Source organism: Equus quagga, chromosome 14, assembly GCF_021613505.1.
Source record: "Equus quagga isolate Etosha38 chromosome 14, UCLA_HA_Equagga_1.0, whole genome shotgun sequence".
In the NCBI taxonomy this organism is placed as follows: domain Eukaryota; kingdom Metazoa; phylum Chordata; class Mammalia; order Perissodactyla; family Equidae; genus Equus; species Equus quagga.
In genome coordinates this window covers 18824615-18896703 of record NC_060280.1, presented here as the reverse complement: position 1 = coordinate 18896703, position 72089 = coordinate 18824615, and the positions used below count along the sequence as shown (strand labels likewise).

The 72089-nt window shown below is 44.7% G+C and overlaps 1 pseudogene; it reads left to right on the top strand.

The window, feature by feature from the left end:
* Nucleotides 1-21459: 21459 nt before the first annotated feature.
* LOC124252221 (60S ribosomal protein L17-like) lies at nt 21460-53240 on the top strand (annotated as a pseudogene).
* The last annotated feature ends 18849 nt before the right edge of the window (nt 53241-72089 follow it).

Below are 72089 nucleotides of genomic sequence, written 5' to 3'. Positions count from 1 at the left end.
TGCCCTCTGCCACAGAGAAGATGAACATCCCATTTCATGTCCTCTTATGGATCTAAATGAGAATTTCTTGAGGTTATACATCCAGAAATGGCATCACTTGGTCAAAAGGCTTCTGCATACAGATTATGCTAAATTTTGTGAGATTGATCTCCATAATGCCTGTACCATTTTGTATTCTCACCAGCAGTGCTTGAGAGCTCTCACCTCCCATGTCCTCGCCAACCTCTGCGTACATCCACTTTTCTGTCTGCTATCCTCATGGGTATAAAGTAATATGGCACTATCGTTTTAATTTCCATTACTGATTACTAGTGAATTTTAGCATATCTTCATTTATTGGTCACTGGACTTTCCCTAATGCACCACACAATTGAAAAAAGATGGGATTGGGGCTGGCCCAGTGGCACAGCAGTTATGTTCACACGTTCTGCTTCAGTGGCCCAGGGTTCGCTGGTTTGGATCCTGGGTGTGGACACAGCACCGCTTTGCAAGCCATGCTGCGGTAGGTGTCCCATATATAAAATAGAGGAAGATGGGCATGGATGTTAGCTCCGGGCCAGTCTTCCTGAGCAAAAAGGAGGATTGGCAGCAGATGTTAGCTCAGGGCTAATCTTCTTCAAAATAAATAAATAAATAAATAAAAATAAAAAAAGGTGGGATCATATTGGCCTGTAACCTGCTTTTTTTTCCCCACTCATCAGTGTATTTTGGGCATCTTTACATGTCAATAAATATATCTATTCAACATCATTTTTATTACCTGCACAGTATTTCATAATATGAAAATATCATGATTTGTTTAACCACTCCTCTGCTATTGAACATTAAGGTTTTCCTCCCTGCATTTTTACCATGAAAAATGCCCCCATAATTGTCTTTGTGCATTCATCTTAGGGTAATTTTATGAATTGTTTTAAAGATAAATTCTTAGAGGTAAAATTATTGGGTCAATGGGTATGTACTTTTTTTGTTGTTAAATCATTTGCTGCATACTGCCAAATAGCCCTCTGGAATGATCAGTTTTTACTTTTACTAATAGTATGTAAATGTCAATTTCCTATATTTTTAGCAACACTGAGCATCATCCTTTTTTTCTAATGCTGTATCAGCAGAGGGGTAAAAATTATATTTATTACTTTTTAGAAAGTTTTGTTCTTTTCCTATATTTCTGAGACCTTATTTTATATCTTAATAGTTCTAAACTTATTTAGTTTATAGTTTCATTTTAGTAATGCTGTTATCTTTATCAGCTGACTCTTGTTCATCGTGACTTGTTTCCTCCTATTTTCTGTAATTTTCGGTTCTGAGCTCATCTTATTAAAGCTTAACTTACAGTGATTCTCTATAGCCTGTGTTGAGGTGAATCCCTCCAGAGAGGTTTGCATTTGCTTCTTCCACTTGCCCTACAGTTATTACCTGCCTGGGACCATTTTTTATATTAATTTCTTGATTTGGTGTTCCTAAACCATACTCATGTGCGTCTATGCTGGAGATCTTGGGGGGGGGGGTAGTCTTTTGAGCATCCTGGATTCACTTGAGCGTCTCAGTTCCTTTTCTTCTGTCCCTAAGCCAGTCTCTTTGTTACCAAGGAGAGGAGATCCCTCCCCAAATCTCGGGCTGGTTTTCAGTTATCTTGGTTTAGTCTTGTGTGGATTTCCTGTATTTTCACGGGAGTTCAGTCATGCATGTGAAAGAATGTTAAGTATATTTTACTTAGCATTTCTAGATGTTTTATAGTAGCTGATTTTCAGCTTATCTAGTCTGCCATATCACCAAGAATAGAAGTCACCATCAATTATTCTCATTATTACTTTAAATTACAATATTTCTTTGATCAATAGTGAGATTAAATATATTTCATATCTTTATGATAATTTATATTTCCTCATATAAGTATATTTTTAATTCTGGATCCTTTCATTTTATTGGAGTGTTTGTCTTTTTCCTACTGATTTGAAATACTAGTTAGTGATTAAGAGTATTAAAGTTTGGTCACATACACATATTCCTTTTTATCTTGTTGTGGAGTGTGGCTTATTTTTTGCCATATAAAATGTACAGATATTTATATAATCAAAGATATCAGCCTTTCCCTTTATAATTTCTGCCTTTGTTGGCTTGCTTAGGAAGCCCTTCTCTGTCTCAATATTTTAGAATATTCACCTATTTTTTTTCTGATTTGATTTTGTACTTTAAACACTTTAATGCAACTAGACTTTATTTTGGTATACGATGTGAGGTAGGGATTTAACTTTATTTTTTTCTCCTAAATTGTTAGCCAGTTGTCTAACACATATCCTAAGTAGTGCATATTTTCTGCAGGAATCTAAAGGTTTCCTTCAGCATGTATTACAGAGGTTTTCAAGCTGTGTTCTATGGAGCCCCAGGGTTTCCCTGAGTTACTTCTGCAGTTTCCTGCGGAGACAAGGAGGAAACAAAAGAGCTAGACTCTTTTCCAGCTTCTAGGGGAGCAGTTCTACTTTTTCGTTTTATACATTGGGGCTCCACGTTAGATTTCATTTGAAGAAAGAGTTCATCCACCTGCAAATCAGTAATATAATAAATTCTTAAACAGTAAATATTTGTTGTTTTTTTTTTTTGAGGAAGATTAGCCCTGAGCTAACACTACTGCCAATCCTCCTCTTTTTGCTGAGGAAGATTGGCCCTGTGCTAACATCCATGCCCATCTTCCTCTACTTTATATGGGGGACGCCTACCATAGCATGGCTTTTGCCAAGCGGTGCCATGTCCGCACCCGGGATCTGAACCGGTGAACCCTGGGCTGCTGAGAAGCAGAACGTGCAAACTTAACCGCTGCGCCACCGGGCTGGCCCCCTTAAACAGTAAATATTTGTTTCTGGTCCTTTTATGACCTTCCATTGTTCAGTCTGTCTTTTCCTGTACCAGTTTAACAATCTAAAAAACTATTATGAAACTTTTCAAACTCACAAAAAATAGAGAAAATAGCATAATGAACTCCCATATACCTATCATTAAAATCCAATAATTGTCAAAATTTTGCCACACAATTCATCTATCTGATTTCCTTTTTCTTTTTTTTAAATTTTATTTTTCCTTTTTCTCCCCAAAGCCCTCAGGTACATAGGTGTGTATTTTTAGTTGTGGGTCCTTCTAGTTGTGGCATGTGGGACACCGCCTCAGCATAGCTTGATGAGTGGTGCCATGTCCACGCCCAGGATTCGAACCGGCGAAACCCTGGGCCACCGAAGAGGAGCGTACGAGCTTAACCACTCAGCCACTGGGCCAGCCCCTATCCATTTTCTTTTGTTTGTTTTGTTTTGTTTCTTGCCAATGTATCTGGTTTTCTTTTTCTTCCCTCCCTCCCTCCTTCCCTTCCTTCCTTCTTCTTTCCTGTTCTCCTCTCTTCTTTCTTCTTTTCCCCAGACATCATGTCATTTCACCCACACACATTTCATTATGCATCTGTTAATGAAAAGAAGAATGTTTTCTTACATAACCAAATGCTATTGTCACACTTAATGTTAACAATAATTCTGTGGTATCATCTCATACTCAGTCTATAATCAAATTTGCCTCATTGCCTCAAAAATGTCTTTTGACGGTGGTTTGTACAAAACAGACTCCAAACAAGATTGTTATATCTCTAACTTTTCTTTTAATCTGGAGCCACCCTCCTCCCTTTTGTTTTCATGCCATTGACTTGTTGAAGAAAACAATTTTTAAATAATTGTCATTTAGAACTTTTATTATCAAGATAAATCTTGATTCCCCACTTCACTCTGCCTGGGTAGACTCAGCCAGAACATCCTGGCCTGCTCGCTTGTTAGGGTGTGGTGGGGGTAGGGAGACTGGAGTGGTCAAAGTTGCAGTATTTCTTACAGAGAGAGAGTATCTTGAAATGTTAATCTTTGTGCTTTGCTTTGCTACACTTTTTCCACTTGACCTTTCCCCTAGTAAATCAGAGGCATTGCCTCAAGGAGATTTAGGATTGGTACAACCGGAATGCGGAGGGAAAGAAACAGTCAGAATAAAACAGTCAGTGTTCAGTTTTCTGACTTTTAAAATAGCCTCTTGAAGCCCACATCAAAAACAATAGTTTTGAAAGCCAAAGCCTTTTATTTACAGAGAACCAGGTTTTGTTGAGAGAAGAAAAGGCCCTTGAGAATCAAAAGGGAAATCCCGGAAGCATGAAGGATTGGGCTTTGCCCTGAGAACGTACTGGAAAGAGACCAGAGGGAGAGCCAGACTAAACCCTTTCACCCTAGCGTGCTCTGGGCTGAGGGAGCCCGGGGACCTCAGGGGTTAGAGGGAGGGCTGGGGGAAAAGTCCCACAAGAGGAGGACGGCAGCGGGCAGAGACTGCAGATCAGCCCCAGGAAGCCTGTGGAGGCAGATGGTTGCCTGGGGCTCAACTGCCATTTGAGCGAGTCCCGCTGTTGCTGAGCTGAAGAGCCATGTTAGCTGTGCTTTTAACCACTGCCCAGGGTCTTTCATCATCAACAGCCTGCAGGTTTCATGCTCAGAGGGCCCAGCAGTAGCGACACTTGCCTGTGCCCAGAGTCATTGTTGAGCTCCATTTGGATTGCTCTGCGTGGTAGAGGACGCTCGTGAGTCACCCCCAACTTCTCAGATCAAAGGGTGGGGAGTTTACACCAAAGGGGTGGTGAAGCTGAAGGGAGAGCCACCCACCTCTGCATTTGGATGGACACTGGAGACTCACTGTATTACATTCACAAGTCACATATGGGACAGGATCGCCAGCCTAGTTTGGTTTGGTGTTCTAGCCTAGGTTTTGTCTCATTTTGGTGGTTTTTTTCCACTAGTTAGAGCCAGTTAACTGCTTCTGCCTGTTCACATCACTTAGGGAAGCTTTAAAAAAAAAAATGACACCAGGGCCCGTCCCAAACCAATTGAACTAGATTCTTGTGGGTGGGGTATAATGTCATTGCATGATTGTGAGTAAAATTTTCTCTTTGTGAGACTGCTTAACTTTGTTCAGCTCAGACATTATCACTCTTCAGCTCTTTCAAAAATGCACTCGTGTGGTCATAACAGACTGAGACCAAGAGTTAGTTTATGTATTATTTATTTATTCATTTATTTATTTCATTAGTTAGTTAGTTTTAGATTTAGGGTTGTATCCAGCAACACAGCCAGAAATAGAAGGGTTAACTGCAGCCAGCAGGGGCAGGTGTTTGGAGAGAAGACCAGCTGCAGGTGATGGGAAGAGGGCCAGCCCAGGGTGAGGGAACAGACAACAGGTGGTTGTGCTGTAAGGCACTGGCATCAAGGAGGAACAGCAGGAAGTAACATGGCGTCAAGAATGGCAGAAAGCACAGCACCGGGCATTCTAGGAGTAAACTGTAGGCAGGCCCCAGGGAAGTCCAGATGTAGGAGGCAGAGCGAGACAGCTTGTGTCAGCTTATAATGGGCTGAATTTGGTGTCCCCTTCCCAAATTTATCTGTTAAAGTCCTAACCCTCAGAACCTCAGAATGTGACTCTATTCAGAGATAAGGCCTTTAAAAAGGTAATCAAGGTAAAATGAGGTCTTATGTGTGGGCCCTAATCCAATGTGACCGGTGCCCTTATAAGAAGAGGAGATTGGGACACAGACAGCACAGAGTAAGGGGCGACCATGTGGGGACACACAGAGAAGGCGGCCATTTGCAAGCCAAGAGAAAGGCCTCAGAAGAAACCAAACCTGCTGGCAACTTGATCTTGGACTTCCAGCCTCCAGAACTGTGAGAAAAAACAGTTTCTCTTGTTTAAGCCACCCAACCTGTGGAATTTCATTATGGCGGCCCTAGCAGACTAATACATACTGTCAGAGATGAGTGAGAACAGAGCGCGGCTGTAGTCCTGGAGATTGTGTATCATGGCTGGGTCTCAACACCAGGCACAAGGGTCAGGGAACCAGGGTTGGGGTCACTGATTCAGGGCAAGCAGGGTCTCATTCATTTATTCATTCAATCAACAATATTTTGTTAAGCTCCTACTCTGTGCTGGTCCCCATTCTGGATGCGGGATATCCTGTTATGGCAGTGGTCCGGATGAGAGGTGATGTGGGACTGGATTAGGAGGGTGGCAGTGGATAAGGTTATTTGACACTGAAACAACCCAACATGGCGGTGATGCTCCTTGCCTCCCTGACCAGGCATGTACCCACCTGCGGAGGAGTTTGGGTGACCTCATTTTCAGAGGGAAGGAACCTGTGGAGCGGGCACCAGGCGAGCTACTTGTAACTAATTCAAGTATAATTTTCCTCTTTGAGAGAAAGTAAAGTTTCAATTTAGACAAAGTTTTCACTGGCACCTAGGTTAACAAACTTGGATGTTTCCCCTGAATGTCTCTATCTCATGTTCTTTAATTTAACACATAACATTCCAACTTTATCTGCTTTAAACTTTGTTAGTTTTTCTAAACGTCAAACCACGTTTCCCCAAACCACGTTGCAATGGAAAACTCAAGCGTTTCCAGGCAATAACTCCATCATCTCTGCCACCATAGACAACCATCAGATAAACTTTCCTAATTCATACCACGTCTGCTCTCCCAGCCCTGTATGACCTTGAGCATTAAAAAAACCTTCAAATTATTTTTTCCCCAAATAAGCATCCATCCCAAATTTCCCCCACCAATTTTCTGTTTAATGAAAGACAAATTGTCAACGCTGAATCAGCCAACTTTTATTAAAAGCTGGAAAGTCTTTCAAAAGCTTTCAGTCAACTGTCCTGTTAAATGCAAAAAGTAGATAATGGGAAATAGTTGCATCTATATGGTCCCTGTTGATCTAGTTGCAAATTCTGGTAATTGGAAACTGTTTGGACACAGGTATCGTTCTCTACTTTGTCATTGTGTAGGACTCTTTCCTCACCCCATTACCTGCATTTGAAAAATTAAAGTGATGTGAGAGCCCAAGAACTCCCAACTGATTTGCCCTCTGGCCTAGTGTCATTCTGCAGGCAGTATGGGGGAATAGAAAAGGACATAGGCTTTGAGGTCAGGCAGCCTTGAGTTTGCTCACAAACTCTTCCTTCTCTTAGCCCTGTAATTATAGGCAAATCAAGTCACTTAACCTGAGTCTCAGTTTCACTGTCTATAAAATGGGGATAATAATATTTACCATACAGGCTTGTTGTGAGGATTAATGGTATAACATATATAAAGGCATCAGCCCAGTGCCTGGCAGTGTAGTAAATGCTCATTAAATGGCGACTCTTTTTAATAGTAACAACCAAGGATGCCTTGATTAAAAAAAAAAAAAAAAATCTGCTCTTTCCCCATGCCAGAACCCAAAGCTGAAACAGTAGCCATCCCGTGTCACCTTAGATTAATCATCTTAGAAATAAGGAGATGGAACCAATGATCTCTGAGATGCCTCCCCTCTAGCTCCAACATTCTAAGATCTTGTATTCAGGGAAAAATAAGCATTGAACAGCAGAAGAAATTAAACCGTCTTTTCCGACTAGTTCCTCTAGAGGCTTAAGCTGTGCTTCGCGAGTACTTCCAGTTCCTAAGCTTTAGGATTATGTCTTTTCAAGAGAGCAAGCTTTGGAGGAGGAGGCCTTGATGAAGAGTACCAGTTAATTTCGTGGCTGCAAAAACAATTCTTTGGGGTAGTAGAATGAAAGCAAAGGGACATTTGACCTTTTCAAGATGTTTTTTAATGCAAAATACAAGGTATGCACATAATCTTGTTTTCTTGACAGATCCTTTAAACAATCTGGTGTATTAATGACTCCACTTAAAAACACTGAAGATGGGGGCCAGAAGGAAACTTTTTCTTTCTTAACAATGACTGAGAAGGGAATTCTAATGAATATTTTGGCGCACATATCTCATTTTCTGGCTGCTTCAGGACTCAAGAGCCAGTAGGTCATAATTAAAGCCAATAATGGCAACTCCAGACAGTTATCCAAATATTTTCCTGGTGCTGTCAATTCTCTGCATTAAATGATTTAACAACATATTTGGGGACTGTAGGACGTACATGCAGAGAGGGAATTAAATGATATAAATTCTGGAAGGTTGGCTGCAAGTTGCCCCAAAAGACATTGTTTATTACATTCAAAGGAGTTGTAGCATGTTTTCCTTGGTAGGTAATTTTAAAGGGCCCTTTCCACGCAGAGAGCTGTGGAGTTTGTCCTTAAGTCCTCAGAACAAGATCACATTTTTCTGCAGGAAAGAAAAGAATCATGTGTTTGAGGCTGAAGCCTCGTGTTTTGTAAATAAGTGAACTTTTCCTACCTCCACTGTACCTTTCAGGAATGTTCTCTTTGATCACTAGGAGCCACTAATGCTGCTGATGTCGTTATGTAACTTACAAAAGGCCAGAGCTACTCACTTTTCTGTCAACTCCACTTTCAAAAAGAAAACCCACAAATATATCTGTTTGTAAAATCTGTTTAGGTTCTTGGAAACAAGGTCTTCAACTTTGTCTTTTTTTCTTCCGTAACAAGTTTTGTATCTTTAAAAATAATAACTCTGCAAAACCTGCCAACCCCATCCCCACTCCCCTCCATCTCTACTTGAGACAATAAGAGAATTTCCTTCTGGATGGAAATCAAGCAGCTCAACCTGAAGTGGGCCTGAGACACTTCTGAAGCACCATTTTGGGATGAAATAAACCAGCCAGTCACTTCTTAAAGGCAAAACTAGATCTGCTCTGCAAAACAATTCAGGAAAATCTTGGGTTCCAAACTCCCCAAGTGCTATGCTGTGACAATGGAAACTTTCCAGCCACAGCTTGAAGTTGGGAGCCAAGGACAATACTAAGGCAAGGAAGACATTTGAGGCCAAACCAGACAGTGATCTTGGCACTGCCTGCTCTGGAACCCAGAGCTACAGCAGCTGTGAGATGGTGATATAGCCTTCAGAGGTCTCTACCTCTCTAGGTGCACCAGAGACCAGATTTTCAAATCCCCCTTGTCTCCTCTGTCTTTCTCTATCCCTACACTTCACCCAGTGGATTACATCACAGTTGATGGTGAAAATGCTGTGAGGCATATACCCGGGTCTTAGGCATACTTCCACTTAATCATACTCGAGTTTCCTTGAGGGCCTCCCCATTGTGAATGAGCAACTCCTTGACATTGGGCAAGAGAACACAAGACGCAAGGTCACAGCCTCTGCGTCTGTGAGCAGGACACCCTGAGGCAGCCACTTTCCCTGCCTGGCCTGTAGAGCAAGGCTGGCCTCTGGCCTGGGGTGGTAGGGAGGTTTTTTGCAGTTCTCTTTTCAAAACGCACAGAGACCACTCGAGAAAACTCTAGATTCTCCACATCACAGGCTGGCTGTATGCCAGCCTCTGGGCCAGCTGGCTGACTCAGAGGTGAGAAGATTATTCCATGACACTTGGTTTTCATTCCAGTCTAAAGGGTAAAAAATGTAAAACTTTGCTGCCACCTGCTGTTTTCTTAGGAATAAATTCTTGAAATGATTCTAGAATGGCTATATGTTGGCTTATTTTAGCAAAGTGCCTTGAAGAATTTGGGGGATTTCAGAATATTTGTTTGGATAGTTGGGTACCAGCTGGTCTGTCATTCCCTAGGAAGGATTTTTGGGCCACATGGCTGGCTTCCTTCTTTTAGGCCATTAAGTTCTGTCTCCCTCTTCCCTTGGTATAAGCTTGCTGGGGCACAGGAGGAAAAGGCAGACTCCCTGACCCCAGATAACCTTCCAAGGGAGCTTATGCAGGACTCTGGCCAATGAGGTTTAGATTTGGAAGCCATTTTCTCATGACATCATGGAAGCCATAACCAAAGGCTAATTCTCCAAGCACAAACTGTTCTCCCATGGGTGTGTCAGTGGATAATGTTCCTTGGAGGTGCCCCACAGAAGTGCTCTTCTCAGCAGAGGTGGCTGTAAACTTTGAGATGAGGCTCACTTATGATGTCTCCAAATGTTTTATCTTTGTCTCCCTTGAGGAAACTGAGGCAGATTAAGAAAGAGAGGTTCCCAGGAAAATGGGGGCTAGCCCAATTTGACTCACTCCCAGGTGACAAGTCTTGAGCTCAAGTTAGACGATGAGAGGAAGGAGGGAAATAGTATCTCCTGGAATCACATGTAAAGAGCATGGGAGGAGTTAATAGTCATAAGCTTAGATGGGCCTGATAAGGACCCTTAGTCATCTTATTAGAAACATCCAAAGCACAGAGCTCTCCTGGTCTTGACTATATTAGTAGCTTGTTGCTTCTCCAAATCAGAAAGTGGGATTTTCCTCTTTGCAGTCTCCAGGAAGATCCATTTGTATGTAAATGAGTTCCTTTCCATTGTCTTTGAGAATTCCTCCAGCTAAGATCTTTTTATTGGCAGAGATTAATGAATCTATTAAGTGTCCTTTCACATAATTCGAAGCGCTTATTCTTTCTCTTTTTTTAAAAAAAAAAAGTAAGATCTGGGACTTTGTAGATGGACACAGAATGAAGTTTTAAGGAAATGACCCTAAATTCTTCTCCTATCACACAAAAAAGGCATCTGAGTGGTACTGATAAGCCTTGAAGGCATATGATGTCTGGCATGATATTTGGCACGCAGTAGCACGTTTGTTAAACGAATGATGAAGCTTATCATCTGTTGCTCTCTCTGATAGGTCTGTGAGACCTGTTCAGGAAGGATGAGGGTAGAAAGGAGCACAAGGAAGAATCTCAGAGTTAATAAGGTGCAAAGTCTGTGGGTAGAGTGAATCATAGGAACCAGAATGCTATAGTAGGATCCAAACTAAGACTGCATAGGTTTAAAAATATGTATGGGGGCCGGCTCCATGGCCGATGGTTAAGTTCGCGCGCTCTGCTGCAGCTGCCCAGGGTTCGGATCCTGGGCACGGTCATGGCACTGCTCGTCAGGCCACGTTGAGGCGGCGTCCCACATCCCACAACTAGAAGGACCTGCAACTAAGATATACAACTATGTACAGGGGGGGTTTGGGGAGATAAAGCAGAAAAAAAAATATGTATGTATTACTTAGAAATTAAATATAGTTCTTGGAGAAAATCAAACAACAAGAATGTTATAACGTACAAAATTCTTCCTTCCATGTCTCATTTCCTAAACATGACCGTTGTTAATGTCTTGCACAAGCTTGACTGTGTTTATGCTTCAAGTACTTTCTTGTTTATGTCCCTGTTGTTCTCTCTTAGAATTTTGTAAAGGCTTTGGAAAAGTTCCAGCCTGTCTCAGCTGTGTAAAGAAGAGTTCGGGGAAGGGGTTTGTATACTACTAAGAAATTATCAGTCTCTCCCTGAGGGGCTAATGGGATGATGGCAATGGGAGGCAAAGTGGGAGACCCTAAGCAGGAAGGAAAACTCAAGAGGACTGGGTTGGGGTAGTGGTTACAGCTTCCTCTCCCCTCGTAGAGAGTTTCTCTTTATTTTTCAGGTTTTCTTTCTTTTTCTTCCCCCAGCTTTATTGAGGTATACTTGACAAATAAAATTTTATGTGTTTGAAATGTTCAATATGATGATTTGTTATATGTATGTGCTGTGAAATGGTTATCACAATTAATTAATACATCCATCACCTCACATAGTTACACTTTGTATGTGTGTGTATGGTGAGAACAATTAAGATTTACCTTCTTAGCAAATTTCAAGTCTACAATACAGTATTATTAACTATAGACATCATGCTGTACATTAGATCCCCAGAGCTTATTCACCTTATAACTGCAAGTTTGTGCCTTTTGACCGTCTACTATTTTCCCCTTCCCCCAGCCCCTGGCCACCACCATTCTACACTCTGTTTCTATGAGTTCTATTTTGTTTTTTTAGAGTCCACATATGAGGGCCTACCGTATTACGTAGTATTTGTCTTCTGGAGATTCTATTGAGCGCTCAGGCCTTGAAGCTTCTGGATTTTTTTTCAGGAAGGGAAGCAACTTCTAGAATAATGAGGTTGGTGCTTACCTGTGCTTGATTTGAGTAGCATGGGAGCCCCCATCCCATGCATCTGTTGATCCTTTGCTCCCCCTAGAAACCCTGTTTGAGTCCAAATGGCAGAGCTAGAGGCCTTAACCTGGTTTCACACTCTGGGCTGGGGAAGAGAGTGTAGTAATTGCCAAGAGCACTCGACATGACCGTAACATAGGACAGGTGACTGGTGCCCCTCACAAGGCTATCAGCATTCTATTCTGACAAATCTTATTATGCAAGTATATTTCTGAAGCACCCGGGTGACCAGATGAATAAGATCATCACTATTTCTGCAAACCTGCCCTGTGATGAACACACACTCCTGCTGGATGGTGTCAGGACATGATTGTTTGAGTGTTTTAGATACCAGTTCTTGCCCCTCCTGTTGTGCTTGGTAACTAGGATGCTGTCAAGAAAATACAGAAGGGCTTCGCTGAGCTTAAAAAGAGCATTTCAAAATATTGCATTAGCCTTTTGTCCCTTCAGTCTGTTTTTCCTAGAACAATTGTAACCTTAGTCGCTACAAATTCTATTTAAAATAGCTCTTCTGGTGAGTCACCTAAAGTTAAGCTGTAGACATAGTATTGTTTTAGCCATGTCAAGCTTGAAATGTTAGCCAAGTTCTAGTAACTTATCAGTGGGAGGAGCAGGTGGGGTGCTCGCACATGTGTTTTGGGGAAGATCCTAAAATGTGCAGAGAAAAAGATGTGCCTTAGTTGAGCCCGTCAGCATTATGCCTCTCAGAGAGGGCTGCAAGAGCTTCAGAAGCTTAAGGAATGATCTCTGCAGGCTCAGACCCTCCTCACAGCCCAAGACATGTGAAGGCTTTGCCCATCATACAACAGCCCTGACCCCAACAAGTGGACAGAAACTTGGGGAAATTTCCAAGAGGCCATGCAGAGGGGTCAGAGGACCTTGCAGATGCTCTGAGGAAGAAATTAAAGCTTTAAACAGAACGTCATGCCATGACTTTAAAGGTCATTATCTAGTTCACACTTACATCAGACTCTAAATATTGTCAGAAAGTGGATAACTTTGCCAAGACCATGAACAGTAAAATCACTCAAAATAGACCACAGAAATCTTCAAGGCCAGTGCAGCCGTGGCAGGCCACGATGTTCAAGCCTGAAGCTGCCTTGTGAGAGACCTCAACAGCAATGAGAAACAGCAGCTGCTTAAAGGAAAAGTTATAGTACTTACTGACCCTCAAAACTTGCAAATGCCTTTCAAGGCACATGAGTGCATGCAACCTTGTCACTTCGTCTTCCTCCAAATGGAAGTGGGGTGGGAAGGCGAGATTTACACTCCTTAAATGAAGTCCCTTGTCAGAGACTAGCTGTACTATGGCCTCTGAATGCTCTGCCCTTCTCCCTTCCCGTGGTATAGCTTGGTGCCCAGTTAGCACTGAGCAGTAGCTATCTGCTTTACCCTCCTGCCAGCCCCACCTTCTGCCGGCCAAAGCCAGGTCACCTCCTGCCAGGCAGCTGCTGGGTGAAAGTCCAGAACAATTCTCCTGAATAAACAAGTCCAAGAAAGGCAGTTCCCAGCAGTGGATGAGGCTGTACTCCAGAAGTCTATTTGCAAATCTGTCCTTTGGAACTTGGAAGACATTCCCCAGGAGGAGAATGTTATGCATTGTGGCAAGGTTCCCAGGCTAGCCCACAGCACTGATTTAACCCAGAATGGACTTGGAGAGCAGTGCCCTAGAACTTGCCATCATGCGTAATGAATTTATAGTCTCTTCTCTTCAGTTTATAAACATTTTCTCCCTGGGTATGGTACCAGCTGATATGGGGATTCAAAGCTGCCTCAGATTTGTGGGGTGGGCAGATTCAGTGGCTCCTAGGTGCCAATGCAGTGGCTTAATCTTCCCAGTCTCATGAAACCCCTGCTCCCCTTTCCCACCTATGTGCTTTGGGCTAAGGGTGAAGGGATGACTATTCCAGCTTTTCTTTAGTGTGGTTCCTCAAGGGATCCTAGTGTTGGGCTAGATAGGTCTAGGTGAGAATCCTGGCTCCGCCACTTACAGTTGCACAACCTCTCTGGGCTTCAGTTTCTCCTCAGCAAAACTGGGGTAATGTATACCTAAGAGAGACTTACGGGTGCCTCCCCAACATCTGTTCTTCTCTTGGCAACTACCATGAGTTTTGTTAGGGTACTCACATCTCTCCCCAGTAGACCTCTCCATTCCTGAAGGCTCAGGCCTAGTGCAATTCCATTTCTAGGCCATTATTGTAGACCTAATTGAGGCCAATGAGCTTGCAGAAGTTTGCTGGTTACTTCTAGGAAAAAAAAGTTCCCTCTCTCCTGCTAGACAAGAATAGGGCATATATTTGGTCCCAGTAGCAATGGAAAGCCACTCTGAGACTGCAACAGGGGCCAGCTCTAGGTAGAAGCTCTCGCTGCATGTGGTAGAGTGGAAAGATGGAAAACACAGGACTCCTTGATGAAGTTGCTGAATTCCTAAATTGACCATCCTGAAGCCTGTTCTACTGTTGTTTCAAGTGTGTGAACCAATATTCCCCTTCACTTTGTGCTATTTTGAGTTGAGCTTTCTATTCTTGCAATGGAAGACATCTTAACTGATACTTCACAGCACAGGATTTACCATGGGTATTAAAGGAGATAAAGCATTCACAGTATTTAGCACAGAGCCTGACTTGTCGATGAGACCCCCCCCCCCCCTCCAGACCAAGGGCATTAGTGGGATAGGTGACAGTTTTTCATGCATTTGTTGGGGATAAGGGAGAAGAAGGTCTGGCTCAGTAGATCCCTAGCCTGTTTTGGGGTTTGGGCATCTTGCCTGGACTAGGAGGTGGCCCTTCTGGACTGATTCTGGTTTTAGGATCAACCACTTTGGAGAGAGTGGGCCTTGTAAGCCTGAGGTTCCCCAAGTCCCTGGGCAGGTATACACGTTAAAGAGGGTTGGGGGACAAAGAGGGAAGAAAAGAGAGAACCATGATTTGGAGCAATAACAAAAGGACTCATCTTTGGGATCAGGGTTAATCTCTTCCCTTCTTTCTTTCTTCCTCCTTTCCATACATTCTTCTGCACTCCCAATTCTCACCAGGTCTGGGGAAGAAGAGGAAGTCAGAGACCCGACGGATCTCTGGTAAGGGAGGGAGGTATTTACTGGAGGGGGAAAGGGGAACTTCTACTGTCTCAGTATGATGACTTCTGGCATTTAAGAGTAGCAGGGATCTCAGTTTTCAGACTTCATGCTGGATTTACACTCCTGTATGAGCTCGGCAAGTCTGGTCTCTTGGAGTCTGTGCATGTAGGATAAGAATCTAGGCAGGGCAGCCTGGTTCAAGGACAAAGGGTTGTGTTGTGACTGGTAGGAGGGAGGAGTCATTTGGAGTACACATAGTGGTTGTAAGTCAGATTTCTGGTCATTTCATCACCCCCCAATTTAGGCCTGAGTCCCTAGGGAGAGGAGACTGCAATAAAAGAATAAGTTAACATAAGGCTGGCGTGACTGAAATCTGTGTACGGAGCCTGACTCCGGTCACGTTACTGCTTTGCAATCTTGCTACATAAGAAGGGTAGAGCTCATCTGTCCCATTTTAGCACACTACTTTTGGAGTGTGCTAGAACAGAGAATGGAGAAGGAGTGTAAGAAAACATTTCTTCACAAAAATAAGTTAAGGGTGCCATGTGTCAACAGTGAAATGGCTGCCTAGAAGTGAAAATAGAACTCTAGTGTGACCTGAGTAGAACAGGATTGAACTGCCAACCTCTTATCTGGACTCTAGATTTATGACTGTGGTCAAGAATTGCCCTAGCCTTTGTTTTTATCAGTCACATTCCATTAGTGCCTCATAAGGAATCTGTGGTCAATAAAAAACCCAGTTGTTTTTTACATGAACTGCTGCCAAGCCAGGAATCCCCGTGAATTTGTACTGTTGATTTTTCGAAACTAAATACAACACTTAACAATGATCCTTGTTGAATTTTGTGCTATTCAGGTGATTTTGCATCTTGCTTCTTTCACCTATTAACTATTACTCTAAACTTTGTGCTTATCTTCTTCTTCATTCAAGTCATATATAAAAATGTTGACTAGGGCAGGGTATAAGAAGAGTGCCTGTGACTCTGTGTGGGAAACTTCTTGCTGATAGACACCCAGTTATTTGCCAACCTTCTGTGTATATGGCTGTACAATCAGCTTCAAAGCCATGTCACAATACTTTTATACCACTCACCTTCCCAACCTTGTCCTCACCTCGCTGGCTCCTGAGACGCTTTGTCCAACGCTTTACTGAAATCAAGTTACACTGGCTTTTATAGCCCTCACCTCCCCGACCTCATCCATCACTGCATCCTGGGACGCTTTGTCCAATGCTTTACTGAAATCAGCTTACACCGCCTCTGGCATTTTGACCCCTAGCAGCCTGGCACTTACCCAATACTTTGCACGTGGTAGGCTCTCCATAAATGTTTGTTGAATTAGACTGAAATCCCTGAGTCATCAGCTTAATAACCACATATTTAAAAAAAAGGAAATGAGGCATGATTAATTGGTGAGACATGTGATTAATTGGCTTCCTAGTGCTCTTTATATTCCTTTTTGTTGCTTTAAATTAAAATATTAAAATATCACAAATCGTAGAAATATAAAACGTAGACTATGATTGACAATAACCGTTATGCCAATTGTTATCATTATCAATATCCATTATTATAATCATTTTCTTTAAAAAAAATAATGTGAAACTTCATTTTTCATTTAATCTAGTTTGGCCACCTTTCTATTACCGACTAGAATTCGGTTGTATGGATCTCGTTCTTTTCTAAGTTGTTAACAAATTGTCTGTTTACATTCTTTAGGTTCTAACATCATAGTCATTTGTCTTTAAATTATGGAGTTAATCCATTCTTCCTAAAGTATATTGAGCATCTACCCTATGCTGGATCTTGAGTAAGAGCAGTGAGGAATTAAAAAGAAAAATGGGCAAGGTGCCGACCCTTCAGAGGCTTGGAATCTGCAACAAGCGCCCGTGTGGAAAGGGCTGCTGCAGAGGACTGTGCCACGTGCTCTGGGGCCTTGGTTAAATGCAAAGGACAGTGATTGTCTCTTCTCTGGCGGGCTCCTTGGACCTTGGAGCAGCAACCAAGAGAGGTGCAGGCCGTTGAGGCTCTCATCACAGCCTGAGTTTTTCTGCCACTCTTAGACCTAGGGTAGCTAAAACTGACGGGCTGTCTGCCTTCAGACAACTTCTGCACGGGAAGCGTGTGCTAAAAAAGGTACTTGCTCTGGATGAGGGCCCCATGTCCCTTCCCTGTATCTGTGGTTATCTGCACAGGGTCTTGATCACAGAGACCCTAACAGAAGGGAGAAGAGAGAAAAGTCAAGAGAGCAGAAGCCAGTTGTGGCAGGCAGCCAGTTGTGGCAGGCAGCCTCTTAAGGTAACCTCTATGAACTCCACCTCTGGCATTCACACCTTGTATAACCCTCTCTTCTTGAGTGTGGGTGTGGCCTGTGACTTCTTTCTAAGCAATAGAACACAGCAAAGGTGATGGAATGCATGTCATTGTTGATCTTCTTGCATATGATCTTAGTGCCGTCTTGCTGAACTGCTCTCTTTGCTTTGAGGAAGCACATGGCCATATTGGGAACTCCGTGTGCCAAGGACCTGTGAGCAGCTTCTAAGAGCTGAGGGTGGCCATTGGCTGACAGACACCATGAGACTCTGAGTCTTTCAACCACAAGGAACTGAATTCTGCCAACTGAATTCTGAGTGAGCTTGGAGCATATTTCCCCTGGACTAGCCTCAGACGAGAACAGAGCCCTGGCTGACAATTGATTGCAGCCTTCTGGGACCCTAAGGAGAGCGTCCAGTTAAGTCATGTTTGGACTCCTGAACCACAGAAACTGTGAGATAATACATATATATTGTATTAAGCAGTTAAATTTGTGGTAATATTGTCAAGCAGCAACAGATTAATACCCCACTGGTTGGTCTCTTCTGCCTTCCACAAAAGCTGCAGGATGAAAAATGGTCAGAGCGTAGAGAGGTTGAAGGGAAACCCAGCAAACTTTATGAAGAGAAGAAAGTGACTAGAGAATGGACTTTTGCTGTGAAGCTCTGCCGGGTTCATTCATTCATCCATTCCCTCACTCATTCGTTAAAGGATGTTAAATTGGAAGTATGGACAGACCCATCAAGATACGTGTATTAGTCAGGTTTCAGGGAAAGATATTGTTATAGACTGAATTGTGTCCCCCCGGAATTCATATATTGAGGCTCCAAACCCGGTACTTCAGAATGTGACCATATTTGGAGACAGGACATTTAAAGAGATAATTAAATTGAAATGAAGCCATTAGGGTGGGCCCAAATCAAATCTGACTGGTGTCCTTATAAGAAGAGGAGATTAGGAGACACAGAAAGACACCAGGGGTGCACATGCTCAGAGGTTGACCATGTGAAGGGGCAGCAAGAGGGCTGCCATCTGCAAGCCAAGGAGAGAGGCCGCAGGAGATACCAACCTTGCCAACGCCTTGATCTTGGACTTCTAGCCTCCAGAATTATGAGAAAACAAATTTCTGTTGCTTAAGCCACCCAGTCTGTGGTATTTTGTTATGGTGGCCTGAGCTAACTAATTCAGATATAGAAACCACTCTAGATGTCTTAAGCATAAAAGGATTTATATAGGGAGTCAAGTGCTTTCAAAATATTAGAAAAGCTGGAGTAGCTGGAGTCAGGGGTTGCCACCAAAACTAATGTGTTCAGGGATGCACTGCTGTGGCTGTGATCTGGCGATCATGAAGCTGATGCCTCTTCTGTCCACTGCCATGGCCATCACAGCTGCCTCTTAACACTCAGAAAGGTGGTGAGCAGTCACTGAAAAGCTGAGATCAGCTGCCCATCTGGCTTTCTATAATCAGGTGCCCATGACTTTGATTGCCAGGAGAAAATGGCAGTGGGGTGATGCCCTCCATCCCACTATGCCTTCCAAATCTCATGAGCACACTTAATTGAATTTGGCATCCTGGCTGCAAGGGAGTTCAGTTTTTAACTTTCCAGCCACTATAGCATAAAAAGGTACAAACAAATGTGTAAGGGGCTGGCCCTGTGGCTAAGTGGTTAAGTTTGCATGCTCTGCTTCGGTGCCCTAGGGTTTCAGCAGTTCGGATCCTGGGCGTGGACATGGCACCGCTCGTCAGGTCATGTTGAGGCGGCATCCCACATGCCACAGCTAGAGTGACCCACAACTGGAATATACAACTATGTACTGGGGGGGGTTGGGGGAAAAAAAGAAAAAAAAAAAAAAAGCTAAGAAAAAAAGATGTGTGGGAAGGGATGCTGAAGCCTGTAGACATATCCGGCACCATACGCTAGACATAGCAAGTCTGCAGACAAATCAACCCATAGGCGTTCATAGTAGATACCTGAAACTGATAACGAAATTTATTGAGCTGCTCACCTACATCAAAGGTATAAAATGCATGAAAAAGAGAGGATTTATAATGAGCATTTCTTTGGAAAAGTTGTGCAGTTTTATCTCCACCTATCCCAGGTAACAGGGCTGAGTGCTTCTCCCATCACCTCAAGTTGAGGGAAAAGGGGTTCACCAGGGCCACTCTGAGAGCTTGATATGAATCTCCTGCAATTGTGGGCATGGGAGGGTTCACACTGAACTTTTATCTGACTTCTGCCTTGGAAAATTTACATTTTCCAAAATGGAGATGGTTTGGGGAGCTGCTCAGACCTCAGGAGTGAAGGAGACATGGTTGGTCTGGACAGCTTGCTCTTCTAGAGTTTGTTGTGGCAGAGAATGTGTGAGTGTTCCAAGAACCGTGGAATGTTACAAGGGAGGTGAATTGGGAGCTGGGAGAAGCATTTGAGTTTAATCATTGAAGAGTTAGCTAAGCCGAGAGGGCAGAGCATGGCATTCCAGGCAGAGGGAACAGCATGTGCAAAGACTCAGAGGCACAAATGGATTTGGAATGTCTGGGGAAAAGTTAAACATTCGGTGTAGCTGTGGTGCAATTTGGGGTGTGGGGAGTACAAGAAATTGGCTTGGAAAAATGCCTTAAGCACATGTTGTGCTTCCAAATTTAGCCTTTGTTCTTTCGGAACTAGAGACTTACTGTAGGGTTTTTTCCTTTTGAGTTAATACGCTTTACTTTTTAGAACATTTTAGATGTACAGAAAAACTGGGCAGGTAGTACAGAGAGTTCCCACATAGCCCCACATGGTTTCCCCTATTATTAACATCTTACATTAAAATGGTATATTTATTACAATTCATGAATCTATATTGATACATTATTATTATTACCTAAAGTTCATAGTTTATTCAGATCTCCTTAGTGTTTACGTAATGCCCTTTTTCTGTTTCAGGGTCCCATCCAGGACACCACATTACATTTAATTATCATGCCTCCTTAGACTCCTCTTGGCTGTGACAGTTTCTCAGACTTTCCTCTTTTTGATAACCTTAACCGTTTTGAGGAGTACTGGTCAGGTCTATTGTAGGACGTCCATTTATTGGAATTTGTCTGATGATGAGAAAATCATGATTAGATTGGGATAGTGGGTACTCTAGGTTTTTCAGTATAATTTGATCTATGTTTTACAAAACTGATTTGGGGCCAGTGTGAAGGGTGAATGAGATGGAGCACATTAAATTGGTACCCTTTTGTTGCAAGCCCTGCAATGGCTTACCATCACAATTATGTATATATATAAATCTTACTCTTTAACATGACTTACAGAGCCCTATAGGATTTGGACCCAGCCTACCTTTCTGACCTCATCTTCTGACATTCTTCTCCTTGCTCTTTATCTTCAACTGCACTGGCTTTTGTTTCCATTTCTTGAAGGTGCAAGCTTTGCTACCCTCAGGACATTGGAGTGGTTTGTTATGTAATCCAGGTGGAAGGTGAGTTGGGCCTGAATTAGAGGAGGAGAGGCAGATTAGAGAGTATATATGTGGTAGAATCGACAGGATTTTGACTGATTGGATATATGAAACAAAGAAAAGAGAAGATTTGAGTACAGTTTTGAGATTTGCAGTTTGAACGACTGGGTCACTGGACTTGACCATATACTGAGATGGGGAATGCAGGAGTTTGGAGGGGAAACATCATGAAATCACGATGACACACTGAGTTTGATTAGCTGTGGGACATCGAGATGTTCCTGTCCAGCAAGCAGTTGGAAATCATGAGTCTTCAGTTTAGGAGGGAGGTTGGGAGAAGAGTAACTGCCAAACAAGAGATTGTGGAGGGGGGTCTGATTATTAATTCAACTGGGATAAACCCAAGGGACATATTTGCAGTAATTCAAACCCTTGGCAGTAAATAGTTGAATGTGAACTTCAGGTCAGCGGAGAAATTAAATTTATTTTGGAGACTATCAGGCAAAAGCAGGCCAGGACTTTGGGGAGGATTTTGTGGTTATCCCACTCACCAGGCTTAGGCTAATGACTGCTGCTTTTCTACTGGAGTGAAACTTTGGGTCTTGAAAAGGGTGCTGTATTAACTAATTAATGTAGCCTCAGAGAAAGCAGCAGAGAGGTTTGGGGTTTGGACCAGGTTATATGAGTGGAAAATGGCATGGTGGACCCGCCAGGTTATAGTGAAATTGCTCCCAGGTATGTCATTTCCTTACAGTCTTTATACGACTATATTTACATTAAAAAAAATTACAGAAGTAGTACATTCATGCTTTGCAGATGCTGTAGGTTGGCTCACTCAATAACTATTCTAACCACTTTCTCCCTTGTCTTCTTTTACTATGGAGGCTGGAAAGCAACATACACAAATTCCCAGACCTCATTACAACTGGAGGTGGCCATGAAATATAGTTCTGTTTAATGAGAAGTTCCTAGAAGTCCCTGTGGTGGGCTTCCATTTCTGAATAGAAAGGCGAAGATTTGTGAGAAGTCTTTTTGCCCTTCTGCCTTCTTCCAGCATGGAGCTTAGATACAACGCCTAGAGATAGCAGCCATCTTGCTACCAAGGGAAGGAAAGCTGTAAGCTAAGAATGGTGGAGCAGAAGGGTCGAAGGAGCCTGATCCGTTAATGACATCCTTTGGCTACTGTACTGGTTCCAGTCTCCCCACTTCTGGATTTTGTGTTATGTGGGGAAAAAGCCTTTCCTACTCTACACCAGAACACTGGCTCTCAAACTTGGCTGCCCATTAGAATCACTGTGGAGAATTACTTTCCACTGTTTAAATCACCCTGTGTACTACCAATTGAGTAGGAATTTCTGGTGACGGGACCTAAGCCTCAGCAATTTTTGAAATTCTGTAGGTGGTTTCAACGTGTAGCCAAATTTGAGAACCAGTGGTATAAACCACTGTTTTTTGTTTTTGTTTTGTCATTGTTGTTATTCCCAACTGGACACTGTTGTTACAATACATGTGTTGAAATTATATGCAAACAATAGAAGCATGTATGTTCCCCCGTCTCTACTATCAGCTCTGTCTCTACTGCCATCCCTAAGAGAATCACAATTCTCAGAGTGTGCCTCTTCTTTCAAAATTTCCTTTCTGCATATACAAATGTATATTAGTTTTCTATTATAAAAGTCCTTCTAGGGGCTGTTCAAGTGGGGCCTGAGCAGTGACATTGCCTTATAGAAAAATCAGGACAATGCTGACTTCAAGTTTTTTATCTTCATAAACCATTGGAACGCAGGGAAATGTCAATATTTTCACACCCAAACTACCTCTCCCAGCCTGCTTTTTGCATTCTGAAATATCAGAAAATAGTATTTCGTTGATACAGTCTAATCTTCTACTTCAGATGTTTTAAAATTTGCATATAACTTTTTGTCTATGATTAGTTATTTAATCTAAGAGACATGGAAGACGTTGAAAATGATGTTGCTGGGCTTCAATGTAGGGCACTCCTCAAGTTTTGTGTAGCAAAATCTTCTTTGAGTTCTTGCCTCAAGTTTCAGTTATTTAAAGATTGGTTCTTTTGAAGTATCATCTTTTTTGGTTCATGTTTTTGTTTTATTTGAGGTTGAAAATCACTTTGAGATCCAGGAGAGGTTGAAACTGGCACATGATAACATTTTCAGCAGCCTTGCTACACTTCCTAGCGTATCTCAAAGCGTATATAAAAATATTCCTCTGTTGAAAAGACCCAGCTCCAGAGAGAAGATTCCTGTAGCAACAAAGTTTTAATTTTATGACTTTATAAAGAAACTTGTAAAATACATACTAATTTGGTTCTCATGGGAGGCAACGTTACATGAAAAACTCTAGAATGAGAAGCACGGGTTCAAATCCCAACTCTGCAGACAAGAAATAACAATAGTTGGGGAGGACATGGAGAAAAGGGAACCCTTGGGCACTGTTGCTGGGAATGTAAATTGGATCAGCTGTTATGGAAAACAGTATGGAGGCTCCACAAAAAATTAAAAGTAGAGATACCATATGATCCTGAAATTCCACTTCTGGATATTTATCCAAAGAAAACGAAAATACTAACTCAAAAAGATATACAAACCTCCATGTTCATTGCGGCATTATTCACAGTAGCCAAGACATGGAAGCAACTTAAGTGTCTATCGATGGATGAATGGATAAAGAAGATGTGGTGTGCTCTTGCTCTGCCCGTAAGCAGCCTGAGGTGATCTCTGAAAAGGGCTCCCTACTCACTTGACCCAGAAAACCCTACAAAATCATGCAAATCAAGAGATTCAAATCTTCATATTCATATTAAGAACACTGTGAAACTTCCCAGGCCATCAAGGGTGTGCATATCTGAAAAGCCCCCAAGTATCTGAAGGATGTCACTTGAAAGAAGCAGCATGTGCCATTCTGTCATCACAATGATGGAGTTGGTAGGCGCGCCCAGGCCAAGCAGTGGGGCTGGACATAGGGTCAATGGCCCAAAAAAAGTGCTGAATTTTTGCTGCACATGCTGAAAAATGCAGAGTAATGCTGAACTTAAGGGCTTGGATGTAGATTCTCTGGTTAGTGAGCACATCCAGGTGAACAAAGCCCCCAAGATGCGGCGCAGAACCTACAGAGCTCCTGGGAGGACTAACCCCTACGTGAGCCGGCCCTGCCACACTGAGATGGTCTTTCCTGAAAAAGAGCAGATCGTTCCTAGACCGGAAGAGGAGGTTGCAGAGAAGAAAGGGATATCCCAGAAGAAACTGAAGAAACAAAAACTTATGGCCTGGGAATACATCAAGCATAAAATAAATGCAAGTAAAAGTGAAAGCAAACAAACAAAAAGAAAGATGTGGAATATTATGAATGAAATTAAACATGATTTCACTGAAATGAAATAATGACATATTTCATTGATGAAATGAAATATTCAGCCATAAAAAAGAAGGAAATCTTGTCATTTCCGACAACAGGGATAGAACTTGAGGACATTATGTTAGGTGAAATAAGTCAGACGAAGAAAGACAAATACTGTATGATCTCACTTTTATGTGGAATCTAAACAACAACAATAAAAAAACCCTTGAGCTCATGGATACAGAGAACAGACTGGTGGTTGCCAGAGGTGGGAGGTTGGGGAGTGGGCAAAATGGATAAAGGGTGTTACAAAGCACAAACTACCAGTTATAGAACAAATAAATTCTGGGGATGTAATGTACAACCTGATGACTGTAGTTAATAATACTGTATTGTGTATCTGAAAGTTGCTAAGAGAGTAAATCTTAAAAACTCTCATCACAAGAAAAATATTTTGTAACTATACGTGGTGATGGATGTTAACCAGACTTACTGTGGTGATTATTTAGCAGTATATAAAAGTATTGAATCATTACGTTGTACACCTGAAACTAATATAAAGTTATATGTCAAGGGACTGGCCCCGTGGCCGAGTGGTTAAGTTCGTGCGCTCCGCTGCAGGCGGCCCAGTGTTTCGTTGGTTCGAATACTGGGTGCGGACATGGCACTGCTCGTCAAACCACGCTGAGGCAGCGTCCCACATGCCACAACTAGAAGGACCCACAACGAAGAATATACAACTATGTACTGGTGGGCTTTGGGGGAAAAAAAAAAGAAAATCTTTAAAAAAAAAGTTATATGTCAATTATATATCAAAACAAAAATCCCAACTCTGTTCTAATGCCTATGTGACTTGGCCTATTACTAAATCTCTATGCTTTACTTTTCTCATCTATAAAATTTGGATATTATTGTGAGGATTGAAGGACACAATAAATGTAAAACTTTTAGAAATGTATCTAGTACATATTAACTGTCCAATAAATGTTAACTGTTATGATTATCTGTGTTAATTTGGACACATAATCCTGAATATCCATGCTCAAAAGTAAATTCCCTTTTTGTGGGATTTTTTTCCCCCAGAACTTCGGTTGACATGGATCCCCCACCTCCCCTCCCACCCGTTTCTATTGAATTCCTCGCTGGGATTTCACCATTATTATCTCGTTTCCCTCTCATCTTCTCACTCTATACGTTCTTCCTGAGCTCCAGTGATCACTATATGCGGAACGGTTCCTGCATCTTAAGCTCAGTCTAAATCTTTTTCACATACGCTCCAGACTCCTTCGACTTTTCAGACAGGACTCCTTAGATGGTCTATAACATTTTATCCCCTAAACCCGTATTCCCTATTTGCAGAGAATGGCCCCTTAATTTGCACACAACTGCCCAATTTCTGGATGTAATCCATGACTCTTCCCTTTCACATCTGTCAGCCTATCAATTGTGTCTCCAATCTATCCACTTCTCTCCACTCCCTTTCTCACAGCCCTAGTGAGGCCATCGTCCTGTCTTTCAACTACTGCAGCAGCTTCCCATTCTCCAGGCTTCACTCTGTAGCTTTAGTAATATTTCTAAAATGTGAAACTGTCATGCTACCCCCTGCTTAAAACACTTCAATGACTCCCTAGTGTCCTCAGGATAAAATACAAACTCCCTAACGAAGTTTACAAGTTCTTTCATGATTTAGCCCATGCTTAGCCTTCAGCCTCATCTCTTGTCCTTCCCTTCTCTACATTCTAAGGCCCACACTTGCTGAATGAATCCAATGTGCTGTCTGTCATCTCAGGGCCTTGACGATTGCTGCTCCCTCTATTAGTTTCTTCTCCTTGCCCCACCCTTTCTCCTGCCCTACTTTGTCTAACTCCTACTGATGCTTTACATCTCAGTTCAAGTATCACTTCCTCTGAGGAAACTTCCCTGACTCCCACACTTGAGTTGTGTACCTCCTATATGCTCTTACAGGACTAATTCTTCTTCTTATTGCACTTAACCACACTATACCGTAATTAGATGCTTAGTTATCTGAAACACTGTGGGGAAATGCAGATAAAGCTTGATAAAGACAAGGTTTGTGTAATCAATATCTATTACCCTATCAGGCTTCCTCCACATCATCTGGAAATAGCATTTCTTTTCTGATACCTAATTCTCTTGGAGTTTCTGAAGAGTTTGGTAGTCTTTACATGACTTAGATCAAAGGTGAGTGTCTGGTCCAAATGGGAGTGATCATGGTACAAAGACTGTGGTAGGATAATGATAAAGCGTAATGGATGCTGGATTTAAATCTCAGCTCTTCTCCTTAATAATGTGTGAACATTTTTGTGGCTTTCATCTTTTCATCTGTAAATGTGTATAATAATACCAACCTTATGAAAGATGCATCTTGAAGAAAGACAGTGACTACTGTAAATCTAAGCAGATGGTGGTTATAGATGTAGTTTCATTGTTGGAACAATTCAACACACCTGGTATGCAGCTGTTGATCTGCATGCTTTTTTTCTCTGTACTTGTTGGTAAAGACCATCAGAAGCAGTTTGCTTTCAGTTGGCAGGGCCAGCAATATACCTTCCCTGTCCTACCTCAGGGGTATATCAACTCTCCAGCCCTATGTCATAATCTTGTTCCAATGGCACTTGATTGCCTTTCCATTCTGAATCATCCATCATTAGATTGATGATATCATGCTGATGCTATCATGTTTCCTGGTAAGCAGGAAGTACCAATTACTCTAGGTACACTGGGAAGACAGATTCATGCAGAGGATGGGAAACAAATTCAAAATACAAATAAAATAAATAAAAACAAAGATACAGGGGCTTGCCATCTTGGTAAAATTTCTAGAGGTCCAGGGTTCTGGGTCACAGTGAGATAGCTTTTTAAAAATGAAGAAAAAGTTGCTGCATCTGTCTCCTCCCCCACTCCCACACCCCACCCCACCCCAAGAAAAGAGGTACAATACCTATTGGGTCTCTGTAGGTCTTGGAGGCAACATGTTACTCATTTGGATATGCAACTCCCACTGATTTACTGAGAAACCTGAAAAACTTCCAGTTTTGAGTGAGACTCCAAACAAGAGAAGACTTTGCATCAGGTCCAGGTTGCAATGCAAACTCCTCTACCACCTGGGTTGTATAACGCAGCACATCCTATGGTACTTGAAGCGCCTGTGGCAGCTGGGGACACTGTATGGAGACTTTAGCAGGCTCTAGGTGAATCACAGCCTAGACCCTTAAGATTTGGGAGGAAAGCTTTACCATCCTCTGAAGACGACTATTCTCTGGAGCAAGTTTCTAGGCTGTAACTGGGCCTTAATAGAGACGGAATGCTTGACCATGTGTCACCAAGTTACCATTCAACCTAAGTTGCCCATCATGAATTGAATGCTGTCTGAGTCTCCAAGCCATAAAATTGGGCATTCACAATAGCATTCTGTCATTAAATGGAAGTGGTATATAAGATATCAGGCTCAAGCAAGTCTTGAAGGCACAAATAAGTTGCACAAGCAAATGGCACAGATGCCTATGGCACATGCTCCTAACACGTTGCCTCTTCCCCCTCTGAATCTGTTGCCTCTTGGGAAGTTCCCTACGACAAGTTGGCTGAGGAGGAAAAATATCAGGCCTGGTTTAAAAATGGGTCTGTACCGTATGTTGGCACTGCCCCAAAGTGGATGGTTATAGCACTGCAGTCCCACCATCAAGGGTGGCTTTGAAAGGTGGGAGAGAAGGAAAATCCTCCCAGTGGTAGTACAAGTATGGATCTATATTGACTCAGGGGTAGTGGCTAATGGTTTGTTTGGATGGTCAAGACTTGGAAGGATCATGACTGGAAAATTGGTGACAAGAAGGTCTGAGAAAGAGGTCGTGGGTAGAACTCTTTGAAAATGACCCGAGTGTTAATGTCATGTATCCCATGTGAATGCTCACCAAACAGAAATCTCATCAGAAGAGGATTTTAATAAGCAGGTGGATGAGATGACCTGTTCATGAACATCTGTTAGCTTCTTTCCTCAGCCACTCCTGTCTTAGTCCAATGAAACCAAACAAAGTGGTCCATGGAGATTATTCATGGGCTCAGCAACATGGACTTCCAGTCACCACTGCTGAATGTCCAGCCTGCCAACAGCAGAGACCAACACTGAGCATTCAACATGGCACCACTCCTTCAGAGTACCAACCAGCCGCCTGCTGGAAGGTTGGTTACAAAAGATCACTTCCATCATGGAAGGGACAGAACTTTGTTCTCAATGAAATAGACACTCTGGATACAAAATTGCCTTCCCTATTTACAGTACTTCTACTAAAACCACCATCTAGGGATTTACAGAATGTTTTATTCACATGGTATTTCACAGAGGATTGCTTCTGACTAGGGAACTCACTGCAAATGGAGTGGGACAATGGGCTCATGCTCATGGAATTCACTGGTATTGCAATGCTGCCCATCACCTTGAAGCAGCTGGCCTGATAAAGTGGTGGTATGACCTTTTGAAGACTTAGTTACAGTGCCAGCTGGATGGAAACACCTTGCAGAGCTGGGGCAATGTCTTCCAGGATATAATATATGCTCTAAATTAGTGACCAATATATGTTGGTATTTCTCCCATAGCAAGTTTTTACTAGTCCAGGAATCAAGGGGTAGAAATGGGAGTGGTTCCTCTGACTAATATGTTTAGTGATCCACTAGCGTATTTTTTGCATCCTATCTCCACCATTTTAGGCTCTGCTGGTCTAGAAGTCTTATTTCCCAAGGGAGGAATGCTTCCACCAGGGAACACCTCAATGGTACCATTAAACTGGAAGTGAAGACTGCCACCCGGCCACTTTGGGTTCCTCATGCCAATGAATCAACAGGAAAAGAAGGGGGTTACTAAACCAGCTGGGGATATTTGATCCTGACTATTAAGGGGAAATTGGATTTTCCTCAGAGAGGAGCCTTTAGAGTCCCGTGTGACCCATATGTCAGGGCCAAGTCTGCTGAATTAGACCTCTATTTAGTTAAGACTCTTAATAATTGCAAAGAATAGAATCACAAATCAAAGTCGCTTGAGAAAAACACGGAAATTATTTACAGAATTGTCTCCTGGAACTCGAGGACAAGACTGAGGTTGGCCCTGAGGAATGAAGTGGAACCAGGCTCTCAAATGCTGGCATAGCTCTCCATATGCGATTTCTGCTTCTCTCTGTCTATCAGTTTCATTCTTTGTTCTTATTGCATACTGATCCTCGCTACAGCTCAGTTATGTGGCTAGAAACATGGCTGCTAGTAGTAACAGCTTTAGCTACCCAGAGAGAGACTGATAGCTGTTTTCTGTTCTGGTTGCAAATTTCCTGGGGAAGAATTAGTTCAGCTTGGTTCAATTTTGGGAGAGGGGTCATATTGTACTAACATGGTGGCTTCCATGAAACCCTCGTGGGTAGAGGTGGTTGGTCAGGAGGTTGGGAATGGGTGGGGAAGTGATTGTGAGAGAACCTGTTCCCTGAAGAAGAAAAAGGATGCTGGGCTGACAAATTATGGGGGTCTACTAATAAGTAGTCCAAATTTTCTACCTAATAATAATAACAAAAGAAAATGAGTAAATAAATAATGACTGATAGTTATAGAGCTTACTGTGTGTTAGACACCATGTGCTAGACACAGATGTGGTGCCCAGCACAATGTAGGGTTGTTTTGAGGATTTTATGAGTGAGAGTGTGTGTGCATATATCATAGCCTATGAGGAAAGTTCACTTTCTATCCGCATTTTACAGATGAGAAAAAGGATCCTCAAGAGATTTAAGTAACTAGTCCAAGTAAATAGTTGAGCTGGAACTTGAACCCAGACTGACTTGTTTCCAACCGCTGTTCTTGTACCGTGACACCCACATCTAGCTCTCCAGGCTCGAGGCACCCAGTGTCACCACAAAGCCCAGGGGGCTGGCTGGGCCCCTGAAACCCTGCATAGGTCTTGTCAGCTGCTTTTTCTGGGCTGAGTTTTGTCCCTGGGCTCCATGTGTCTGACTCTGTGGGATCAATGGACCCTGAACCTCAGTTTTCTCGTATGGAAAAATGGGTTGCTCTAAGGATTACGGAAACCACACAGGGTAGATATTTTTTGTCTATCATGTTTGCTGCTAATCCCCTGCACTCAGAACAGTGCTGGGCACTTGACAACTGTTTGTTAAATGAATGAGTGAGACAAAGTGAGACTCACAAGGATCCTGTCTGAAGAATAATAGGATGTTTATGCCTTTGGGCTGTTAGGCTTTTGTGTGTGGGGTTTGGCAAGTGAGGGGGAGAAGTTGAGGAGATTTTTAAGAAGCTGTGTGTATGGGGAGGGAGGGAAGAAGGAGGAGAGAAAGAGAAGGAGAGAGAGGGAGGGAGGAGAGAGGAAGACTCTGCTACAGGGAAGTTGCGGAGACTGCAGAGGGAGAGGAAGAAGACAAATGGATGTTGGATTAAGATTTAGTAGTGGTTTGCAATGTAAATATCCCTTCTGTGTCCCCATGGAATCAGTGGTAAAATGTATATTACTCATTATTGTTTTAGAGACGGATTTGTCTAGTGCTGGCCTTGGGGTGGGTCCAGGGTGATGGCGTGGGGCTGAGCACACATGGGTTAGTTACATGAGCTAAGGTAAGTGGAATCTCGGGCCCAGCACCTGGCCCATGGAAGTCACTCAGTAAATGTCTACTCCCCTGGGAGCCCATGACCTTGACTGACCTTGTGAATACAACCACAGAACAGGGCTTGGCAGGCAGAGCCTTCTCAGAATGTCTACCTCCTTGCCAAGTGGGGTTTCCAAGGGCCTCTACTTGACGGCCTGACGAAGCACTGAGATGTCGAGACTTTTGCAGCGTTCCCACATGTTCTATGAGGTAGGAGCGCAGCTGACGCAAACACACTCACAAAAGAAAACACTCTTTAGCCTGGTTGGGAGACTCCTGGGTAAGAACTGATGTAATTTGTTTTCACAAAAACTATAACAGGCTTCTGAGTTAAGCATTTGCTCAGTTGGCCTTTGCCAAAGAGGATGGTTGCTCTGTGTCATTGCCTGTTGACAATGGTCATAGTCATGCATTGTACCTCAAAGGCCAAAACAGTCCAGGGTAAAATGACTACAGGAGGTAAGCTGCTCCAGAGGTCTGGAGGATCCCAGGGCTGGCCCCAGGGATGCTGCTCCAGGTGTGACAGAGTTGGTGGACAAAGGAAATGACAACCAGTCCAGGACCTCGCCCTCCCACCTGCTGTCCTTGGGCACAAATGCTCTCAGAGTTGTCATAGATATTTTAATCAGGATGTCCCTTTCAAATGAATCAGAGGAATGCAAGTTCTATATTTACTTGTTTGACCCTTCTACCAGATTGTGACGCCTAAGAGGGCAGGTCTCCAACTGGTTCATTGTCATATGCCTGTTGCTTAGCACAAAGCCAGCCACAAAGGCTGCATTTGGCGAAAGAGTGTGGCATAGGAGAATGAATGTAGCGTCCTCCTTTAAGTCCTCTATGTTCAGGCTCTTCTTTGAGTCCTTTCTTTGGCATGGGTCCCTGCTCACTGCAGGTGTCTCCTAAGAGTTTATGTCCCCACGTTTCCTTCTCATCCTGGAAACGGAAGTTCATTTTGAAGGCTGCGCTATTGTTTGTCCTGCTTGTAATCCCAAACTGAATGGGACCGATTTGTCGCATGCTTGGCTCGTCTTCACACAGCGTGTTTTTGTGATACATAACATTTCCTTTTAGACCAAGTGTGCCTGGTAGAGGGGCGAGAATCAGAGCTCTCAACACAGCCAGTGTTCCCAATTTCAGCTTTCCCACTTCCTAATGATGGAATCCAGGCAAGTTGTTGGATTTCATAGAACCTTGGTTTACTCTGTCCATAAAGTGGGTACAAGGTGAACTTGGCTGAGACTGGACCCAAAGATTTCTTGATAAGCAGAGACTGAAAAAGAACGGTCACTTAAAATTTGTAAACAGTTTTATGCCTCCTAAAAGAGGAAATGCCTAGGAAAAGCCTCCTATGGACCTTATGCAAATGTAGAGCAAAAATCTTACTCTGGAACGGGGAAGGTCTGATAGGCTATGGCTCCAAGAAACTAAAATCCTTGGCAAAGTTGTATAAAAAGTTGTCATGATATTAGGCAGAATTAATCTCTCCAAATGGTTTCTTTTGGAGCAGTGTTATTTCCTAAGTATGGATTTAGACTGCTATCTGTTTATTACTGCCTTTAGAAGATGGGTGAGTCATTTTCAACCAATCAATCATAGAGGCTCAAGAACTGAGACGTTGAAGACGTCTGGAAGACTACACCGCCCTGGTCATAAACTCCTGTTGGGAGAGAACGTGGAAAGGAACGTAACTGGGCTGGATGGGGCTCCACGTTGGTTGGGCTCTCTCACACACATGGTGTCCTTTGGTCAGAACGCTTGTTCTGAGACCATTCAGAACTTGGAAGCTTTCTCTGAAAGGGACACTTCACTTCTCTTGCCTCTGGGAACAAGATCAATCCTAAAGCAGGAAATAAGAATGCAGGAGTGGGCGTTAGATTGGAGTGTGGGGAAATAACCGCCTCCTCTATCCGGACCTCGAGGATTTGGGGAATCGAGAATATTCCCACTGTGGCGGGCAGCCTGGCCCTTGCCCCACGGCGGCAGCAGAGAGGAGTGTAGACGTCACACTGGGGCCTGGGAAATCTGAGCAAAATACTGAGTTTTAAGTTTCTCTCTGTTGAAATTCTCTTATCTTCTCTCCAAGTCTGTGTGATTCCAATGACAATACGGGGGAAGGCTCTGTAGAGCTCACGTTGGAGCAGAGCAGAGGACTTAGGGGAGGCAGATGTTCAGACCCAGGGGTCTCGCATGTGGAGCCAGGCAGCTGGCTGAGGTGGAAGGTGCAGGAGAAATGGGTAGGCCATATAAGTGCTCCCTAGGGGACCTTGGTAAAAGCCTGGGTTTCCGGAAGAGAAGTGGGATGGGGCTTAAGCTACAGTGATTGGGGCACTAAGTAGAAGCATGAGTTTACAAACTGGTGAAGTCTGACCTATTTGAATTACATCAGGATACCAGTATTTACTTCATTCAGCTGTAAAGAGCTTGCTATTACAGTCAAGTTTTAACAAATGTAGCTACTATCATTACTAGTGTACGTTGAATTGCTCGATCTCCGACACGCCTTCTTGCTCAGAGGTTCTGTGAGTCCTAGGGGTGCTGGAAGCAGCACTGCAGCCAGCCCGGCTCAAGCGTTCCTCAGTTCTCCCCACCACATCCTCCTCAGTCACTGTCCTGTTTCTGCTCAAGTGGCATGGAGTGTGGGGCAATGCTGGAATATTTCAGTACATGTAGCCAGGGCAATGTCGTAATTCATTAGGAGTCATTCTTAAGTGGAGAGAAGCTTGTGCTTCAAATAGTGGGTCACATTCTTGGAAATTACGGTTTTGAGGTCTCCCTGGTTGCGGGAGAGCCAATTTCCATTTATCTTGGGACATGCTGAGATGTTGTTTGAGCGTTTCTTAAAAGTAGAAGAGACATTTCAGGAGGAGCACAAACAAAACCTCCATTTCAAAATAGCAAAGCAATATAAATCTTCTTAAAATGTGCACGTGAGCAGATCAGGCCCTCCTATGGGACAAGGCCAAAGAGCCATGTAGCAGACTGTATTTTCCAAAGATGGTCAGAACACCATCGCTCCTCCCGCATGCTGTTCCTATGATGGCACTTTGACATTCCTCCTTCTGAGAGACGGCATCTATGTTCCATCTCCTGGCATCTGGGCAGGCTTGTGACTTCGGGGGAAGTGATGCTATGTGATGGAGCCTAGGTCACAAAAAGTGATACAATTTCTGCCTGGTTTTTGTGGGCTGCTCACTCTCGGAAGCTGTATTAGATATGTAGTGCCATGTAACAAACCACCCCAAAACTTAGCAGTTTAAAACAACACACATTTATTATCTATTTCATGGTTTTTCTGAGTGAGGAATTTGACCCTGACTTGGCTCGCTCCTTTGCTGCAGGATCTCTCATAAGGTTACAATCAATTCTTCAAGGATTGCTGGACTGAAGTCTTTGGTTCCTCATTGGCTGTTGGCCAGGATAACCCTCAATTCCTTGCCATGGGGCCTCTCCAAAGTGGCAGTTTGCTTCCTCAAAGCTGGCAAGAGAGAGAGAGAGTCTGATAATAAGACAAAAGTCACAATCTTTTGTAAGCTAATCATGGAAGAAATATCTCATCAATGTTGCCATATTTTATGGGTTAGAAGCAAGTTACTCAAGGGGACGGGATTGCACAAGGCTGCGAATACCAGGAGGTAGGGGTCATTGGGGGCCATCTTGGAGGCCTCTTACCACAGAACCTAACCACCATACTCTGAGAAAGCCCAGATGGGGAGGTCACATGCAGATGTTCCAGCATTAAACACGTGAGTGACAGAGCCTTCAAATAATTCCAGTACCCACATTGAGTAACCCCTAGCCGTTCAGACTTCCCAACTGAGGCTCCAGACATTGTGGAAAAAACTGTCCTTACTACGCCCTTTCCGAATTCCTGACCCACATAATCTTTGAGAATAATAAACTACCACTAGGTACCAACTCTAACAAGCCTCATATCTTGAAGCTTCATTGCTCACCTGGTCACCTGGTTTGATCATATGAAATACCCATTGCACAATTTTTTGTACCCAGATTGATATCACATTTCAGCCCAAAGTTTGCAGCCTGAGAATACTCAGAGTCCACGCAGGTTTGAAAAACCTTGGAACTTTCTGGTTGCCATTGGCTCACCTAAAAATAGTAGCACCCCGCTTCGGGTGACTTTCCTGTTGTGGCAGTTTGTCAGATGCCTTCAAGGGGCATAAGACAAATTGAGTTTTCCTAGGCTCGGTTCTCGGATTCAACCGAGCTTTCATGGCCAAGGGCATAATTTGAATCAGACAGGATGTTCTAAACTTTCTTATCAGTCCATTTTAAATAGGACAATCATAGTGCTTGGTCTGGCATGAACTATGCATCAGAATAATTCTGCATACTTTTTGTTTATACGTGTGTATTGAGGTGGAAAAAATTTGGAATTACTTTAACATCTGGCAGTAGAATGCCTCTATGGGAGGGAAGTGTCTTTGTTTGGAAAAAGAGTTTGGTAAAGAAGAAATAGGGGTACAAGAATGCGCCTCCTCACCCCGCACCCAGCCTCTCTGCAGGAGATAAGGAAAGGAATCTGTTTCTGACTTTGCAGACATGGTGGGGAGAGGAAAGAAGAGAGGACAGAGAAGGGAGAAGGAAGACAGAGGAACCAGAGGAGTGGGTGAGGGTGGGTGCGGTGAAAGATGGTGCCGCGTTGGGGCCAAAAGAGGAAAGCACCACAAGGGGGTGGCTAACAAGGGCTGAGGAGAGCAGGAATGCACAATGAGGATTTGTAGGTTGTCTGCTGTACAGTGAATGACAGGACTCCTTCCCTGTGACACCCACCCCCCTACTATTTTCAGCAAAATCTACTAATCTCATACATGATGTGTCTAAAATTTTTTTTCCATGAAAGGGCTAAATTTGTGCCTGGATTGATATGGTGCTGAACAAAGACTGTACTCAGAGAACATTACGTCTGAGAAATCGGGATACGTCCTGAGTATTTACAGAAATCGCAGAGAAAGCTATAGACTTCCACAGGCCACGGTAATGTGTATTTTGAGCAAATGTTGCCTTTCTCTCATGATGCAGAAAGGTCCTGGCTGACATGGGGGCCACCTGAGCATCTACACGTATCAGGCCTCACCTGGTTCCTGGCCCCTATGTCCTTCCCCAATTTTCCACCTTTTCTCTTGCCTTGGCCTATACATGTGACCCCTTGACCTGCACGTATAGGCCGAGCCCTGCTCCAGGTCCCTGGGACATTCTGGAGACGCAAGAGGCATTTAACTAGATCCACTCTGATGGTCTAGGGCTCCACATAAGTCAGCTTTGCTGCTCATACTTTCCTGACATCACACCCCTGTCTTGAGAACTGGAACCCATCTTATTCTCAGATCCTGGGGCCTTCTCTCCTTCTGCACCCTGGGGGCCTCAGGACTTGTCATTGGACTTCCGCGTTCGAGTCTATTCCTAAACCTCTTCTCTGGTATTCCACCTACTCGTGTCCTCTTAGGAGTAGGAATCTTGGGCTCTAGGCCTAGATCTGACACAAACTTGCTATTTGACTTTTGCAAAGTCACTTTTCCTCTCTGGCCCTTGGATTCCTCATCTGTAAAACATTGTGGTTAGGAAGTGATTATTAACTCAGAGGATTATTAACTCAGCAGGCTTGGACACGAGTTATGCAGGCTCCTCAGCAATGTGGCCTAGCTGGGATGGGTCCTGGGAGTCAACTGGCCCTGGCAACGGCTGTAAAGGTGTGGTGAATTCTAGCCAGGTCGAGGCAGGGCTTGTGATTGCAGGACTCCATCCAGCGTCAGGGGGCAGCCATGGAGCGGAAAGTAGAGACAGGCATAGAATCTTGGTTTTCAATACTCAGGCCATTGAACACACAAACTCAACCAGTGGCTGTGAGTTGATGAGCAGGGTCCAGCCCCCTGTGGGAGGATGCTGTCCAGGGTAGACAGGGACTCAGAACCACAACCAGAACCCAAACCAAGAGGACTTGAGTTCAGCGCAAGATTCAGTTTTCCAAGAGCAATGGAAAGAAAGCCAGGGAAACTGAGTCTGAAAATCAGGTGTGGGGACTGAATCAATATAGCTGGCAGGTTGTGACTAGGAGATCCTGGGGGTTATTTCTACCTTACCAGTTTCTTTGGATAAAAATAACAAGATTATTTTGGGGCAGCTATATCAGAAGACAGTTGAAGTTGCTTAGGTCCTGCCTTTTCTACTCAAGGTTGTCCTAGAATGGGCTAAACCTGCCTGTGGAGGTGGATGGATTGCTGACACCAGAGCTCTCCAGGCAGAAGATTCTAGGTTTCCTTGAACAGTCTCAGACATGTCAGGAAGGGTCAGGTAAGGACAACCCACAGCACCCTTCATGCTAGCAGAGTATAGGCCAGTGCACACTTAGATTGGGCCCCTCTGCATCATGTGTGTTGGCTCAGTCCTTGAGCAGAACACCACACATACTTGTGGGGTTCACACTAGTGTGTGGGAGAAAACTCACAGTGTCTGACACTTAGTAGGACTTTGACACGTGTTGGTTAAATGAATGAAAAATGAAAGTTGAATAAAGTGAACAGGAAAGACCGATGGTTTGGAGAAAGGAGAGAGTAGCAGAGATCCTGGGAAGCAGTTCTAGCCCCCTCATGTGAGCCTTACCATCAACAACTGAGTCTTAACCTTTCCCCTATAATAAGAAAAATAATTTTCAAAACACATTTTCAGATTATAGATTGCCAGAGCCAGGGAGATGTTCCTTGGCTCAGTAATCTCACCCTTGGGATTCCATCATAAGGAAATAATTAAACAAAAACAAAACCCTAAATGCACAAAAGTATTTATGACAGCATCATCTGAGGCAGCAGGAAAATGGAAACAGCCCATGTGTCCAACCATAAGGGACAGGCTGAGTAAATTTTGGTACCTCTACTCAGTGGAATATTCTGAAACCATTAAAAAGATCACTGGGAAGATTATGTGCCAAACACGGAAAACACACAATAAAAAATGTCGCATAAAAGAAGCATGCAAAGTGCCACATACCTTATTAGTGCAAATGCATTGAGCGCTCTTCCTTGTCTCAACCAATTAATTTTGTCCAAGTTCATATCGCTGTGGTTAAATTCCAAAAGGAGTGTAAAAGATATTTCAGAATATCTAATGCTCCCTTCCCTTGCTCTGATTTAAAAAAACGACACGTATTGGAATTCTGGGAAGATGGCAGGAGGTGGGCTGCATAAGTTTTTTTTTTTTTTTTTTTGAGGAAGATTAGCCCTGAGCTAACGTCTGCTGCCAATCCTCCTCTTTTTGCTGAGGAAGATTGGCACTGAGCTAACATCCGTGCCCATCTTCCTCTGCTTTATATGTGGGACGCCTGCCACAGCACGGCTTGACAAGCAGTGCCATGTTCTCACCGGGATCCGAACTGGCGGACACCCGGCCGCCAAAGCGGAAACGTGCGAACTTAACTGCTGGGGCTGCATAAGTTTTTGAATCTTCTTGAATCACCATATAAAAAACAAAGCAACTGGTTAAAACTAAAGACCTAGGGATAACACTCACAAGAAAACTAGGTGACAAAATGCACGCGCTAACAATCATCATGTGTTACAAGACGTGTGTGGGAGAGAGCAGAAGGGAAGCCACAGGGCGTCTGATGGACCCGAGAAATTATGAGGAAATGTCAGACACGATGGAAAACACGAAGGGTCAATTCCAGAGCAGGAGCTAACCCTGGCCGGTGTTTGCCCATCGCAATAGTGGAGGAGAAGAAAGGGCGTCAGGGTAAAGCCTAAAAGGACAGGTGCCCTCAAGACTCTTTGAACATGAAATTCTGAAACCAAGTAGCCTATGTGCCATTTAAGGACAGTGCCCCACATTGAGGGAAACTTCTAGGAGAGGAATAAAAGTTAAGATAGAGATAAAAAAAATAAATTAAAAAAAGAGAAGGTTCAGATAAAAGCGGGAAAGGAGAAAAGATACAGAAAATCTTAAAAAACTATTTTATTTATTTTTTTCCTTTTTCTCGCCAAAGACCCCTGGTACATAGTTGTGTATTTTTTGTTGTGGGTCCTTCTAGTTGTGGCATGTGGGACGCCACCTCAGCATGGCTTGATGAACAGTGCCATGTCCACGCCCAGGGTCTGAACAGGCAAAATCCTGGGCCTCCGAAGCGGAGCGCTCCAACGTAACCACTCTGCTCTGGGGGCGGCCCCAGAAAACTATTTTAAAAAATAAACTTTTAATTTTAGAATGCAGACTGCCACTTTTTGACACTACATGAGCACAATGGAAGAGGGAGCTCTGTGAAGTTAAAAAAGCTATTTGAACAAAAGTCAGGAAAACTAAACTCATATCAACAAAATCAACACAAAAGTATCAAGGTCAGAGTTTCTATGAGGAAAAGGAATAAGCAGCATTATAATAAACCTACAGACAATGAGAGCACACCAGAGAGTCATGCTTAAAAAGGAGATCAAAATATAGCATTCTGTTTCAAAACAAGAGATTAAAGAACAACATAAATCAGAATTTGAAAAACAAAGGAATAAGATGGCAGAACTAGAGAATTATAAATTTAAAGAATTATTTGAGAAATGAAGACTCAGTCAGGAGAAAATGCAAGGGGGAAACACAATGAATAATACCTTAAGATAAACAGAAGGAGAAATGGAAGAATTCAAAAAATAGCTTTTTTATTTGGGAATAATTTTAGATTTACAGAAAAGTTGCAAAGATAGTACAGAGAATTCTTGTATACTCTTCACCCGGCTCACCCTAATCTTAACATAACTGTAGTGCATTTGTTAAAGCTAAGAGACTAACATTGATATGACATTATGAGCAAAACTACAGACTTTATTTAGATTTCACCAGTTTTTTTCAGTAATGTCCTTTTTCTGTTCCAGCATCCAAAGTTATTTACTTTGGAAGACAATACACAGACACTTAACAACATAATATTTGCAATGCTCAGCATTAAAAAATTACCAGTTATGAGAAGAAGCAAGAACCATAAGTAGGAGAAGAAGTAGTCAATAAAAACAGATGTAGATCTTAAAGAAATAATGGAATTTGCAGAAAAGAACACTTAAAGAATCATTATAAATATGTTGAAGTATTTAAAGAGTAACATGAACATAATGAGGAAGGAAGTAATAGATACATGAAAGAATGAAATGGAAATTCCAGAGTTGACAAATACAATGGGTAAAATGAAAAATTTACTGGATGGGCTTAACAGACCGGACATTGTGAAGAGATCAGTGAACATGAAGACAGAGCAATAGAAACTATCCAAAACTGTGATACAGAGGAGACAAAAAAGACTGAAAAAATGATTAGAGCCTCTGTCCCCTATGGGACAGTAACAAGTGGTCTAATATGGGTGTAATTGGAGGCCTAAAGTAGGGCAGGGGCCAAAGAAATGAACGCAGAAAAAATGTTCATATTTAATAAAAACTGTAAATCCACAGGCACAAGAAATGCAACAAACCCCAGGCAGGAAACATATAAAGTAAACCACACCGAGATTCAGCATAACCAAATTCTTCACAGCCAGCGACAAGAAAAAATCTTAAACTCAGCCAGAGAAACTCAGAAAGAGATACATTACATATGGGGCGACAAAGACAACAGTGAGCGCAAAAACAAGCGATTGTTTCTAACCACATCGTTAAAGTACTAAAAGAAAAATCTGTCAACCTAGAATTGTGTATCCATTTAAAAATGAAGGTAAAATAAAGACTTTTTCAGACAAATAAAAGCTGAGAGTTTGGAACTATCACCTACCCTACAAAAATGTTAAAAGTAGTTCTTAAGGATAAAGAAATGCGATACCACGTGGAAACTTGGAGCTACACAAAGGCAAGCAGAGTGGAGGAAATAGTAAACATGTGAGTATTTCTACAAGAATTGTTCTTCATTTTAACATTTTATTAAAAGATAATTCACTATTTTAAAATAATAACAGGAGCCAGCCCGGTGGCGCAGCAGTTAAGTGCGCATGTTCCACCTCTTGGCGGCCCGGGGTTCGCTGGTTCGGATCCCGGGTGTGGACAAGGCACTGCTTGGCACGCCATCCTGTGGTAGGCGTCCTACGTATGAAGTAGAGGAAGATGGGCACAGATGTTAGCTCAGGGCCAGTCTCCCTCAGCAAAAAGAGGAGGATTGGCAGCAGTTAACTCAGGGCTAATCTTCCTCAAAAAAAAAAAAAGTTAAAAAAATAATAATAAAAAATAATAAGAATGTTTCATGGTGCTTATAACATAAGTAGCAGCAAACTATATGACCATGATAGTACAAAGGATGGGGTGGGGAAACAGAAGCGTATTGTTACAAGGTCTATGTTACACATGAAGTGGTATATTATTTGAAGGTAGATTGTGATAGATATGTATACACAGTGTGTAGATACAAAAATATGTGTATAGAAAACATGAAACAACCACTCAAAACAAAAGGCAAAAAAAGTACTTCCAAATAAATGTAGCCAAAAACTCCAAAAAAGTGGAGATCAAAAGGGAATATTGAAAAAGCAATTGAGTAATCCAAAAGAAGTCAGGAAAAGAGAAAAAGAAGGAAAAACAAAGAACAAATGGGACAAACAGAAAACAAAGCAAGATGATACATTTCCATCCAGACCTATACATAATTACATTAAGCATAAACGGTCCGGGACTTCAGTTAAAAACAGAGACTCAACTTTGTGCTGTCTACAAGAAATCTGCTCCAGATATAAAGGCACAGATGGGTTAAAATCAAAAGAGGAGAAAAAGATATACCTTGTAAATGTCTACCAGAAGAAAACTGGACTGACTAAATTAATATCAAACACAGTAGACTTCAGAATAAGAAATATTACCAAGGATAATGAGGGACATTTCCTAATGATAAAAGAGTCAATTCATCCAAGAAGATAGAATTCTAACTGTGTATATACCCAATAACAGAGCTTCAAAATATATGAAGAAAAAACCGACAACAGTGAAAGGAGAAATGGACAAATCCACAATTATAGTTGGAGATATCAACACTCTATTCTCAGTAGTAATAGATAGAACAGACAGATAATCAGTAAGAATAAGGAGAACCTGAACACCATCTACCAACTTGACCTAATTGACATTTATAGAAAATTAACATCCGACAACAACAGAACACATTTTTTTCAAGTGCGAGTGGAACATTCACCAAGACAAAACACATTATGGGTCATAAAATAAGTCTCAATAAATTTAAAAGTATTGAGATCATATAGAGAATGTTCTTTAAAAATGAATTAAATTAAAAATCAATAACAAAAAGATACTTGGAAAATCCACAAATATTTGGAAATTTAATGACACCCTTTCAAATAACTCACAGGTCAAAGAAGGGAAATAAAATAATTTAAATTGAATGATAATGAAAACACAACAAATCAAAATTGGTGTTATGTAGCTGAAGGAGTGCTTTCAAATTAATTTTAGCTTTAAATGCTAATATTAGAAAATAAAGCCCTTGGGGCTGGCCTCATGGCCTACCGGTTAAGTTCGTGTGCTCTGCTTTGGCAGCCCAGGGTTTGCAGGTTTGCAGGTTTGAATTCCAGGCACAGACCCACATGCTGTTCTTCAAGCCATGCTGTGGCGGGCGTCCTACATACAAGAAAGAGGAAGATTGGTACAGATGTCACCTCAGTGACAATCTTCCTCAAGCAAAAAGAGGAAGATTGGCAACAGAGGTTAGCTCAGGGCCAATCTTCCTCATCAAAAGAAAAGAAAAGAAAAGAAAACCCTAAAAATCAATGATCTCAGCTTCCACCATAAAAAATAATTGAATACAAAATAAGTAGATAGAAGGAAATAAATAAGAGCAGAAACTAATGCAATAGAATACAAATAAAATAAAAAAAATAAAATTGAACACGTCAATAAAACTGAGTTTCTTCTTTGAAAAGATCAATAAAATTGATAAACCTCTAACTAGACTAATGAAAGAGATATAAATTGCTAGCATTGAGAATGAAAGAGGAGACATCATTATAGATCATTAAGCTTAATAAGTGAATTCTATCATGTATTTAGAATGAGATAATACCAATTTTATACCAACTCATAGAAAAAATAGAGGAGGAATACTGCCTAACTCATTTTAGGTCAGCATTATTCTGATACCAAAACCAGACAAAGATACTACAAGAAAACTAAAGACCAATATTTCTCATGAACAGAGCTAAAAAAAATTCTTAAAATTCCAGCGAATTGAAGCCAATAGTATATGAAAAACATAATATGTCATGACCAAGTGGGGTTTATCCCAGGAATGGGAAGTTGACTTGACATTCGAAACAGAAAATCCATCACTATCTGAACATCAGTTAACTACTTACGCATAGTTCACTCAGTTTTGGCATAGTTTTTTCTCACATTTAAAATTTTAAGTAATCTGGAGTTTATTTGAGTGTACGGTGCCAGGTGAGAATATGACCTTTTTGGCAAAGAGTTTTCCCTAATACTATTTGTTGAATAATTTGACATTTCCTCATTAACTTTTTGATGTTTTATCATGCCCTAAGTTACTAATTTGCATATTTGCCAGTACCTTTGCCAGTATTATAGCTTTATAATGTTTAGTAATAGTAGTTTTAAAATATATTTTATATCTGGCAAAGCAAAGGCTCTCCAGTACTCTTTTTGTAACCATTTTCCCCAGCTCTTCTTTCTTAAAATTAAATGTATTTATTAACAGGTAATATATTTACCTGGCTTAAAGCTCAAATTATAGAAAAGAGTGTACAGATAGAAATAACTGTTGCCAGTTTCTTGTGTATTCTTCCATAGATATTTTATGCATAAACTGGTAAATATGCAAATATAACTTTTCCTGTTTTTTTTTTTTAAATATATAAGTGGCAGCAAACTCTGCAGTCATATGTACTTTAATTTTTCACTTAATATTTTTTCTTGGAGGTGATTCCATTTCAGTACATAAAAGCTTCCCCATTCTTTTTTTTTTTTTTGAGGAAGTTTAGCCCTGAGCTAACATCTGCTGCCAATCTTCCTCTTTGCTGAGGAAGACTGGCCCTGAGCTAACATCTGTGCCCATCTTCCTCTCCTTTATATGTGGGACGCCTGCCACAGCATGGCTTGATAGGTGGTGCATAGGTCTGTGCCTGGGATCCAAACCGGCAAACCCAGGGCCACCAAAGCAGAACGCGCAAATTTAATCACTATGCCACCGCGCAGGCCTCTTCCTCATTCTTTTTTTAAGCCGCATAGTATACCGTTGAATGGATAATACAATTTATTGAACAATTTCCTATTGATATATATTTAAGTTGTTTCCATTTTCTTATGTAATAAAAATGAATAGAAAAGAATAACATTGTATATATGTTTTTTTACATAGATATAAGGATGTCTGTAGGACAAATTCCTAGAAGAGGAATTTCTGGATTAAAAGGCATGTGCACTCATAATTATTAAATATTGCCAAATTACTCTTCATGGAGACTGTACTAATATACAATACCATCAGTGATGTGTGAGAGTGCCTGTTTATCCATGCCCTATCAATGACATGTTTTCAAATTTTTTGATAGTTAACATTCTAGGGGATAAAATAACTTACTTTGCCTATTGTTTGATTTCACATTTCTTTTATTGTGAGTGATTTTTCTTTTTTTTTTTTGCATGAGGAAGATTGTCCCTGAGTTAACATCTGTGCCAATCTTCCTCTATTTTGTATGTGGGATGCCACCACAGCATGGCTTGATGAGCAGTATGTAGGTCCACACCTGAGATCTGAACCTGAGAATCCCAGGCCGCTGAAGTGGAGTGCACGAACTCAACCATTATGCTACTGGCCTGGTCCCATGATTTTTTTTTTTTTTTTGAGGAAGATTAGCCCTGAGCTAACATCTGCTGCTAATCCTCCTCTTTTTGCTGAGGAAAACTGGCCCTGAGCTAACATTCGTGCCCATCTTCCTCCACTTTATATGTGGGATGCCTGCTACAGTGTGGCTTGCCAAGCGGTACCATGTCCGTACCGGGGATCCGAACCTGTGAACCCTGGGCCACCGAAGGGGAACGTGTGCACTTAACCACTGCACCACCGGGCTGGCCCCTGTGATTTTTTTTAAAGCTCTTCTTGACTATTATTTTATTTCTGGAAGTTATCTTGGAATTTTAATATATAGCATTGATAACTAAGTGATAACATTGGTGAGTAATGATAATTCTGTTTTAGCACCTCTTGTTTCTGTTTCATGCCTTCCTTATTGAAGTGGCCTTAACTTCTAGAACAATATTAAATAATAATGGTGAAACCAGGCATCCTTTTTTTGTTACTGATTTTAATGGACCAATCTACAGTATTTCAATTTTAAGTAAGATATTGCTACTCATCATTATGTTAAGAGATTATCCTAGTCTTCCTAGAATTTTAAAGTTAAAAAAATCCAACAGAAATGGATATAGAATTTTAGCGAATGTTTTTCAGAATCTAGATTTGGGTGATTTATTTTTCTTATTGATGAACTGTATAATTTTAATGTATTTCCTAATGTCAAACCATCCTTACATTGCCAGAATAAACCCTGCTTGGCTATCATGGATGATTTTTTAATGTGCTTTGACCCAGTTTGTTAATGTTTTTTCAAATTTTTTCTGTCCGCATTTAAAAGTGAGACTGACTTGTTTTTTTGGTGTCCATTTGCTGTTCTTGACAGGTTTTGTTATCAGGGTTATGATGACCTCATAAAATGAACGGGGCAGCTTTTCCTCTTTGCTTTTTTGCCTAAATTCCTCTCTGCTCTCCTGGTCGGGGAAGAACAGAGCTGGCCCTTGTTCAGAGCTACTCCAGGACCCTGGTGCGCTCCAGCATGTTTTCGGCTCTCTTCTTGACTCTTAGTGGTGTTGTCTCTGGCATCGCTCTGCTTCTCCTTTGCTCTGACCTCCCAGCGTGCTCCCCTAGTATCTAAGCTCCAACCTGCGCTGGCCTCTGTGTGAACCCAGGGGAGGGGATTTCCTTGGCAGATGGAGGTCCTCCATGTGTCCCTCCCACTTCCTCCAGGAGTTCTCCCAGCTGCCGTCACTCGCTCTCTCCCGGGCGTCGGCCTCCAGCTCTCTGCTGCCCTCACCTGCCCTCTGGCCGCCCCATCTGTCCTTGTCCTGGCTTCCTGCAGCCTGAGGCCTTGAGAATGTGACTGACCTTCATAGGTGTCTTGTGCCGCAGCGAGGCAATGGCTTGTTTCAGCTGCCTCTGGAGAAGGGAGCGCCTGAATACACCCCCATGGCCTCGGCCCTTATGGGGGACACAAATCACATTTCTGCCAAAGGGCACCTCTGAGAAGGCCTCGTGTGGTCTGGCAGGACAGCTCTGCGAGCCTCAGAGTGGGGAAGAGGCCACGTTCAGTCTGGACCTTTGCCCGACATGAATATGGTGTCCCCAGAGACAGCCATGGCCCAACAGATGACTTACACCTCTCCGCCCCCCGACCCTCACGCTGCTTTCCTGTCCTTTTCTGCTACCTGAAACATCGGCTGTCAGCTGTGAATGACGCCAGATGGTGAGGCCTGAGCCTTGCAGTGAATTGTCCGACTCAGGCTGACCCTTTCCTTGCCATGTCCCCTGAAGCCGTCCAAGGTTGAGGTGATGGGGAGGAACTTTTGTAAGTATGTTGTTCATCACTATTTAATCTCAACTAGTGGTTAAGAATATAGCATCTAGAGTCAGGCAGATGTGGGTTTGGGTCCTGGGTACGTCACTTAGAAGTGTGTGACCTTGGACGAGTAACTTGACCTCTCTGAACCAACATTCTTCATCTTAAAATAGAAAAATAATAGATATACTTGTTAGGCTGTCGTGAGAGAAAAATGTATATAAAGCATTTGGCCCAATGCCTGTCCTAGTAAACGTCCTATAGATGTTAGTTAAGGTTCTTCTTTATCCTGATTAGTATTGAATCTTGCCTGAGGATCAAGGTAACTCCTTAGCTGACATTCAAGGCTCTCTACAACCAGTTTTCAAGCTGTCTTTCCAGCCTTATCTCTATGGCTCCATTGTACATGCTCTATTAATTAGCCAAATTTTCACCTCCTTGCTTTTATTCATGCTGTTCCCTTAAACTAATCTTCTCTCTTATCATCATGATGTGCTCAGAATCTTCCCAATTGTCAAGGCCTGAGTTAAATACCACCTAACCCAGGAGGCCTTCCTGGCTGCCCCGTTCAGAGGATCCCTCTGCCTCCTCCTGGAGTGTTACTGTTGTAACTCTGTTTCCATTCAAGAACCAGGAGATGAGATTGGCCCCTGAGAGGGAAATTTAACGTCGAAGTTCATGTGGCATGTGTCTTGAGTTTCTGTGGACATGGCCCTCCTGGAGAGTTGATCTCTGAGTGCGTCAGGACTTATAGGCACTGTTGGCTCCAGAATTTCTCCATCGGAGGGACTAGGGAGCAGTGGGGGGGGGGGGGGGGGGGCGGTGAAGGGAAAGCCAGAAGTCTTGGTTTGCCTCGCGAACAGACTGATTTCCCTCTCATTGTACGTTTATTAGGGATGGCTTACAGCATAAGGTGGATGGCATGGCTCCTGCTGTGGGGCCACAGATATTTCCTGATCTGCAAGTGAGCCAATGGAGTCCTGAGACCCGGCCAATAACTAAACCAGCTCTAACCTGAGCCATTCTTGGAAGTAAGAATGTAAAAAATAAGTGTGAAGAGGTCATATGGAGTTTGCCAAGAGACAGGCCAGAGTGTTACACCGTGTTGTCCCACAGCCACTTCTAGGTTTTTGTGAAAGGCCTGCTGTGCAGACGGGACTTTTGCCTGGGTTGGGTGGACTGGGCTGGCTAGTGTGGGTGAGAACTTGACATTCCTAGGAGCTGAGCTTCTAGTCAAAAGGGGGAGAATTGGGGCCTAGGGAGGAAAGGACCTTACTTCTCCAGGGACCTCTCAGGTCTGATGGGACCTTGGCCTGGATCTGCCTACCAAGAACCAGGGTCAGGAAGTCAGGCTAGGGCTAGAGGTGTACTCATCTCTGGGAAGTGGGTTGGGGGCTGTCCACAGGGATCCCAAGGATCTGGCCATGCTTTGAAACATGAAAGTGAGTGGGTGTGTGACTTGGTGTCTAGGCATCCTCGCCCTGGATCAAAGGGCTGGGTGAGGGAGGGGTACAGTGTGTGTGTGGGGGGGTGTTAGGGAATGACCCAGGCGTGACACAGAAGACCCAAGAGATGCTTGCTCCTTTAGACTGCTGTGTGAGGCAGCAAAGGATGAACCCAGCCCAGGGATGATGGAGTAACTGGCAGAGAGCCTTTTACAGCACAGCCCTGGTGAAGGCTCATTTTACTGCAGCCTAGGCCCCAGCATCCAACCCCAGTCCCTTGCCTGAATTTCTCTCCGAAAAGTTTGTTCCTCTCTTAGACCTTGAGGAATCATTAGTGCCATTTCCCAAATATTTCCACTTCTTCTCTCTTCCAGGCATGTGATAAGATTGCACTTCAGGGCACCCTTGCGACTGGCTGGAGCCAAAGAGACCATTTGTGGCCAAAGGGTTGTGAATGGAAGGGATATGCATCACTGCTGGACCAGAGCATCTCGTTGCTAATACAAGACCCTCCAGATCTCTCTTTCTGCCAGTGGTTTGGACAATGTACAAGATGATGATCCACCAGCCTGGCTTCCCAAGTCAGGAGATATGGAGCCGAGCCTCCAGCCATGGACAGGTGGTGTAAGAGGAAAGCAGACCTCTGTTGTTATAAACCACTTATTTCTCTCAATCCTGCCTCGCTGAAGATCCAGTCTCCTCTCTAGTCCCAGATTTTACTGTCCTACAATATTGGAAGACCTTCTTTTTTTTCTTTTTCAAGACTCTATGTCCTCTGATTTACTTCTGTCCTCCTCTGTCCTGCTCTTTATTTTCCTGGTTCCTATCCTTTGCACACATATCCCCGGGTCCCAGTGCTATCTTGTCATTGCTTAGCTCCATCCTTGGGGCCCCTGAAGTCCCCTGTTTGACCGTCAAGAAAGGTAGACTTCTCTCAGGCAAGACTGTAGAGGCTGGAGCAGGAGAAGGCAGAGGGTGTGTGGCAGCCAGATTCCAAGATGGCCCTGGATTCGTATAAGTCAGATCCCCACCCCATGGTCTTCACACCTTTGTGTAGTCCCCTCCTATTTGGCATCAGTGTAGGTCTGTGTGATCAATAGAATGTAGCAGAAGTGGTAGCATGTCGCTTCCAAGATTAGGTTATAAACGATTGCAGTTTCTATCTTGGTTCCTCTCTCTCTCGATAATTCAGTCTAGGGGAGGCTCTGTCATGAGATGCTATGGAGAGGTCCATATGACACAGAACGGAGGCCTCCTGCCAAGGGCCCTGGGAGCGAGCTTGCAAGTGGCTGCTCCAGACCCAATCAAGCCTCAGATGACTGCAGCCCTGGCTGACCCCTTGACTGTGACCTCACAGGAGACCCTGAGCTAGACCCACCTTGCTAAGCCACTCCAGAATTCTTGAGCCTATAATAAATGTTTGTTGTTTTAAGCTACTGAGTTTGGAATTGCTCATTCTGCAGCAATAAATAACTAATAGAGGGAGGTGCTGGGGAGATTGTGTTTGGGATGTCAAAGCCCATTATGATGATGGATCTCTGCTTGGACTAGGTTGTGTCCCTTGCTCTGGGTCAGATTTGGCTTTTCTGCATGGGTGCTGAGGGACCTCTCAGGACAGCACACAACCCAGAGAAGGAAGGGGCAGAAAATATGACACAGCTTGGTGTCTATCCCTTAGAAATATCTCTTGACCCAGTCCCAAGAGACTCGTTCAAGCCTGTCTTGTGAGGAACAGGGAGTTCTAAGTAAACATTGAAGCCATTTTACAAAGAATGTAAAACATTAGTGCACCTGCCACGTTCCTTTAGGATACCTTTGCTGGGTGTGACATGCAGAGAGCTGGTGTGACACTGTGAGGATGCCAGCATAGCTGTGGTGGTGCCGGGTGCAAGGAGCAGCAGCAGAAACCAGAGCCATGAAGAGTAGTGGATGCCCCAGGGATAGGCGAGCCAAGATACCCCCTGGGGGGCACACCCATAGGAGTGAGGGCCTGTTATTGACGGGGAGCAATAAGCTGGGGAAGGGAGAAGTACCACTGTTGAAGCAGCTTCACTCCTGGTTGGGGACGTTTGGGGTCCAACAATAGCAACAACAAATACTGTTCTTCTACTTATTAAGTACTTGCTATGTCTGACTTCAAAGTAAATAGTTCACGTACATTATATTAGTCAAGCTTTGAAATAATCTATAAGGTGAATATTATTATTCCCATTTTACAGATGAAGAGACTGACATTACATAACTTGCTTCCTCCAAAAGTCAAAGCAGGGGCCACATGGGCAGTCACCTTCTACTCTGAAAGGCACAGTCCTCTGGTCGCCCCATCCGACCTGGTGAACCCAACTCTGTTTTTTTTTTTTTTTGAGGAAGATTAGCCCTGAGCTAAATACTGCCAGTCCTCCTCTTTTTGCTGAGGAAGACTGGCCCTGAGCTAACATCCGTGCCCATCTTCCTCTACTTTCTATGTGGGACGCCTACCACAGCATGGCTTGCCAAGCAGTGCCATGGCCGCACCTGGGATCTGAACCGGTGAACCCCAGGCCACTGAAGCAGAATGTGGGAACTTAACCCCTGTGCCACCAGGCTGACCCCGGAGGACCCAACTCTGGTTGTGTTCTAGGCATATGTAAGTCTGACCCCTTTGAGAGACCGGGTTCCCTAGAAGAGGGTCCATACCACAGCCCAGCCTAAGGCTCTTGGCTGCTCTTGACCTGCTTTTATCCACGGAGTCAGCAAAATGTGTGGATAACTTCTAACAGCCATTGGCAGGGTTCATTTGTGATGAGGTATGAACCCTCTGCACTTAAGCTTACACAGACCGGTGCAGGAGGAAACAGGAGTCAACTCCCTGAAAGCAATTTACTTACAACGAATGAGGACTCTGTTGCTTCACGACTGAGTTCTAGGCAATTGCAAAGCAGCGATGGGGAACAGCAGTGTGAATATGCTTAACACGACTGAGCTGGGTGCTGAAAAATGGTTAAGCTGGTAAATTTTATATATGTTCTACTACAACTAAAAATTTAAAAAAAGGAGATGTGGGGAATTATCATCACTAATAATGTCAATGGGATCTGATCGAAGGAAGTGACTGGTCTAGTGAGGGTTACTGTGGGTCTGCGCGGGATTGATGCTGGGTCATCAAGATAGAGAAGTGGGTGAACAGGTGACACACTGGAGGTCATGGCAGGGAAGACCAGATAAGACCAGCACAGAAACTCTACCTGGAGCCCGTACTGGGGAGGAGGCATGGGCAGTTAGTCACAGACCGCCAACGTGGCCGTGGCTACCGTACTTTAGTCACAATCATGTATGTGTGTATAAACATGTATACACACACACACACATATACACATTATACACATAATGTAATATAGATTACATTATGTAATATAAGTCATATAATATAGGTACGTATATACATATATTAGTGTATTATATAGTAATGTGCCGTATAATGACATTTCAGTCAACGACGGACTGCGTATATGAGGGTGGTCCCATAGCCCAGGTGGGTAGTAGGCTACACCATCTAGGTTAGTGTAAGTACACTCTGTGATGTTTGCACAATGACGAAATCTCCCCACAATGCATTTCTCAGACCATATCCCCGTTGTTAACTGACACGTGACCGTAATTAATAAACTGTAATACATGATTAATAACATAAGATGGGTTCAGGTCTTTCAAATGATCCTTTTGCCACCTTTACAAAGTACTGGGTCACAGAGTCCTTTCAGGTTTGCTCAGGAGGAAGACCTGCACGGGCGGACCCTGTAGTCATCATCGCAGGGCTGAGTGGCGGTCCCAGATGGACTGCCCTGTCCCTGTCCGCCTGGGCCACCTGTTAGACTGCAGCAGAGCCCGCAAAGCCAGCAAGGCAGAAACAGCCCGTGTTCCTGATCATCTAGTGGGAAGATCCGGACTCTCATCTGTTCCTGCAGGCTCCCTGGGAGGTGGGACCCTGACCAGGCTCTGAGAGAGAAGCCCTGTGGGTGATGGGGCAAGTGACAAATCTGGGTCCAGACTTGGGAATTTTGGCTTCTTTTGAAAGGTACGAGCCTCGGGTACTGGGTGTGGGGCGGTTGGGAGGGGAGCTGTGGCTCCTGTTTCTTGCTCGCTGAGAAACGGAAGTCCTTTGGAGAAACAGGGCTTGACAGAGAGGTGTGAAACTGGAGCGCCATCTGACTCCCAGACCTCTGTGCTCTCTACTCTTTTCTAAGGCTCTGGGATTCTATTTAAGATTATCTTTCCTGCCTAGCCAGCTTTCCCCCGGGACCAGGACCCCCTTCCTTTGACCAGTCCACCCCTAGCACAGGATTTCAGAGTGACTCCACACCCCCTTCATTCCTCTCTTGGCTCAGTCCACAGCTGTCGCTTACCCTAGACTGTACTCCCTATGAGGGCAGACACCACGTCTTACTCATCTTTGGAGTTTCTGTAGCTTCTCCTTCCCTCCGTCTCTCTGCGTGCCTCATGTACAGATACAACAGAGGATCCTAGCGACCGTTTGTTAAACCCCTGTCCCCAGATGCTCCTCTTGGCAGTACTCTCTTCTCCTCTTCGCCCTACAAACCCATTGCTGAGGATTTATAACTTTGCGCTGTCAGCTGGAGTTCTTAAACTGCAGTTTATCTTAGTCCGTGGTCTCTGAATTCTTGCTTGGTTTCTCTCTCTCTGGAAATGTCCCAGATAAATCACAGCCAATCATATCTGTGCTCCACCTCGCCCCAGAATAGCTAGCATGAGGGCAGAGTTAGAAGGGCCTTGGAAGAGCATCTAGGGAGCCGTTGTATTATAGATGGGGAAACAAAACCCCTGAGAGGAGAAGGGACTTGCCCAAGGTCACGGTTTTGAGTCAGAGCCGGAAGCCAGCTCTCCTGTCTCCCAGGGCCTGCAGGGCTTGGAACGCTGGCCTGGTGTCTTCCTTCTTCATGCTGCCTGAAATTTTGAAAGGGGCTCTCTCTGGCCATCACCTTTCAGGCATCACGTCTGGAGAGGCAGGTTGATAGCTCCGCCAGGCTGAGAGCATCTGCTCTAGGGGAGGATGAGTGCTCAGGGCCCCAGAGAAAGGAGCTGGCTCAACAGAGTGGAGAAAATTCTTGACATTCTATGCAATGAATTCTCCTGTCAAATAGTAGTTTGACAATGAACCCAATGAACACATAGCATCTTGCTGGAATTCACCCTGAACGTGAACTTGGTAAAGTTTTCACGGCCATTGGAACTCCCTGCCTACCCCATCTGTCTTCTGACAGAAGGACTATTTTGTTTTTGTGGCCTCGTGGTAATGTTTTTCTCATCAGCAGAGGCTGATTCCTGCCTGGGTCCTGACCAAGGCCACTGGCTGCACGCCATCCTGAGTTCTGGAGGGGAGAACGCGGTAACACTGCTCTACAGAGCACTTTTCCAGGCGCTGTTCACTTGATCCCCAGTGAAGCCCTGGAGGACAGGCAGGGAAGTCCTTATTATTATTAGTCCCTTGTTTATAGAAGACACTATGGCCCAGAGAGGGTGAATGATTAACCCAAGACCACACAGCTAGTGAGTTACCGAGATTGGGGAAACAATGTTCAAATTCCAGCTTTATTTTCTGTGAAGATCATTTGAATCCTAGGGTCCCCTACTCACTAGTTCTGGGATCTTGAGCATTACTGAACCACTCCGCCTCACTTTTAAAATGAAGAATTTGGCGCATCCCTCCTTGTGTTTTTGGGAGATTAAATGAGCCAATATATGTAAAGTACTTAACCAAGTGCCTGGCAGTCAGTAAGCGCTAAGCAATGTTAGAAATTGTTGTTGTTATTAATATCAAGTCTGGCTCTGCTCTGAGACAGGGCGAGTCTCCTCTGAGCTCAGATGGGGCTCCCTCCAGGCAGAAGTCATAACACTGCAAAATCCTTAGAGATGATATAGTTGGTCCACTCATTTTATTTCATTATCATTTAAAAATCTGACATTTGAAGATAATCATATATAGTTACTCATGTGACACATAATAATTAGGCACTCAAGATCAGTGGTTCGCATAAATGGTTGAAATCAGTATTATGTTTATGTAGCCAAATAAAATTTTTAGGTTTTCCTCTCTTTTTGTTATTCTTTGGTGTCAATAATAGACATCCATGTCATCGCATTTCTCCATTACATGCACCATTTAATCTCGATCGTACACACCGCCAATGACTTGTATCAAGAGACGAAAATAGCAAAAAACAGTATTACTCATAATATTCGGGAAGTGGGGGAGGTGAAATGGAGGAAATCTTAGGGTCTTTTTTTATCTTGTAAAGCAGCCAGTCAGTTGATACTGTCTAAGATTAAAGCGTGTTAAAAAAATTATTCGTTTCTGAATATTTTTTTGTAATATGTTTTCTTAACCTTAGAGGGATCTTTGAGAAATAATATCTCTCGTGGAGAATAAATAAAGCTGTGCAATTCCATTAGCTTTGCTATCGTGCCTTTGTCTTTTGTTAAATTCAAGGAAAACTAAATGTTACACCTTTTAGTAAGTAGCATGTAAAGTATGATCATTTTTTAATTAACTATTTCTCGATATTCTTCCCTCCATCCATCCATCCACTCTCCCTTCTTAGCTACCTGCCTACCTAGCCGTTTCTCTGTATATGTAGAGAAATATGATGTTCATGTGCAATGATGCTCTCTTGTGTTACTCATGATTATTTTGAGGTGGTGGGATTTTGAAAATTGTTAAATATCTTCTTTGTGCTCTTCAACATTGTTTGAATTGTTTATAATAAGCATGTACCATTTTTATAAAAATAAAGCATTATCTTAAAAAAGAGAGGGAGACAATATTGCTGGATTTCCCCAACATTTGGAATTTCCTTGCTCTTGCCACCCTCCCCCACCCCATATACTCCAGACCCGAGGCTTTCAGGCTCGTCCAATATCCATGATGGTCCCACTCCAGGTTCCTCTTCCCAGAGCTCACATCAGGGGTGCTTAGTGCCGGAGAACTTGAGTTCTTTGTAAAGAGGCTGTGAATGGCTTGGGAGAGAGGCAGATAACTGAGGGAAGATGCCCAAGGATAGGGAAACAGGAAAAGGGCTCTGAGTCCTTGGCAATTGCTTGTCTCACATATGAGGGGACCAAGCCTAGAGGGGAAGAGTGACTTGTTCAGAGTCAGCCAGCCTGTCACATGCATCCAAGGCAATCAATTGACCTTTCAAAGCTGATCAAACTTTTTCTCTGATCCCTAAGAGTAGGGAGAGGTGGTGGGGCCTCGGTCCTTATTCTTGGTTGGAAAATGGAGAAGGAAAGGGAACGTCAGAGTGTGGGAGAAGCATTGGGGCCACAATCTCTCCATCTCCAGCAGCTTGTTCTATTTTCCTATTAGGTCTGCCAGAATTAGCATCTGTGGGACCTGCAAGATCCTCTGGAGGCATCTACAGCAGCCACGATGTTGAATGTTTAGAATCCAGAGGAAAGGGGTCCTGGGCAGATATTATGTCTGGATTTGAGCGAAGAAGATTCAGAAGACTCTGGCAACCAATTATTGTCTTCTCTATTCCCACCAGGGGATGTGGTCCATGTTTATTTACATCCTCACAGTATTTCACATTTCTTTGGGGATGGGGTGGTGGTAGGGCTGTAGAGGGGGTTCTTTCACAACTCTTGAGGAGGGCAGCCCCTGTCCAACTCCAGGATATTGTCAGCACCTCCACCGGTGGACAGCTCCACAGCAACCACCAGAATCTTCTCCCCTCTCACATGGGCCACTGGGCCACTGTTCTATGTGTTCTATGAATGATGGTTTGTCTTTCTCTTGTTATTTCTCCTTTCTTTCTTAAAAAATTTACTTTGTTGTAAGGGAGCTTCAATTCAAGAGGTTTTATTCTTTAAGATACATAAGACAATGTATAAAAAGGAACATCAAATTAGTCTGAATAGAGAATTCTTTTGGCTAAATAACTGAGTGATCGAGTTAGAAACAGCTCAGGGATGTGTGTGTCATAGCTCAGGAATCTTCTATAACAGGATTTTCAGTTCCAAACCAGCATCAAGGACACATCATCTTACAAAAATTGTTTTGGGCTACTTCCCAGTATTAATGCAATATGGGAGAGGTTAGTTGGACACTGAAATCTTAGAATTTCAGGAATTTTTAATGTTTTAAGGCTAAAGTTCAGAATATTTGAAATCTGGGCTGTCCCTCCAAATCCAGAGTTTTGATTATTATACCCATAACCGGCAGTCTGGAATGACTCAGGTAAAAGAGAGAAGTCTAACTGGAAATGGGGTCCCAGAATTGTCAACACTCTGGGAACTAAAATTCTTCAGGGTGCATAGAGATTTTCCTGCTACGAGCGAGCAGGAAGCTTTGAAAAAGTGTGACTCTATCTACTACTTTGCTTAAGAGAGGTGGAGCACTGCCATTGACCACCATAAGAAGGTGTGTGGCCAGCTCAGGTGCTGGCAGGAGAGGCTGAGTGGCTTCCATTAAGTTCCTTATAAAGCAGCCTTTATCTGGGAAGACACCTTGGTCCAGAGTCTGGTTCCCAGCCTCTCAGGCTTGGAAATGCAATTTTGTCCATACTGAGAGTGGCACCATCTTGCTCAGAACAGGGTTTTGCAGTCCAAGCTCACAAGAGCTTGCTGGGTAAATTACTTGACAGGTGTTCATTGGCAATGAGAAAACAGAAGTCCTGGGGACTGGAATTTGCTGCTTCTAGTCAGTCTCCCCTCTTTTTCTATAGAAAACCCATGGGAAGCCAGGTTGTAATCAGAAGTTTGCTTGGGGAGCTTGGAATCAGAATAAGGGGAGACAGTTTTATGATGGTGGAGTTTGATGGCCACAGGTTCTGATCAGCCCATTCCCTTGATGTCCAGGATAGGGGAAGACCTGCCACTGAAGCTGGATAGGTTAAGGTCTTGCGTCAAGGAACCGACCCCCTTTGTTTGGGTCCCTCCAAAAGCAAACCCTGAAATAAGGATTTGAGTGCAAGTAGTTTGTTTGGGACATGGTCCCAGGAAACAGTGGTAGCAGAGTGAGGCAGCGAGACAGGGAAGGGAGGAAGAACAGGTATGTTGTCCCACGAATTACTATTGTGGGCAAGAGGAACTTAATCTCACTGGGGACTCTGAGAGACAGTGCACAATGTGCATCTCACTGTTAGAACCACCCTAGGTGCAATTGATCTGGGCTCCTTATCCATCAACTCTAGCAAGTAATTGGCTGAGTGATGCTCCTGACCACGGGGTCAGTTGGGGTGCTTAATTTGCTGACATATCCAGCCTACTGAGTTTGTAGACAGAATGAGCTCTGGTGGCCAGGGACAGTGTTCAGATCAAGAGACACAGGTGTGGTAGTTAGAAGACAGTCTGGTAGTCACCGAAACGGACACTACTGAGGAGATATAAGTGGGAGCACAGGTAGCATATGCTACACTCTCTGCCCATCCTCACATTGCGGCCACTTGTGAGCTGGGCACTATCTCTGCTTCCTTTCATGCTCATCCTTTTTTTCAAATTGAGGTCACATCAGTTTATCACATTAAATAAATTTCAGGTGTACGTCATTATATTTCAACTTCTATATAGACTGCATTATGCTCACCACCAAAAGTCTAGTTTCCATCCATCACCATACAAATGCGCCCCTTTATCCCTTTCACCCTACCCCCACCCGCTTCCCCTCTCATAACCACTAATCTGTTCTCTATATCTATGTGTTTGTTTTTCTATCTTCTACATGAGTGAAATCATATGATATTTATCTTTCTCCATCTGACCCGTTTCACTTAATGCTCAGCCTCTTTAACTGTACTTGTATTACTGACTAATACCCTTTATGGTCAACCCATTCTCTTTGTTTTTAAAATAACCTTGTTAAGCCTAACCAATTAGATTTTTATCTTCCTACTCCTGACCCCATAAATAGTCTATGATTATTGCTTTTCACATGTTTCTAGTTTTATTTGGAATATGGGTATTTTAACAGTTTAATTCTTAGAATTTTGGGAGTGCCTTGCTTATGACTGTATGTACTGCTTCCAGGAAGAGGGAATGGGAAGGAGGAGAAACACATTGGTAATTAGAAAAGGAGGAACATTTAGAAACAGAGTATTTGATATATTCTCATTTTTTTTTTATGAAACTTGACTGCTCATTCTTGAGTTCATCTGGAAGAGAAAAGACGCAAGCCCAGCCAAGAACATTTTGAAAAAGGACAATGGTGAAGAAGTTGCCCTATCAAATATCAAAATATACTATAAAGCTACAGTGATTAAAACATTGTGGTTTTGGCACAGGAATAGACAAATAATTCAATGGAACAGAATAGAGTCCAGAAACAGAGTCGTGGATGTGCGGGAATTCAGTATATGATGACTATGGTATTTCAAATGAGAGGATAAAGGGAGGGGAATAAGGGTGAATTATGTCATAAGTGGCGTTATTAGATATCCGTTGGGAAAAGAATTAAGTTAGATTCCTATCCCATATATATACAAAAACAAAATTCAAATGTGGAAGTCATACTAAAGAACAAAGCAGAAACATTTTAAAACAAAATATATGAGAGCATTTTTTAAAATCTTGGGGTGGGTAAGACCATTCTAAGTAAGACACAAAAACTTAGAAGCCTTACTAAGGAAGAGGCGGGCAGATTTGACTACATGATATTAAAAACTTTTGTGTAAGCTAAGACACCGTAAACAAGTTACAAACGCGAAAGAAACTCTCTGGATGTCTGTCCCCCTCGTTTTGGTTTCTGTCTTTCTCTCTCTGACCCTCCTCTTTCCAGTCCCTGTCCGCCCTTCTGAGTCTCGGCTCTCCCCTCTCAGTCTCTGATCCTTCCTCTTTCAGTCTTCTCCCATCATGTCTCTGAGGTTGTCTCACAGTCTGAAAAGCCCGCGAGTCCCAGGCAGACAGAGCAAATTCACACATGGACTGAGGAGGCAACAAGAAAAAACAAGTAGAGTTGGGGGCAATGATTTGCAATATTTACATAGCAAAATAGCAAGATCCATAAAACATATATAACAACTATTAAAAAAATCTTTAAAAAGGCAAAACCACTATTAGAAAATCGGATAAAGGAAAGACAGGCAATTCGAAGACGGTGAAATGTAAGTGGTTTGCTGGGTGCTCTGACATCACTGATCCCTCCTTCAGGGCAGGGCGCCCATTCCCCAGATTCTGGGACTCTCGGCAGCTCATGGCTCTCACTGAGTCCCCCTACGGGAATTGTCATTTATTTAGAGCAAAAGGAAATTCTGCCATTCTTAGGCGAGCAGTCACAGAAGTCTGAAACACACTAAAAACAGTGGCATAGTCTGTCACTTATAAATAAAAGTGGACTTCACAGTTGCCACCATAATACTTGTGTCGATTTCCCAAGTGTAACTGTAATCTTTCTAATATAAACACGTAGTTCTCTTGCCTCATAAAAAAGTGAATGACCTAATTTGCATTTATGTCATTTACATTTTATTATCTACCCCGAGCCTTTTTTGGTATTTGTTTGCTTCTATGTTGGTCTGCAAGGTTACTGAGAAATGTGCTCTGCCCGCCCTGTTTTTCTGGAAGGAGATCTGACCTCAGGCCAGCCACCCTAGTGGCACAGCCTCGGCCGCTGAGGGAGGGTGGGGGGAGCGTGCAGCCGCTGAGCGCCTCTCTGGGATCTGACTATCTTCGGAATACAGAAACACCACGCGGACTGAAGCAGAACAGCAGTTATGTGAGCTGGTCAAAGGGAAGTGACCCCGACAACAACAACAGCTGGGGTTATAATTGTGATTCCCCTGGCGGCTCTGCAAATCCATGTTCTCATCCTCCCCCGTACCTCCCCCTACAATGTGATCGGATGTTTACTGCCCACCTTGGACAGCTGAGGTCCAGAGAGGCCAAGGATATGAGCAAGAAGGACAACAGCAGGACTCGAACTCAAATGACAGACTGCACACGTTCTTGAATGCGGGCACGGCTCCCCTAAAAAGCTCTCCCTTCCTCTGTCTCCCCCAGGCCCTTGTACATTCCCAATTATGCCCGATGGGAAATATCTCTGTAATTCCTGGACTATTCTCGGAACACCTGGGTGGAGTGGGGGGCGGGGGTACAGTCTATCACCAGGAGCACCTCTTACTGTCAGCGGTTCATGTGCATCTGTAGGGTCCAGAGGATGCAGCAAAAGATTTATTTAATTTCCTCATCAAATCATTCATCGGTCTGTACAGAAATAGCCTTAGATAGGCAATTGGGAGTTCCCTTTGCTGCCTTCATCTCCCTTATGATCCTGTTTCCTTTTTCCACTCCTTGGCCTCCCCTAGGGTCCCAACTCTATTCTAGAGCTGTGGCTTCATACCCTGAGGCTTTACTGTCTTTCAGAATCATCAGAGAAGCATCCATAAAACAAGTCATTCTTTTTCTAATATTGATTGCCTTCCATAGCCCGGGGTCTTTATGCTAACAGGGTTTCTGTCACTCTACTGTGATGGTCTAGAGCCAAGCCTCCCACACCAGAGATGACGGGGTGATGTGTAGGAAAGGAGTGGGTGAGGGGAAAGCAAACCTCGCACAGCTGCTGTATCTCTCAGGTCTGTCTCCTGGCTAGAGGGTGGGCTTCCTGAGGGCAGGGATGTGCCATAGTCCCTCCTACCCCACATCAAGCAGAATCTGCTGCAAAGTAACAGTTCAGTGAACCTTGGATGAGTGAAAACACTCAGGCTAGAGAGAAGCAGGTGGCCACAACATTCTGGATGCCTCCTCCACACGTGGCTGCTGTGACTCCTTTTTATTCATTCAGTGATGTCAACAACTATCTCCACCAGCTCTGGACCAGAGAGAAAAGGCTCCATTCCTCACCTCAAGGAGCTTCCAAGATGCTTTGGAGGAATCAGACAAGCCGAACAATCACAGTACTGTTACCGAACCAGCTTCATTTTTGCGCGTCACCTGGAAAGCCAAAAACTGAGACAATGAGATTGCAGCAGAGAGAGAGTTTACTCACAAGGCAGCCATGTGGGGAAATGAGAGCACGAGGCTCAGATCTGCTTCCCTGAAAATACAGACTCAGGGATATTTATGGGATGTGGGGGGTGAGGTGGTCTGAAATGTGGAGATAGGTGATTGGAGGTGAGGAGAGGTGAGGGAATTGATGATCTGCGCAAGTGTGGTCAGACTCCATGCCTCTTCATAGGACACGTGCTCACTAAATGGCAGCATTAACATGATCTGAGGGTGGAGTTTTTAGCCTCTTGGTGTCAAAAGGTCACTTATTGGACATCTGCATGGGCCTGGTTGAGGGGTTGGTGGTTTCAAGTAGCCTCAAGTGGACAAGGGGTTCTAATTCCTGAAAAACAGCTCCAACATCCATTACCATGGTGACGCAGGCTCCAGGAAGATGTTATCTACAGGAGCCTAGTGGGAGTCAGATAGCATATTGCCTAAACAGTGCAGTTAACAATGGGTGGGTAAACAGCTAAAAGCTATAATCAGTAACGGCAAAAAGGAAAAAAACCTTTAGTTCCTAGCTACTTAATCATCAATGGCTGTTTCCCCGTTTCAGTACTGTCTTAACGCTCCTAGGACTGGGATTGACACAAGGCATGGTGGGAGCTCAGAGGAAGGACCTCCATGCAGGCGGGGGAATTGAGGAAGCCTTCACGTTCTTTTTAGAAGCTGTTAAGTTCCTGGCCAGAGGTGGGGAGAGGGCGAGGGGAGCCAGTGGAGAGGGAACTGTCCTGCAGTGGGGCCAACAAAAAACTTGGCTATTTTGACCAGCCTCTGGCCAGGAAGGGGAGTGAGAAGCCTCAAATGTAGCTTTGACACTGTTTTTCTTTCTTCTGGAGGGCTGCCACGTGCCGCCACAGAGAGCATTTCACGGATAGATGCATATTATTGCAGTGTGTTTATCTAGGAAAGCAGAGCCCAGCTCCAGCATCTGGTTTTCAGCACAATCCTGAATGAAGTCCAATTTTCCAGTTGGGTTAATGAAAATAAAACTTGGGAAGTTGTGGGCTGGCTGCATCGGGGTTGAGTCCTGGGCTCACGCAGGGTCACGGATTGCAAGGCCGGAAGGGCTCGGGCAGGTCATGGATCCATTGTGGATTGGCCATGAGGCCGGCACTGAAGACAACCTTGCACAGGGACGGAGAGCTGCCTGGACTGGCTCTGAGGGACACGCCTCACGCAGGAATGGATGTCTTTGGATGCTATCTGTCTCAACCTGACAAGAGTTGACTGAGCGCCAACTGTGGCCGAAGCACTGGGCTGGATCATGCGGTGGGGGTGAGAAGCAGTGCCTGCCCCGAGCCAGCCAACGAACAGAGCACCGGGAGAGAGGCCCAACCAGAGAAGCTGACTGAGGAGCAGGACCCATGACAGCCCCTGTCAGCACTTACCACTTTGAAGCTGTCAAGAGACTTGGGATCAGAGAGGGACCCATTTTTAAAAGTCAGCTTATAAAAAGCTACAGCAGGGCGTCAGGGAGACCCGGAACTCAGAACTGAAAGTCCCTGGCTCTCTCTGCCCTCAGGTCTGCTAGCCATGCATATTTGTTTCATTTTCCTCTCTCACTGCAGACCGGTTTCTCTGCTCCCCAGAATGCATGGCAAGAAAATACTATTGCCTCACAGTTCCTGAGTTCACATGACCATCTTCTTCTCTCTCTTGCTCTCTCTTCCTTCCCCAGGTCCACATTCCTTGAGAAAACGTGTTAACTGGCCCTGGTGGTGCCAGGCTCACTTTTGGAAATACCAGCCATGGTTAAGTGTCACAGGTATAAACGTGGCTAAGGGCAGCCCACCCTGGGATCCCGTGCCCCGGGCTCTTCTTTATGTAAAGTGCTTACAGTAAGTCACACATCCCAGACAGCTTCTCCTTTGACCCGGACTCTACCTCTGTGAGGGAGACAGTGGGGAAATGGAGGCTGGCCTGTTGGTGTCAGAAGCAGGGCTGGACCCAGAGCCCCTAACTCCTAGCCCAGTGTTCTTTCCATTACACCCTGTTCCATTGGCCCTGACGTGAAGCCAACAATTGTGAAATCAACCCTGCCTATGCAGTTTCCCCTCGGGAGTAGCTGCAGAATGAGCAGGGTTGATTACAGAGAATTGTGTTGGCGTGAGCTGGGAGCCAAGCACCAGTGGTGTGGCTGGTTGCAACCCTTGGGGAAGCCATGAGAAGGTGTGTATCATAGGTTCCTGACAGGGTGACCTCTCACAGGGTGACCTCTCATGGGGCTGCGAGGATCCTGGGGGAAGGATGGCCCCTTACTCTTATCTTCTTTCCCTGGAGGCTGCTTCTTAAGACTGAATGGAGGAAAGGCCAAGGCAGGGCAGGGGGGAGTCAGAATCATAAAATGGCCTTTGGTGGAGAGGTCTTTCCCTGAGGCTAGAGAGGAGAGTCCCCAAGCCAGGTCAGACAGCTATCTCCTGAAGGACCCCAGGAGGAAGGAAATTCGGTGGCTCCTGGTCCTACTTCAAACCTCCTGGCAATGACATTTTCTGTCATTCCACCATCCTGGTGTGGGAAGTGATGTTGGTGTTCTCCAGCGTGCTGTCAGCTGTGTGTACACCTGGCTGCTCCTACCTCTGTCTCTCCAGCACCTCATGACTGCAGTCACAGATGCCACCACTTCCAGGCCTGAGCCCATCCCAGGGCCCGAGCCAGTCCTGATGGGAACATTAGTCTCCATTCCACAGGGCTTGGAATCGTCTTCCTACTGGTGGACCTGGCATGGGGAGCATCAGGCTGGACCCCCGGCTGGGCTCTTTCTGCCTTCCTGTGTTCTATATCCACAGACTGGGCTCCCACCGCAGTCCCTTCTTCCTGTTCACTTGGTTATACTTTCCTGAAGCCCATGCTTGGAGCTCTATACCAACTTACAACCTTTGAACCTGCTGTCCATTCCTCCAGCCACAGATGAAGGAAACAACTCTGGCACCATGATGCAGCTTCACCTGGTTCTACGTCACCTGTCATCTTTCTTATCTCTGCCTACTGGGCTGACTTTCTCTAATACTTATGCCAGCCAGAAATGCCCTCTGAATAGTCCACCTGCCCATTGTGCAGCTGGACTGCAACCCCTGGCTCAGGGTTAATGAAGAGGCTCTCTCCCTTTTCTCTTGTTTCTCCCCTCGACCCTGCATACTTCCTATGTGTGCTCATTGTAATGACACTAGGTGTGGGCTTTGCTTCCTGTCCCACTGGACGCTGCACTGGAGTGTTCTATCCTTTCCATTGTCTCTCTTCTCTTGGCTGCAAGGGTTGCTGGGAGTCAGTGGGCAGCAGCCCTTCCCTCAGGGAACAGATCTCCTAGCGTACCAGTGAGAGATGCTGACATTTTAGAATCAGGTCTGCTACGTAAACAGGTTCCAGAGTATTATGGATCATCCTACATCAGCTTGTCAACCAACAGGATGAACCTGAACCCAAGCAAGCTCTGCCCAAGGTGAAGAAGGAGGAAAACAGACTACATTCCTCATTCTTTTGATTTTAATGTTCTCCCATGATGCAGGCAGGTATCAGCTGAGTATCCCCAGGGCTGACCTTCCCTAGTCTCTTTCTCAATCCAGCACTGAAACGACGTTGTTTACATCTCTGAACTTGGGTCTATAAGCTTCCTGCAGGGTCTATGCTATCTAATCACCTCCCCTTCCCTGGACATGTTTCCTGTAGCTTTTGCCCAAGGCTCATTCCCTCATCCCCCTACCCACCCACCCATCCACCAATCCATCCATCTAGCCCTTCATTAATGCTTCTGCCAGACTCTGTGGTAGGCCATGAGAACACAGCGACAAACAAGCCAGCCATGGTTTCTTCGCAAGGGGCCTTGTGCCTTGCCTCTGTCTCCCCAGCACCTCTCACCTGGAGTCACAGATGTGTCCACTGCTAGGTCTGGGCTGATTCTTGTCGGGATGACAGACAAAAGCAGGAGAGACTGATGATTTATGTGTAAACATATAAATAACTGCTAATTGGCTAAATGTTATATAGGAAATACATGGGACAGCAAAAGAAAATAACAAGGAATTGGGGGAGGGGGAGTCTTTAGAAAGGATGTTGGGAGTAGGCTGTCTGAGGAAGTGACCTTTAAGCTGAGATCTGAAGGATATGGTGGAGGGACAAAAACGTACAGGCAGCAGGAAATAAAAAATGCTAAGGCCTTGAGGGGGGACAGAAAATATGTTCCAGAAGCGAAAAGGCAGTATGGTTGAAGTACAGTGAATGAGAAAATGGCATGAAATGAGAACAGGGAGGTAGGCAGGGGACGTATTAACGCACAGCTTTTTGGCCATGGTGAGGAAGCTGGAAATGGAAAAGGCTTCAGTAAGGACTGACATGATCCGACTTATATTTTTAAAAGGTGACTCTAGCTGCTGTGTGGAAACTAGTTTGCAGAGGGGCCACACGGAAGCAGGAGACCAAGGGGGAACTCCAGCTGACAGGGGACGGTGGCTTGATGTGATGTCACGGCACTGAAGGCACACTTCTGGCTATAGAATGGGAAGACTAGACGTGGTAGGCGAGCGAGACCACGTACGGCACTCATGTTGCTGGCTTGAGCAACTGGGTGAACGGTGCTGCCATTAACTGAGAGATACGGAGACTGCAAGCATAGAAGCTTCAGAGTTTGAGAGAGGAAATCCAGAATTCAGCCTTGGGCATGGAAAGGGCAGCTCTCCATTAGACGTCCAAGTGGGTCAAGCAGGCAGCTGGATAAATAAGACTGGAGCTCAGAGAAGAGGTTTGGGCTGGAGTTAAACAAATCGAAGTTGTCAGCACTTGGAGAATAGATGAGACATGGGGCCGGCCCCATGGCTGAGTGGTTGGGTTCGTGTGCTCCGCTCCGGCAGCCCAGGGTTTTGCTGGTTCGGATCCTGGGTGCGGACATGGCACTGCTTGCTCATCAGGCCATGCTGAGGCGGCGTCCCACATACCACAACTGGAAGGACTCACAACTAGAAAATATACAACTATGTGCTGGGGGGATTTGGGGAGAAAAAGCAGGAAAGGGAGCTTGCACCAGAGCTAAGGTCTTTCATGCTGTCTTGAGGAAAGAGGTCAAGGGTGGGGGTGTGTATGTGGGGGGGTCCCGGGACACCCTTCTAATAGTCACGAGGGCTCCCGGGTTCCTGCAGGGCCAGGACTGGGCATGAGTAGTGATTCAATTGGGGCAGGAGAACTTTCTCTTCTTCCCTGGGACCAATGCTTCTTAGGATTTTTCTAAATTCCATTGATTATTTTTTATTTTGCCCTGGAAACAACTCCTTTTTATGTAAGCCCTGTCATAAAGTGACGAATCATGGAAAAACCCTCTTGGATTTGGATTCAGCAAAGGCAGAGATGGCACATCTTGCTCTGTGGTGGGGAGGCCATCCCCGAGGACGTGCCACAAGGAAAAGAGCAGGAAAATGGATGCAGGTGGCCAGGCTGAGTCACCGCAATTCTGTGCTCCTGAGAAACCATGCATAGCTTCACATTCACGTGATGGGGAGCGGGGGCTGGGAGGAGAGGAGGGCTTTTGGACGTGCCTGATACTCAAGGCAGGAAGGGGAAGATTGGAAAAGGAGGAGAAAATGTCATTTCTGTGGGGCAGGAGAACACGGTGTGCTTCTCCAGCTTCCAGGAGGAATGTTTCCTGCCTGGGACTTTCCCTCTGGCTGGGCTCTCTGGGATAGAAGACTGAGACTTGACCCCAGCAACCCTCCAGGGGAGGTTCTTGCTGCCATATTCTTGACTTTAGAGGACACATTTGGGGAAGCAGCGTCCTTTCCCTGCTCCCCACATGTGGAGGTTCCTGAGCCATTTCTTCAGGGATGAAGTCCTTAGCTCCTCATTTCTTTGACTATTTCCCCCCGCCTCTCTCTCTGCTTGTCCTTTCTCATATCTTTATTTCGTGACTGGAATGAAGTAGTGTGTAGGGGGTGATGGTGTTGGCCAAAGCTGTAGAATGTTGATGGTGGGAACAGAAAGCGAGGAACGGGCAGGGAAGCTTCTGTGAGCACTGACCCTAGAAGATACTTCTTCAGGCCACAAGGCTGTGGTACCAGTCATCTAGGAGGGGGCACAGGGTGGAGAGGACCACTCTGGTGGGCACGGAGAAGGGGAGCAGCTGTCTCCAGGGATATATTCGCTAGAAGGCGATTTTCAAGGTGGTATGTTGCCGACACAACAGTTAAAATTACAATGAAGAAAGATCAGTGGACGCCATGTGGAGAGCACAAGTATAAATGTGCAGCGATGGCAGTCAACACCTGGCCCCCCACTGCCCCCCTCCCCTCCCCAGGCTTCTCCCTGAGGTTAAAACCTGTCCTACCTCTGGGGATGAGACAACGGAATTGGGAGGCAAGGCAATGGCTGTTGAAAATGCCATCACAGGGGTGTACTGTGGCCCTGGAGTGGCTGGCACAGACAGTAAAACCACCCCTCCCCCTTCCTTTTTCTCCACCTCTTATAAGTTTTGTGGAGTTAACACACCAACCCTGGACAAACTCTCCAACGGCTTCTCATCTTTCTCAGAGGACAACCCAGAGTTCTTATCATGGATTTGAGACCCTGCGTGACTTGGTGTCCCACGACTTCTCCTACTACACTCTCCCCTGTTCACTCTATTCCAGCCACACTGGCCTCCTTGCTGTTCCTCGAACATGCCAGCACGTCACGCCTCAGGGTCTTCACGTTTGCTGATCCCTCTACTTGGAAAGCTCTTCACTCACAGACCTGCCTGGCTCACTCCCTCACTTCCTTCAGGCCTCTGTTCAATCGCTACCTTAACAAAGAGGCTTTCTCCAGGCATCCTACATAAATTAGACGCCTCCTTCGTTCACCTCTCCACCATCCATCCCCTCACCATGCTTAATTTTTCCTCATAGCTCTATCGCTCCATAACTTGTCATGTGTCTATCTTTTCGTTTCTTGTCAGTCCTTCCTGCTTGAATGTAACTGTTTGGTTCACTACTGCATTCCCAAAGTCTAAAACAGTGTCTGGCACTCCTAGGAATTCAATAAATATTTGTTGAGTGAGTGAATGAATGACTACATCTGATGAGAGTAGAGGTTTTGGTGACTCTTTAGTCTTGATATGTAATCTGCAGAGTGAATGTTTGTCGCATTTATCAACATTTTCTTTAAATTAAATCCATCTTCTAATAATCTTGTCTCATCAGCGTAAGAGACCTCCGCAGTGTTGGGCCAGTTCCAGGCTGTTCCTGGAAGGCCTGCTCGGAGCTGGACAGGCCAGCAGGGTGACGCTCAGGCTGGGCCCTTGGTGCCTGAGGAGAGGTTCAGAGCGCTCCCGGGACTTCTAGAATGACCTCACGCTTATTTGAGTTTTCCCGGAAGGAACCTGGGTTTCTGTCCCTCTCCACGGATGAAGTGGAGGGAAGGGGCGTCTTAGTCAGGGTTCTCCGGAGAAACAGAACCGACTGGACACACACACACACACGAGTCCATCTATCTACCTATCTGGTGAGGATCAAGGCTGCCCCAGGGAGAGAAGCCCAAGGCATGCGGGCCTACAAGCTGATCTATATGACCCGATTCATATCTAAAGTTATATGACCACACAATAACCAGACCCCACTTGCACCGATACCATTTTAGTAACTTTTTATATCATTTTTCCTTTATCTAGTAAAAGTGTTACATACTCATGTCTTATAAATTTAGCCCTAACCCACAACCCAATGTAGCTCTTTACCATCCATGGGTCCTGTCCCCATGCCTGAAGCTCTTCACCACCCATGGGTCCTGTCCCCATGCTGCAGCCCTTCACCGCCCATGGATCCTGTCCCTATGCTATTCTCTGAATAAAAGGGCACTACTACCAGATCTTGAGAGTCCAAGAAATCTTCCCTTCAACTCCTCGGCCCACATCATGTCTATCTATCTATCTACCTATCTACCTACCTATGGGTATCAGAAAGCTGAGCAGAGTGTAGACAGGAGATGGGTAAGACTGGAGAGGGGAGTCAGTTAGGAGGAAAGAATGGGAGATGGGAGAGGGACAGATCTGAAGGAAGAGAAATGGAGGGCTGGCCCGTGGTGCAGTGGTTAAGTTCGCGCGCTCCACTGCGGCAGCCCAGGGTTTCGCCAGTTTGGATCCTGGGTGCTGACATGGCACTGCTCATTAGGCCACACTGAGGCGGTATCCCACATGCCACAACTAGAAGGACCACAACTAAAATATACAACTATGTACTGGGGGTATTTGGGGAGAAAAAGCAATAATAAAAAAAAAAAGATTGGCAACAGTTGTTAGCTCAGGAGCCAATCTTTAAGAAGAAAGAGAGATGGAGGGGGTGTCAGCCAAACGACCACTGTGTCGGGAGAGTAGATAGAGAGGCTATTCTGAAAAGACTGAGGTTGGCAAAGGAGGCTTTGGGGCTTGAAGGGAGAAGAGAAGGGCGGCTTCTTGGCCAGAGAAGTGGGGATTCCTGAGCTGAGCAAGCGTCTATAGGAAGGCTCCCTGGTTGACGGAGCAGTGGGGCCAAACTTCTCCTCTAAGCGACCTGCCCGCAGTCCTCACTGGCAAAGGGTTTTGGGACAAGAAAGAGAGATCTGGAAGTCAAGGAGGCCAGAAGTGCGTGGCTGGTGTGTACTGAGAGAACTGGGAGAGGGCCAGAGCCTGGAGGTCACCCGGAGGCTCCAGCGCAGGCTAGGCAGAAGCAGGGAAATAAGAGGTGGGACTGGAGGCTGCGTCTCAAAGGGGGATCCGTGAGCCAGTGGCAGTGGCAGGTGGCTCCTCATGGTGACCGTGTCTGGTGCCCCTGTGTATGCTCTTCCCTGGGCTGCAACACCCCTGCCTCCCACATATCCTTGCCGTGGCAGCCCCAGGCTTTCCTCCCCTGACCTTTCAAGCGCAGGCGATCACCGCCTCCTCTGTGCCGGTAGCGCCTGGACTGCCCTCTGCCCAGCACTTCTCAGGCTGGGCTGGAGGTGAGGGGGCCGTCTGCCCGTCTCACTCCCCCACACCCCGAACCAGAGTCGCAACCCCCTGTGGGTGTGGCATAACTATGTCCTGAAAGGGGGTTTTCCTGACAGAGGCTTTACAAAGGAGCCCTGTCCAGCCCTGGGCCCCCGCCTGAGAGGTAGGGGGGCGTGGTGGGAGGCTGGGCGTCCCTTCTCCCTGCCCTTTGCTTTCTCTCCTCTTTCCTGCCTTCCTAACCCCTCACCTCCACTGAAAAGTCCCTTCCATTCTCTGTTCTAAGGAAAGGTGATAGAAAGATCCAGACCAGATGGCGGCCTCCGACGTGCGGGGCCCAAGCAGCTCAGACAAGCGCGCCGCAGCAAGTTCAAGCTCGCGCGGACCTGCAGGGTACGGGGGCCGAGGGACGGCAGGGGGCGCCCCGGAGCCTGTCCCAGAGGCTCAGGCTCGCAGACCGTCGCCTCCCTGCCTCCATCCCCAGAGATCCGGGCCTGTGTTTGGAGACTTCAATATCAGATGGGAAACAGGCCCAGAGACGGCAAAGAAACTGCTTATGGTCGCAACGCGAGTTCCCCGGATGTTGAACAGGCACCAGAGAGCTGGAGCTGCACGGGCTGTGTCATCTGGTGCCAGCCACAATCTCAGGTATCACATCTATAAAATGGGCATAAGAGGACTATTAAATGTGAAAATGTTCGGCAGAGGGTTTTTCGCATGTCTTGCTGATAGAGGCTGGCTGTCCCTAGGACTTAAGTTTCCTGATTTCCAGCCTGATTGGATTTTGTGCATCCATCAAACATGTTTGGCAGAGCTAAGGGTGAAATGTCTTCCTTGGGATGAGCCGCCACTGCAAGGACGGTAAGTTAACCAACCGCTGGGAATGCTGTGACTTGACTCCTGCCCCGGCTTTATTACGTGCTGGGGGTGCAGTAGAGAGGGGACCAAGGGCAGCAACAAAGAGTGAAAAGTTGCTCCCCCAACCCTCATCAAGAGTCCATTATTAATTCAACAAATATTTATTGAGTACCTATCACATGTCAGGCTGTTTCCAGGCACTGGGGGGATACAGTGGTGAGCGGATAGCAAAGTTCTTGCTTTCATGGAAATTCTGGACCTTTTTTCGCCTTTGAAGTCCTCACTTATCCCACCCTAGATTAGTTTCAGGCTCCCCTAAACCAGGGCCAGGAGGCCTTTCCCCTCCACCCCCAGTCTCCGTCCATGCCCTCTGTTAAGTGTGGGCTTGGAGGAGCTCTGTGCCTGGAGCAGAATGCCAGGCTCAGCAGGAAAGATGCCAAGGCCTTTGGAGGCCAGAGGCGACACCTCCCCACCCCCATCTCTCCCACACCCTCCTCAGGAGTTGACCCCCCTCCCCCCACTCCGGTGGTGGCTTGGCGGAGAGCTCTGGGCCTTGTCAGGCAAGGGCTGTCCTCAGAGTCTGCCTCCACTCTCCCGGAGCAGAGTGAGCAAAGTGTAGCTGAGCTTTGGGCTGGCTCCCTCCCCTCCTCTACCTCGCTCTCAGAGAGTTCAGTCTCTCTCTAATTCCTCAGCCTCAACCTTAGGCGCCAGCTTGAGCCTTCCTGAAATTTCCCAGCTGCTGATGCTCTCTGACTGTGTCCAACTTTCTAATCCTCAGGCCCCTGCCTTTTCTTGGAGCTCAGGAGTGCAGGTCTAAGGCCCCGAGAAGTGAAACCATAGCTGATAATCTCCAGGGTTTCCAGACAGCCCTGCCAAGTGGAGGCAGCTCTGCCCCGAAGGGCACAAATGGGCTGGAGTCCTACTTCCTTGCTGTGTGAATGTAGGGCAAGTCGCTTTCCACCTCTGGGCTCAGTGACTTGTTTGTTCATCTATGCATTCATCCTTCCAGCAGGCCTTTGACCACTCTCCATCTCCCGGGACTGTTGGATAGAGTCTCAGCCCCTCGGCATGGCATCGAAGGCCCTGCACAGCCTGGGCCATCTAAGCGGGAGCTGGTGAGAGTTTTGCTTCCTGCCCTGACTTCCCAGCTCTTCACGAACCACCCCTGGAGCCTCAGCTGGTCTCCTCTGCCAGGCAGGCTGCAGAGGCCCACTCAGGGCTCCTGAGCACAGAGCAGCTCTGTCTCTCCCAGAATTTCCTGGGGATTCTGGCTACCTGGTGCTAAAGGGTTTAGAAGGAGCTCTCCCAGTCCCTGAGCTCAGGCCTAAACTTGAGGATGGGGCGGCAGCACAGAGAAGCAGGTCATGATGAGGACCAGGGAGGGCCAGCTGACCTGCAGAGGCGTGGTGGGGTAGGCCTCCCTGTGGACAGCCCAAGGAAAGAAGGAAAGATGGGAGGACGAAGGTTTTGTAGAAGCCAACACTAAGAGGGGCCTGGAAGTGGCCATGGGGAGGTTGGTTTGACTCAGAA